General features: G+C 36.8%; 1 long non-coding RNA gene and 1 pseudogene across 1 annotated transcript; one reads left to right on the top strand and one right to left on the bottom strand.

Moving 5' to 3' along the window:
• The first annotated feature begins 40,551 nt into the window (after positions 1 to 40,551).
• LOC101719383 (uncharacterized) lies at positions 40,552 to 54,305 on the top strand. The gene is made up of 4 exons (XR_015451209.1): positions 40,552 to 40,659; positions 45,448 to 45,574; positions 52,250 to 52,385; positions 53,529 to 54,305. It is a non-coding gene; the product is annotated as an uncharacterized LOC101719383 (long non-coding RNA).
• A 10,763-nt stretch (positions 54,306 to 65,068) lies between these two features.
• Positions 65,069 to 67,754, bottom strand: LOC147828174 (EF-hand domain-containing family member C2 pseudogene; annotated as a pseudogene).
• Positions 67,755 to 72,089: the final 4,335 nt, after the last annotated feature.

Genomic DNA, 72,089 nt, shown 5'->3' with positions numbered 1-72,089 from the left:
TTATTTTTTACTCCCACCAAAAATATAAAAAGTTCCCTTTTTCTCTTCAGGCTTAGCAGTATGTATTGTTTTGTGTTCTTGATGCTAGCCATTCTTACTGCTGTAACTTGGAATCTCATTGCTGTTTTGATTGTTATTTCCCTAAAGACTAATGTTGAGAATTCTTTATTGTGTATTTTTTGGCCATTAGAACTTTTTTGAGAAGTGTTTATCTTTTTCTTTGCCCATTGATTGGATCTTGTAGTTTGAGAGGTTTAATTTTTTTGAGCAGATGTAATAAGGGCCATTAAAATGTATAGTGAGATGGTTGAAATAGTAAGTGTTTTGTTGTGTGTTCATGATTACAAAATGTAAAAAAACAGTAGAAAGAAAAATAGAAAAGATATATAGATGACAGAAGTGATTAGTACACACCAGAATAAGCTGAGTAGAGGAAGAAACCAAAACTTCTTGGGGACACTTATTTTCCTTTTTTCCCTTTCTTCCATTAGTGTTAGGAAATCCTTAGAGACTTGGGTTGCAGGGGCCAATTTAACTAATTATGAGCTCTGTGCACTGAACCTCCAAAGTCATATATTTGCCAATGTTCAGCTTGCACCACAGCCCTTCAGTTTGATGACTCCAGTCCTGTGACCTTCATACCTGTGTCCCAGGCTCCATGGTTGTCTGCATCAGCAAGTGCCTATCTGATTTTGCATTAATTTCAATCCTGAGAACAGCATCTGAGGCTTTAACAGAGAGCAGACATAAGAGGCCCTTTTCTGCTCTCTCTGACTATGACCCACCAGAGAAACAGCATCAGCCAGTAAGTTAAAAGGGACCTCATGGATAGAGAAAGGATCTGTTAAGTATGGTTTCCTTATCATAAGGGCAAACATGACAGTTTGGCTAGCCAGATGGGAAGGTGCAGTTATGAAAAATATTTGTTATGAGGAATGGAAATTGTATGATTTTGGTTTTAGTGAGAGAATGGAATTATTTATTTCAAATTTTTTCTTAAGCAGTGCAGAAGAATGGTTAATGAGGTAGTAAGGATGTAGAGGATGAAGACAGGGAGCATAGCATCAGGAACTGCTTCTGAGGGGTTCCTGTATTCCAGGCACTGAACAATGAGTTCTATGATGCTTTTTTCATTTCATTTATTTTGTCTTCCTATAATGATAAGTGCCTACATTGTTATTGTTTATAGTAAATAAAAGAGCCTCTTATTTTAATGAAATCTACAGTGGGCTGCTGAGTAGAAAAATGTTAAGCCAAATTTGAACAGGGCTGTCAGATTACAGACACAGGGTATCAATGTAAGATTAACCTTGGCAAGTTGTCCCTTTCATGACACAAGCAGCCATGACCCTTCCCTGTCATTCTGCGAAGACAACCTTTGTTCACCTTTTTGAGGGGTCCTCGTAGGTCCCAGAGCAGAGCAGTGGGAGGCATCATTTGTGTCCAACATAGGAAAAGCAGATGTGGATCACTCATAAAGATCACAAAAATATTATGCAATGCATAATTCAGCACAGATTTATATCTGCCACCCATGAAAGATATTCTTGCATCTTCTCACACTGTTTATCACACATGCAATTATTTGACCCAGTCTCAAAGTGGGGCTATGTGAATTCTTGATTTCATTTCTATTTAAGAAATAAAAGAGTTAAAAATGTACTACAGGGCCAGGAATTTAGCTAAGTAGTTCTGCCGCCTGTCCTACAAGTGGAAGGACCAACGTTCAATCCCTGGCACCAAAAACAAAAGTGTACTGCAAATGCAATTGTGGTTAAGATCTCTGAGCATTAGCTTAAATATTTCTATGAGTTGGGAAAAAATAAAATTTTTAACACATTGGACAGTATCTGTCAACTTAATATTTAATCCTTTTGTCTTCAATTATGTTTCTCAATGTAAAGCAGGTTTTTAATATCTCTGTGTCAGCATTTTATTTAATGTTAATTTCTAATTGCAAAAACAACACTAAATATTTCCACATCACATAAACATATCTACTATCAGAGCAAAATAAAGTTTGGTTTCATAACTAAGAATTGTAAGGATAATCTTCATGCCCGTTATGTCCTGTGACCTGAAATTACTCTTTTCCTATTTCTGGAGTAGGTCATTTTATTTGTTGTTTTAAAAACATGTGTAAGTTTGGAAAGGAATGCTTTGTTGTCCTTTACACCTGACTCCCCAGAGTCCATACCTTGTTTGACACAAAGGAGACATCAAAATAATAAAAAAAACCTCTGTTACACATTGAATGGACTCCTCTTTGAGTCACAATAAATGTTCTTACTCAGCAAGACATAAACATGCACGATGAAGTCCTTCATGAACATCCATTCCTTTATGTGATATCCCATTGATAAAAAGAAAAGATAAAATAGCTTTAGTTCAGGGCTGCATCATAGACACATGGGCCCTATAATACACTTGATTTTACAATCTATATATCCATTACTCAAAAATACAGCAAAGATATCTATTAGCTAAAAAACAAATAGTTGTGAGCAGGTGAACATATGCCTCTGGCTGAGATAAAATGTAGAGCTTCTTATCATTCCAGGCTCCAGTGCCATTTGAATATAGTTTACTGTGCTACTCAGTAATCTTCCTACTTGTGTGATAGAATTCTTTATTTTAAAACCAAAAATTCAAAATGACTACATGCTAAAGTCCAAACTTTCTATAGTAGCCACACATGTGCAGATGATGTTTATCTTTATTTTCTGTTATTTTATTATTATTTTTTTTGGTACCGGGGATCGAATTCAGGTCCTTGCACTTGCGAGGCAGGTGCTGGAACCACTGAGCTAAATCCCCAGCCACTGTTTATCCTTATTTTCACCAAACAGTGTGAGAACAGAAAAGATGAGAGATTCACACACACTTGCATATGGCAGCAGGTTAGTGATATAGAACTCGTGTTCATTTTCCAGCTCCCTTCCCAAGAAACAGTCTCCTCCACTGGGGGAAAATGTAAATCCTTTTCCCAAGAAGGTGATGACATTCCTTTGAGTCTTAACATAAAGAGATCATGACTGGACAGCTTGCAGGGGTGTTTTAAAGGGATTTCTCAAGCATAACAGGATATTAAGTGATCATGACTGACTTTTGGTAGGGGGAATGTGTAACATTTTTCACATAAAATTTATTAGAATTCAGAGAAGTATCTCAAACCAATATATTTTACATAGGTTTCCAGTTGTGCGCCAGAGAGGCACAAGAAGTTTGAAGACTGACATAATAATTAAATTAGATGTTACTTGAAGGATCTCCTTGTAATGGTTTGCATTAGTTGAAGTAAACTTAGAGCCAACTGTGTACATAAGCCACTCTCTGGGAAATAGGTTTGCGTTGTATAAAACTAAAGTAAGTTTTAGGTAATTTTTAGGTAATTCTTTAAGAAAATTCTGGATTCATAACTCAGTTCTCACCTGAAAAGTGTAACAGGAAATTAGATGCATGAAATTCATAACAGATTCCTTTGATGACAGGTTAGCAAGAAAATGGAATTATAGAGAGGTACCAACAATTCAAATTTCATAGGTAATGGATCAGGTATTTAAAAATATTAGTAGTGGTGTAAATATTATTAAATATTTATAATCTAATATGTGGAGAGCTCATATGAAAGGAGCATTTTGTGAATTCCAACAAATATTCTAAGACAACAGTTCTCAACTCTGATATAAGGATTTAAAAAACTCAAAATAGTGCAAATGTGATGAAATTTATTGGACTGAATCTAGGGTGTGTGAATATTTTAAAATATCAATGTATCTATCTATCTACAAGTAGGTGATAATCACCAGTGATGTTAATTAATTTTTAAACACATTCATAGAGCAATCATACAAGATAGGTGATTGTTGTACTCATTTTACAGATTATGGGAGTTACAGCTGGGCTTAAACCATTTCATGTAATTCTTTTTTACATGATTTTTCAGGTGTGTTAACATTATTTCATGTACTTCTACTTTGCCTTTTTCTCAAGTAAACTGTGGTGTGGCCTGACCAAAAAACAGTGCACATTTCAGTAGCTAAAATAAGAGAAATTCTAAACATATACCTGAAAATATTGATGTGGAAATTCTGTCAATAAGAATTAAAAAGCCTTGAAATCAGCCAGGGTCTTGGAACTTTCCTGCTTTCTCAGGTTTTCCACTGAACATAGGCTGTTTAGTATCATAAAGACAATGGTGCATGCTTCTCTAGAATACAGAGTAGTAAAAAAAGAGTGAATAGCTATCTTACATAGTGTCATTGTACAGAGTAATTAAAATTAACCTGTGAAAAATTTAAAATGCAAAAAGCCAATCATTCTTATCCCTTTTATTTCTAACCATTGACAGGTACAATGTGCGCTAAGGCCACATTCCTTGTTACTATATCCTCAGATTATATGTGTGTATTTGAATTTGCTTTATATTATTTTATATAGATTTTAGACAATTATAGGAGTTATAAAACTTATACATTACAAAATCTATAGGAGCTCTTACATCTTTGAAAAATGGAAATAAGAAAATCCCCAAAATGATGAAGAATTTCTAGGAGATAACTGGCTGAAAACTATATATCTTGATTATGAACTGGTAATGTTAATGTTTATATAATGAAGTCCTAGATAATTCAAGAGAATTTGTACCATTTTCTGAGAATAAAATAAGCTATGTTAAATGCTTGTTAATTTTCTTCCAATAGAGTCATATATTCTTTTTTTAAAAAAGAGTTCACTGTGTATTACTGGAGTCATAGAATTCTGAACTCAAATGTGCACACATTGTCACTACCATGTCTGTAAATCAGGAGTGTAAAGAAGAACATGGGAGCAAATAACCTGATAATGAAAGCACTCATGAGGATTGGGGTTAGCGCTATCGATTGATATCATGATGTTTATGGACTTCATGTGGGAATACTTGATTCACAACATATTGAGTGTTCTCTACTATTTATTGGTTTCATTTTCCTAATGGATTTTTTAAAGGTGTTCAAGCACTATCAATACATATAATCTCACATGTATCTCAGAATTCAATCTCATGGCCTTCTCAGAGGATCCAAATCTGCAGCCTGTCCTCTTCGGGCTCTTCCTGTTCATGTACCTGGTCACAGTACTTGGGAACCTGCTCATCATCCTTGTGGTCAGCTCTGATTCCCACCTCCACACCCTCATGTACTTCTTCCTCTCCAACCTGGCCATTGTTGACATCTCTTTCATTTCCACCACAGTCCCAAAGATGATTGTAGACATCTCAACTCAGAACAGAGTCATCTCCTATGTGGGCTGCCTCATCCAGATGTCTTTTTTAACCCTTTTTGGAAGTATGGATGACATGCTTCTGACTGTGATGGCCTATGACCGGTTTGTGGCCATTTGCCACCCCCTTCACTATGCTGCCATTATGAATCCTTGCCTCTGTGTCTTACTTCTTCTGCTTTCTCTCTTCATTAGCCTTTTGAACTCCCAGCTGCACAATATAGTTGCCTTGCAATTTACCTGTTTCAAAGATGTGGAAATTGCTAATTTCTTCTGTTATCCTTCACAAGTCTTTAACCTTTCATGTTCTGGTACCTTATTCAAAACCATGGTCACATATTTTGTTGGTGCCATATTTGGCTTTATTCCCATGTTAGGGATCATTTTCTCTTACTATAAAATTGTTTCCTCCATTCTCAAAATCCCTTCATCAGGTGGGAGATACAAAGCCTTTTCTACCTGTATTTCTCATGTGTTAGTTGTTTTCTTATTTTATGGTACCAGCATTGGAGTGTACCTTGGTTCAGATGTGTCATACTCTCCCAGGAATGGCATGGTGGCTTCATTGATGTGCACTGTGGTCACCTCTATGCTGAATCCCTTCGTCTACAGCCAGAGAAACAGGGACATTTGCAGCACCCTTAGGAAGCTCCAAAGTTAGGTTCCACAGCAAATCTAATCTACAGATGTCTGGGGTCCATTTGGAATGTTGAAATGTAGCTGAACTGAACGCAGAAAACTCAATGAAAATATTCCTTGGTTGATTACATTATTTTAGAAGTTTGATGTCTTCTATTTTATATAATATACATAGAAGAATTGCGACTGAGTTGGGGAATGGTGAAATTTATTGTTTTAATATCAGTGCAAAGTTCATTTGGGAATTTTTAAAAATTTTGGTAGATGGATAAGAGTGATGGTTGTAGAAAAATACCACTGGATTTAGTGCTAACAAACTTTATTTTAAAGTGGTACATTTACTTATATGGATTTTAGTACAGTGAAAATAGAAGTAATAAGATGAGGCATTGAAAAATTTATAAAGCTTTATTAAACATTTCATAAAGCTGTATAATGAACACATCAGAAATAAATGCTCTAGAATAGAAGTGCAAATGTTTTACAAGTGTGCCCTTGCAGTCCCATTCCCTGGATGGATGCCTCCCATTCTGTCCACTGCCTGTCCCACCTGCCTCCTCCCCAGGAACAGAGCCGCTATTACACGTGGAATGACAAACGTGGTTATTACCAGTAGGTGGGGGAAAAACAGAGTGAGCTCAATTACACTAACTGATTCTTAACCTCAAGCTTTGAGAGAAAAGAAGAGCAGGAAAAATCCAAAGCTCATACAAGGGATAAAAATATAAAGATCAGTGCAGAAATCAATGCAATGGAGACTAAGTGAACAGTACAAAAAAATCAATTAAGCCAAGATTTGGTTATTCAAAAGAATAAACAAAATTGACAAACTCTTGGACAACCTTAACAAAAAAAGGAAAGAAAAGTTCCAAATCTGTGCAATTGGGGATGAAAAGGGTGAAATTACAATAGACACGTCAGAAATCCAGAGGATCATCAATACCTACACTGAGAACCTACATGTCAATTATAAGGAAAATACAGAAGAAATGGACAGATTCCTAGATATGTTAGAATTACCAAAGTTGAACGAAGATGACCAAAAAATACTGAGCAACCCAATATCAATCAATGAAATTGAAAACATGATTTAAATCTTACCTACTAAGAATAGCCTAGGTCTACATAGCTTCACTGCTGAATTCTATAAGACATGTAGAAAGGAACTACTACTGCTACTCTTTAAACTCTTCAATGAAATGGAAAAGGAAGCAATATTCCCCAGTTCATTCCTGGAAGCAATCATTGCCTTGAACCCCGAATTACAGAAAGACCCAACTGAAAAATTACTATAGGCCAATCTCATTAATGAACATAGATGCAAAAATCCTCAATAAGATAAAGGCAAATAGAATGCAAGAAATCTTCACGATGATCATAAATCCTGACCAAGGTGGCTTCATCCCAGGGATGCAGGGATGGCACAACTTATGCAAATCAATAAACGTAATACACTATATTGAGGCAAGGAAAAAAAACTATATGAATATCTCCATAGATGCACAAAAAGCATCTGACAAAATCCAACACTCATTTATGATAAAAAGTCTCCAAAATGATTGGAATGGTCTCTACCTCAATCTGATAAAAGCCATCCATGAAAAAGCAACAGCCAATATCATACTAAATGGTAAAAAAAACTGAAATACTTTACATTAAAATCTGGAACAAGTCAAAGATGTGCTCTATCATAACTCCTGTTCAATACAGTTTTGGAAAACTTAGCCACAACCATTAGACAAGAGAAAGAAATAAAAGAAATAGGAAATGAAGAAGTCAAATAGTCATTATTTGCAGATGGTATGATACTCTATATAGAAGACCACAAGACCTTCACCAAAAGTCTTCTAGACTTAATAACCAAATTCAGTAAAGTAGATGGAAACAGGCTCAAGACACACAAAGAAATAGATTTTCTGTACATGAACAACAGACTCACTGGGAGATAAATGGGGCCATCAATTGTTTTCAGTATAGCATCCAAAAAACTGAAATACCTAGGAATCAACCTAACAAAAGAAATCAAAGTCATGAGTGCAGAGGAGCAGACATGCCCTCGGTGCAGAATAGGGTACATTCCAGGGTGCTGTACCATCACCCTGAATACCAAGGAGGTGAGGTGTGCAGGTGCCAAGACAACACATCCCTGCCAACTGTGAAATGAGAAGATACATAAACAAGTCTCAAAACAAGATTCCCCGATCAACTAAAGCAACCACAAAGGGAAATGAGATGAAACATTCTGATAATCACCTGGACTTCAGGAACTGATAATGGAAGAGGATTTTGAAAAAAATAAATCAGAAATAATTGCTCAGATATCAGCAGAGATTGTGCCCATAGAGAAAGAGATGATTAATAAATCAAGGAAGGACACAGATAAAAAAGTAGAGGAGCTGAGGAACATGATGGAATCTCAACACAGGAAACAAATGCAATCCATAAAACAGACACAAACAGATATCAAAGAAATTTTAAAAATCCATTGAAAGTTTATGCAGCAGAATGAGCCAATGTGAGGACAAAATTTCAGATACAGAAGGTAAGATTGCAATTAGTGGCCAGGAAAAAAATTTCTTAAAAATAGTAAGGGACCACAACAAATCAACCCAGCAGCTGCTAGATGAAGCAAAGAAGAATAACATACAAAGATCAGAGTCATTGAAGAAACAGAAGAGAGTGCAGAAGACATAAAAATATTGTTCACAGAAATGATGGCAGGAAACTTCACAAGCAGGGGAAAAGAACTTGACATACAAATAAATGAGGCATATAGGACTCCAACTGGCCTTGATTAAAAAAAAATCTGAACATAGGCATATAATAGTTAAGATTCCAGAAACCCAACAGAAGAACAAAATTCTACAAGAAGTTAGAGAAAAGAAAAAAATCACACACGAAGGAAAGGCCATCTGAATCACAGCTGATTTCTCAACACAAACCCTCAACTCAAGAAGAACATGGAGTGATGTATTTCAAGTGCTAAAGCAAAAAATCCTCCAACCCAGATTGATGTACCCTGCAAAGGTATTATTCAAAGTTGATGGAGAAGTAGATACTTTCATGACCAAGAGCACCTTTGGAACTTCATGAATACAAAAACAGCACTCCACAAAATTTTAGACAATATCCTAGGAAAAGAAATCAAGGATCACAATCCCAAGAAGCCCAGCAGAATGAATCCATTGGGCAGGAAATGAAATTAAACATGAAGGGGGAGACTCAAACAAAAAGAAAAAGTCATGACAATGATAAGTCAAGACGTATCAGTTATAACCATCAATGTTAATGGTCTCAATTTGCCATTCAAAAGAAATAGACTGGCAGAATGGGTCGAGAAACAAGATCCAATAATATGCTGCATACAAGAAACACAATTAATTCAAAAAGTAACTCATAGACTGAAAGTTAAATGGTGGAAACAATACTCCATGTGATAGGAACCTGAAAAAAGGCAGGAGTAGCTATCCTCCTTGCAGATCAAGTGGATTTCAAACCAACACTGACTAAGAGAGACAAAGAGGGATAGTATATCCTTCTAAGGGGAACAATACAAGAGGAAGAGATGACAATCATGATATCTATGCACCAAACAGGAGTCTGCCCAAAATATAAAAGAAATACTAAAGGACATGAAAAATCATACAAGAACTATTACAATAGTAGTAGGGACTGCAATATCACACTGTCACAAATAGGTAGATCAACTAGACAAAAATCAGGCAATAAAAGACTAGAAATCAATCAAACTGTTGAACAAAGGAACTCAACATATATTTACAGAGTGTCCCACCCCACAAAATCAAAAAAACATTCTTTTCAGCTTCACATGGGTCGTTCTTTGAAGTCAACCACATACTCACATAGAAAATGTTTAAGTAAGTGCAAAGGAATTGAAGTTATCCCATGTATATTATCAGACCCTATTGGGACAAAAGTGGAGATCAATAGCAAAAGATACCACAAGAATTTCATAAACACATGGAAATTGAACAACACTATTGTGAATGATCAATGGGTCACAGAGGAAATTGAAGAAACCAGACAGTTCTTACAATTAAATGACAATGACAATACAACATATGAGAGTCTATGGGACACAATGAAAGCAGTCTTAAGAAGGAAATTCATATCAGTGAATACTCACAGTAGGAAAACCGAGCGAGCTCAATTAAACAACCTGATGCTGAAACTCAAGCTTCAAGAAAAAAAAAGAGCAGGACAAACCCAAAGCTCATACAAGGGAGGAAATTGTAAAAATAAAAGCAGAGATCAATGTAAGTGAGATGAAATGAAGGATACAAAAAAAAGTCAATGAAGCCAAGAGTTGGTTCTTTGAAAGAATAAACATAATTGATAAACCCTTAGCCAACCTTATCAGAAAAAGTAAAGAAAAAGCATAAATCCATGCAAATAGGAATGAAAAGGGTATAATTACAACAGACCCAGCAGAAATCCAGAGGATAATTAATACCTTCTTCGAGAATCTCTATACCAATAATATGGAAAATGCAGAAGAAATGGACAGATTTCTCAATATGTATGACTTAACAAAGTTGAACAAAGAAGACCTAAAAATTCTAAATGACCAATATCAATCAATGAAGTTGAAATTGTAATTTAAAACTTACTAAGTAAGAAAAGTCCGGGTCCTGATGCCTTCACCACTCAATTCCATGAGACATTTAGAAAGGAACTATTGCCACTACTGTTTAAACTCTTCAATTAAATTGAAAAGGAAGGAATACTCCTGAATTCATTCCTGTAAGCAGGCATCACCTTGATCCCCAAAGCAGAGAAAACCCAACCAAAAAAGAGAACTATAGACCAATCTTACTAATGAACATAGATGCAAAAATCCTTAAAAAGATACTGGTGAATAGAATGCAGAAGATTATCAAGAAGATCGTACACCCTGTTCAAGTGGGATTCATCCCAGGGATGCAGGGATGGTTCAGCATACACAAATCAATCAATGTAATACACTATATCAATAGAGCCAAGGAAAAAAATCATACGGTTATCTCCATAGATGCAGAAAAAGCATTTGACAAAATCCAACATGCATTTATAATAAAAACTCCACAAAAAATTGAAATAGATGGTCTCTACCTCAAACTGATAAAAGCCATCTATGAAACACCAACAGCCAATATCATACTAAATGGTCAAAAATTGAAATCCTGAACACTAAAATCAGGAACAAGACAAGGATGTCCACTATCACCACTCTTGTTCAATACAGTTTTGGAAACATTAGCCATGGCAGTTAGACAAGTGAAAGAAATAAAAGGAATAATATAGCAAATGAAGAAATCAAATTATTATTTGCAGATGGCATGATACTGTTTATAGAAGGCCCCAAGAACTCCATCAAAAGTCTTCTAGACTTAACCAAATTCAGTCAAGTAGCTGGATACAAGGTCAACACACAAAAATCAATATCTTTCCTCTACACGAATGACACACTCACTGAGAGAGAAATAGGGCAAATAATTCCTTTCACAATAGCATCCAAAAACTGAAATACCTAGGAATCAACCTGACAAAAGAAATAAAAGGCCTCCTCTCTGAAAACTATAGCATTCTGAAAAGAGAGATTGAAGATCCTATCTGAAAATGGAGAAACACCTCTTGCTTCTGGGTAGGAAGAATCAACATAGTGAAAATATCCATACTTCCAAATCTGATATATAGATTCAATGCAATCCCAATTGAAATTCCAGGAGCACACTTCACGGACCTTGAGAAAACAATCCTAAAATTCATTTGGAATGAGAAGAGACCAAGAATAGCAAAAGCAATTCTGGGCAACAGAGACATGGCAGGGTGGATCAAAAAACCCCATCTTGAAAGTATACTACAAAGCTATGGTGATGTAAACTGCATGGTAATGGCAAACAAACAGACCTGAGGACAAGTGGAACAGATTGGTGGAAGCAGAAACAACTGCAGACACACTCAGCCACCTCATCTTTGACAAAGGAGCCAAACACCTTCACTGGGGGAAAGATGGCCTCTATAATAAATTGTGCTGGAAAAATTGTGTTTCAAATTGCCAAAGATTAAAACTAGACCTATATCTCTCACCATGAACTAAACTAACATCAAAATAGATTAAAGATCTAAATGTAAAACAGAAATGCTGAACCACCTGGAATAGAGGTTAGGTAGAACTCTTGAAGACATTGATGTAGGAAATTGTCCACGAACTAGCTCAAACAGTCAACAAGTGGGATCTCTTCTTATTAAAAAGCTTCTGCACAACAAGAGAAACCACCAACAGTGTGAAGAGACAATTCACAATGTGGGAAAAATTTTTCACGTGCTATTCCTCAGGTCTGTTATCTAAAATAACAAAAAGGTCTGTTATCTAAAATCTATAAAAAAAATAAAAAATACGACCTCACAAATTTAAAGATCCAATCCAAAAATGGGCATCTGAAATGAACATACATTTCTCAGACAAAGAATTATAAAAAGCAAATATACATATGAAAAAATGTCCAAAATCACTGGTTATTTCAGTGATGCAGATGCAAATGTCACTGAGATACCACCTCACCCCAGAAAGAATGGCTGCCAACATGAAATCAACCAATAACAAGTGCTGGTGGGCCTGAGGGGAAAGAGGAGCATTGCTCCACTCTTGGTGGGGGTGTGGACTGGTGCAACCACTGTGGAAATTATTATCGATATACCTTGATATATTAGGATTGGAAGTTCTATTTCACCCAGCTATTCCTCTCCTGAGTATCTTCCCCAAAGAATTAAAAGTATCATACCACAGTGATATATGTGCACCCATGTTTATAGCAGCATCATTTGTAATAGCTAAAACTTGAAGCAGCTCCATTGCCCATCAACTGGAGACTGTAGTAAGATAATATGTTATTTAATAAAATGGATTACTACTCAGCCACAAAAAATGAGCAATAGGAGACATTTATAGCTAAATAGATGCACATTGTGGTGATACTCTTAAGTGAAACAAATAGGACACACATGTGTAAATACTGAATACTTTCTCTAGTGTGAGAAACTGAAAGTATAAGTAAGGACTAAAAGGTATAATAGATAATGTGAGATAGGAAGAAAAGAAATAGAGGAAAATTGGAAAAGGGGAAGGGAAGTTGCAGGGGTAGGGGAGAGGAAAATGGGAATGGAATTAATATGGGAAAATGAAAACATGGAAACAAAGTGTTTGCAAATAGGGAGGAATGGAGGGCTTTAAATGAGGGCAGGGGAATGGGGAAAAATAAGAACCAAGAAAGGTTACATAAAGGTGCAAATTTCCTATGATGAATGTCATTAGGTTGTATAACTAAAATGTACCAATAAAATTAATTAAAGAAGAAATGAGTTAATAAATGTGCAAAGGACTGATGCCAATAATATTTAAAATAAATGCATAAAATGAAAAATAAAGGGATTACAAACATTATGCATTAAAAGTGGATTCATCATTATTCCATTAGATTTACAGGTAAGCAATTAGAGCCAGAAAGACTTGTAACCCCAAGAAACATTCCTGGATAGATCCCTCATTCATTTTTATAGATCCTCCAGAGTAATTCTTTGTAAACTTTTATCATATATAATTAAAGTCATTAAACACAAAAGGCTCATCCTGATGCTTAGCTTTACTGATGTAATAGGTCTGGGATGGAGGCCAAGATTGTGCATGTTTAACAAGTTCACAGATGGTGCTCATGTGGCTAATATGGAGACAATCCCTGGAGAACCATTATTATAGTTTTGTTGCCCTAATGCTCAAGTCTAATGGAAATTTTCCCTTTATTTTTAACTTCTCGTCTACCCCACACCTGTCATTCCATGGAGGATATACCACACACTCAGATTGCAATCTATGTTTCCCTGGGAGATTGCTCTCTCTCTTAGTGACTTTTTCTGGGAAATTCCAGGGGGATGTTCCTGTAAGGGAATTTCTAGCTTCTGCCTGTAAGGCTTTACAAGATGTTTTGCCTTGGGGATTATGGGAGCTTAAATATTCGAAGATGGTGGGGACTGAGTTCTCAACCCTTCTCATTCAAGCAATTATAATATCATAATAGTCTTTAAATAAATATGCAGAGAAATTTTCTTCCACTTCCATCTCCCAGAAGGTAACTGTAATTAAAGACAAATTGGTTTTTCTCCAATTACCCTTTTATTTTTCCAATATATTCAACTGTTTACAGAAAGCAAGATCATTCTCCTGGAGATAAAAGTAGTTCCATTATCTTGCTTCAAAATAGACTCTCACAGACCCTTAAGATAGTTGGCTAATTGTTGCTTTCTTGTAACAGTGTTTAATTTTAAAGGCAGAAATTTCTCCCTGAAGGTTATGTTAATGTGTCAAGAACTCCCAGTAGCCTTGACTCTCTGAATTGCATGCCACAAGAAATGAAATGTATGCAAAGAGGTCCCTATTTCAAGAGAGAGAACAAATTCTTTGGTGATATTGCTAGTAAATAGTCAAATAGTTTGAAGAATGGAAATGGATTTTATGACTTGGGGGTTACAAGTTCACTGTGAACATCTGGGGGAGCTGCTGTGTCAGGAGTGTTAACCTAACACTAACACTTCATTAGTGTTAGGTTAAGGAAAGGGTGAGTGATGTGGAAATGCAAGTGTCGAGTGGAGACAAAACTAAATATTTTCAGTAATACCCAAAGAAAAGTATGAACCTATGTATTGAATTGCACAAAATGCGTTATGTGTACTATACTATACAGATTAGAGAGATGAGTCTAATAAATGCTGTACATGTTCAGAACAGATGCAAAATTATTTGAATATTTTCTTTTTGCATTTGATGGATTCTGAGAATGTGTACCTCAAAACACTCCACACCAACTGTGTTTGTGCATACTTATTTATTTATTTATATAACATTTTGGTAAAAATGTTTGTCAACCTTAGGCCAAATACTAAAGACATAGTTTCTGAATCAAAAGCAACTTATTAAAGTGTTTTAAATCATTAAGTTTATTGGTACATGTTAGCTATACAATATAACATCCATCATTGTGAATTTGTATCTGTACATGATATATCTTGGTTCTTATTTTTCTCCATTTCTCTGGCCTCCATTCAAGCTCTCCAGCCCACTTTATTTACATAGACTTAGTTTCCATTTTTTTCTTTTCTCATATTTATTCCTTTCTCTTCTTTTCTTTCCCCTACCTCTCCCACCTGACCTTCCCCTTCCCATTTGGACATTTTCTTCCTATTTTACATTATCTATTATACATTTAGATCCTCATTTACACTTTCAGTTTCTCACACCAGAGAAACTACTCATTAGTTACATGTGTGACCTATTTATTTCTCTCAAGACTATTGACTCAATGTGCATCCATCTAGCTGAAAATGTCTGTAGTTTCTCAGTCTTTTGGCTGACTAGTACTCCATTTCATATAAAAAAAAATCTTCTTTATCCAGTCACCAGCTGATGGGCATTCCAGCTGTTTCCAGATGTGTTGCCTTAGGCCTTCCAGAAACTTCACATTAACCAAATGAAAGATTAAAACAAAACAAAACAAAACAAAACACATGGCCATTGCAATAAAGGTAACACATTTACCAAACTAACTTTTTTAGTTTTTGAAATTATTAAAGTTGACATTTTAATCTTTTATCAATGTGCAGCTCCTTGGAGTTAAAACACTGCTTTTAGCACTATTTCCAGATTCAACAACTTTTTAAATAAAGTTCTCAACAGATTTAGGACAGAGGGAATGTAACCTCACACAAAAAGTCTACATATAAAAAATACCTAGCAGCCATCCTCATACTCAGGTAGAAATTAAAGATTTTTATCCAAGATTTAGAAGATGAAATAGATGACTACTTGAAGCATTTCTATTGAACATAGTATTAGAAGTTTTCTTCATAGCAATTGGGAAAAGTGAATGAAATAAAAGGCACTCAAATTCCTCATGAGTGAGTCAAGTTATATCTTTTTGCAGATATCAACATCTTATGCATAGCAAACTCTAGATACTACATTAAGAATTGTCAGAAGTAGTAAAAAAGGGCCATAAATTTGCCAGATACAAAATGAACATGCAAAAATCATTGGCAGTTCCATAAACTAACAGCAAACTATCTGAAAAAGAAATGAAGAAAACAATTACATATGATGTAGCTGTAACAATAAAACACACACAACAGATGAATGGATAAAGACATCATGGTATTTATACATTGTGGAGTACTACTCCGGTATATACAAGAATAGTAGAGGGTATTTTAACTCTTCAAAAATCATATTATCAGGTCGGGGATTTAGCTCAGTGGTTTCACTGCCTCCTGCACAAGTGCAAGGATCTGAGTTCGATGCCTGATACCAAAAAAAGTCATATTATCTCTTAATAATTATTTGATTTTATTCTTTCTTTTTGTGTCCATTTTGTTTGTTTCTCTCTCCTAATTACTTTGGCCAAAATTTTAATTAGTATTATATTGAGCAGGCATGGTGACAATGGACACCTTTGTCTCATTCCTCATGCTTTAGTGATCTTCTTATCATTGAGACATGATACCTAACATTATAGCTTGTATCTAGATGTCAATTCCAGTCATCATGCAGTCATAGGTGGGGCTTTTTGGAGTTGGCCAGATCTAGGGCATGTGATGCTGGGATTAACAGTGTCCCATCTAGTTTGGGTAGCCTAGTTGAAAGGGTGTGTCCCCTGAATGGAATATAAAAGGACAGAAAAAAGGCCACCTCTCACTGTTTTGCTGCTGCTGTCTTCTATCTACTCTGCCATGGACTGTTTCTCCTGTGCAATGCCCATCTGCAATGCCACCCTTGTTTGAAGCCAGCCACCTATGGACTGAAACCTGTATAAACTGCGAGACAAAATAATCCTTTCTTCCTTTGACTATGGATAAGGGGTATTTTATTTCAGCAATAGGAACAGTAATTAAAACACCCAAAAGCCATTGCTTTAAAAAGGAAAGATTTCCTTTGGCTCATGCATTAGTCCATAATAAGTTGGCTCCAAGGCCAGGTAGAGTGGCAGTGGCTCACAGTGGGGGAGAGCTCCTCCAGCATGAAGGCTGGGAAGCAGAGAGCAAAGGGCCAAGACAAAGAAAGATAAACTCTTCCAAGCCAAGGCCCCAGTGACCATTCTCTTTGGACCACACCACACCTCCTAACAGCAAGTCAGGTATAATAAGCCCCATAGTCAAATGACCTTTCAAAGCCCCACTTTTTTTTTTTTGGTACCGGGCATTGAACTCGGGTCCTTCCACTTGCAAGGCAGGAGGAGGAACCACTGAGCTAAATCCCTGGCCCTCAAAGCCCCACTTTTGAACACATAAGCCTTTGTTGAGAATATCTAGATATAGGCATAACTCCAGATTTTATTTTTCTAGATGTGGTATTTACATGCACCAATTCCCCATGAGGAATGTAATCATTATGAAATGCAAAGATGTACCAATAAAATACAATTTAAAAAATTTCATCTTTGGTCAATTTTCTTACAATTATACCTGATATATCTTTTGTTTGTTTGTTTGTTTGTTGGTACTGGGGATTGAATTTGGGTCCTTGCACTTGTGAGCCAGGCAGTGGAACCATTGAGCTAAATTCCAGGGCCTATACCTGATATTTCTAATTTCATGTTTAATGGACCTAACACAAGAAGTACCAATATGATATCCTCAAAAATTATCCCCTTAATGACTTTAAGTGTTCTCACTACAATGATGTGTTAAATATTCGAGGTGATGTATGTGTCAATGGCCCCGATTTAATACTAATATTAAGTATATGTGTATGAAAACATCACTTCCTACCCCATAAGTCCCTATTACAGTATTACTGTAAAATTATTCCCTTGAATGTTGATGCTTTTTGTTTTCATTTTAGTTTATTCTTGTCTTCTTTTTAAACATGAATTGAAAAAATAATAGTCAAGGCAAATTGCTTAGCATGTGAGGATAGTGCTTGTTGCTTTTAGAAGTCTTCATTTAATCCTGGAAATATTTCTTTGAAACATTTTCTTTCATTCAGCACATTTTTTAGAAGCAGAAATCCACATTAAGATGAAGTATAACTGACATAGAGTTCACCATTAAAACATGGCAACCCTACACTTTGTGAAAACAATGACTGGATTTTAATGTGAAAAATACTCCTTGAGGAGAAGTTGTTCACTTCACTCATAGTCCTGTCACACCTAGGGTAAGTCTAAGTTATCACTAAATTCCCTTTGGTCTTCATTTTTTTCCCTTACATTCCACTTTCAGTCCTTTTGCCTCCCTCCTTCCTTCCTGCCCTCCTTTTATTCCATCCTCCTTTATTTCCTTATTTCTTTCTTCCTTCTTTCCTTCCTGGCATTCTTCCCCTTTAACTTCCTTCTTTCCCTATCTCATTCCTTCCCTGTTTTTGAAATTTTATGTACACTTGTTCTTTGAGCACTTACTTGAAATTATCTAGAAAATCTACCTAGGGTAAAACTGCTGGATCATATGAAAACTATATGCTTAACTATTTTTTAAAACTGCAAGTTTTGTCACAGTGGCTGACATATTTTATATTCACTACATTGTGTCAGCTTATAGCATTCATACTAATACTTGTCAATTTTCCAGGTTTGTGTATTATAGCCTCTTCTTTTATGTAAAGTGTCATAGCATTGTACTTTACTTTCATTCCCTTCATGGATTATACAGATTGATTTCTGGAATATTTGTACACACCATACTTTGATAATTTCACCCCCATTACACTCCTGCTATGCTGTATCCCTAGTTTCATGTCATGAGTATTTCAATATATATGTTCTTTTTTCCACTCCAATCTACTTTTTGTCATCTTTTTCAGATTTTACACAGTAAGGAGAACATTCAGTATTTGTCATACTGAGTATGGATTATTCTGCTCAGGGTGACAGTCTCCAGATCCATTCATTTTATTTCAAATTACAGAACTTCATTCTTACCCGTGGTTGGGATCAACATGTTTATCATTGTAATTTTGATTTTCATTCCCTTATGACTTTATCCTGTCATGTGCTATCTGCCAGTTCTGAGGAGCAATACCTTTCCTAGCTTTTGTGTTTTGGGATCATGTAGTGTGAACATTTAAGGGCAACTAAGGAGACCCTATCAAAAATTAAAGAAGGTCAGGTGATATAGCTCTTGGTTGGTGCCAAATTCATGAGCAATGAAAGCAAAAATAAATATATTGGGCTTCTGTAAAATTAAAATCATATATGCATCAAATTTGGGTCAAGATAATGAAGCATAGTAGTGGCATAACAACAAAAACATAGAACAATGGGAAAATATTCAGATCCAGAAATATGGTCATAAATTTATGCATAAATAGTTTTTGGCAATTTTCTAAGACTATGGAGTGGGAAAAAGAGAATGTTCTTGGTAAATGGTGACTAAAGAACTAGAAATACATACCAGGTGAAATAAGACTCATGTCCCACTATATATAGAAATAAAACCAACTCAAATGTATTAAAACTTAAATCTGAAATCCACCCATCTCTACCTCTGTCTCACTGGTGCCAGAGGTCAAACCCATTGACTTCATAATGAGCTACATCTCGAGACCTCTTTTGCTAATTTTTAATTTCATAGGTCTCTCAAAATTACTAAGTTGCAGAGCCTGAGCTTGAACCTGTGGTCCTCTTGTGTAACGCTCACAAAGTGCTAAGATAGGCTTGCAAATTCATGCTTGGCTAAGACCTTTAAGTCTTAAAATATTCGCATGAAACATAGGAGGGAGATGCAGGACATTCTTCAGATACTTTTAACTTTGAGATGAATCAGAGCATAGACATTAGAAGCAAAATAATAAAAATAAGATTCAAACCAAAGCATTCACATACCAAAAGAAGCAATATATAGGTTGAAGACAAAGCCCACAGAATTGGTCCATACATTGAATAAGAGATAAATATCTAAAATATATGGAACTCAAATAACTTAATTGCATTAAAATAAACAACTTGAGGAAAAATGGCCAAAAGAACATAACAAATACTTCTCAGAGTAGATCTATATTGCTATTTTGGTTTGTAGACATATAAAAATGTTCACAATCACTAATGATAATGGTAATGCAAATTAAAACCAGAATTAGATAACATTTTCACCTATTAGAATGATTATTATGAAAAAGAAATGTGATACTAAATGGTGCTGAGGATGTTGATAAAAGTTTCCTTGCACACTGTGGACCAATAGCTAAGTTAGTACATCTATAATTAAAAATGGCACAAGGGTTCCTCTAAAAATAAATAAATAAAAATAGAACTAACATATATCCAAGAATTCCATACAATATGCACATCTAAAATAATCTAAAACCAATATACCAAGATATATATCCTTTCCAATTATCATGGGTGTATTATGCATAATACTAACCATATGGAGTCACCTTAAACAATGAGACATATAAACAATGGAATATTATACAGTCTTTAAAAAGAAGGAAGTCCTGCCATGTGCTACAACATGGATGATCCTGTATGACATGAGATTAAAAGAAAGATATCATTCATGGAAAGACAAATACACCATGTATCACAACCCCCAATGTGAAATCATACAACAAAGCCACTGCAATAAAAACGGCATGGTACTGGCAAAGAAACAGACCCCAACGATCAGTGGAATAGAACAGAAGATTCAGAAAAAACTTCAGATACACTCAGCTAACTCATCTTTGACAAAGGAGCCAACAATCTTCACTGGAGGAAAGATAGCCTCTTTAATAAATGGTGTTGGAAAGACTGGATTTCAACTTACTAAACATTAAAACTAGACCCCTATCTTCAACCATGTAGTAAATTAAAATCAAAGAGGATTAAAGATCTAAATTTTAAAACAAAAACACTAAACTTGCCAGAAGATAAGTTAGATAGAACTCTTGAAGACATTGGCAAAGGAAAAGAATTTATGAACAAAACCTCAGTAGCACAGGAACTAGCACAAAGAATCAACAGCTGGGATCTCAACTTCTTAAAAAGCTTCTGCAGTGCAAAATAAACCACCAACAGAGCTAAGAGACAACTGGCAATGTGTGAAAGTAAATTAGCAGCTGTTCCTCACACAAAGGTCTACTATCTAGAATATATAAAGAAATTTAAAAACTCAGACCTTCTAAGTATAAAGACCCAATTCAAAAGTGGGCATCTGAAATGAACAGACATTTCACAGAGAAAAAAAGTAAAAGCAGCAAATAAACATATGATAAAATGTTCAAAAAATCACTGGTCATTCAAGAGATGTGGATGAAAACAACTCTGAGATTCCACCTCACACCAGAAAGAATGGCCACTATCAAGAAATCAACCAATAACAAATGGTGGCAATTTGTGGGGAGAAAGGAACCCTTCTTCATTTTTGGTGGGAGGCCAAACTGGTGTAACCTGTGGAAATCAGTAGGGAGATACCTCATATTACTAGGGTTAGAAGTCCCATTGGAACCAGTTATTTCTCTGCTGAGTATCTTCTCAAGAGAATTAAAAGAATCATACCACAGTGATGTATGTGCACCCATGCTTCTAGTGGCATAGTTTGTAATAGCTAAAGCTTGGAAACAGCCCAAGTGCCCATCAACTAGAGACTGGATAAAGAAGATATATTTTTTTTAATGGAGTGCTACTCAGCCATAAAAAACGAGAAACTAGAGGCATTTATAGCTAAGTGGATGCACACTGAGGCCATACTCAAGTGAAACAAATAGAACACACGTGAAAATACCACATAGTTTCTCTTGTGTGAAAAACTAAAAATGTAAATAAGGTTCAAAATGTATAATGGATATTGTTAAATAGGAAGAAAAGGTCTAAAGGAGTAGAGGAAGTGGGAAGGCTAAGGGAAGGGAAAGGAGGGAAAAGAAAAAATATGAGAAAAAGAAAAGAAAAGGAAACAGTCTTTGTAAATATTGAAGGGTGGAGGGGGTGAAGGAGGGCAGGTGAAGGAGGAAAAAAATAAGAAGCAAGATACATCATGTAAAGGTTCAAGATCCCAATGATGAATGTAACTGTATTGTATACCTAAAATGTACCAATAAACTTAATGAAAATAAAGACAAATACACCATGAACTAACTTCTTAGTGAACCTAAAACACATAGTACTCAAAGAAGCAGAGTGAAATGGTAACTACTGGGTGATTTATAGTGGAAGATTGAGTGGATGTTGGTCAAAGTACACAGTATTTCAGTCAGACAGGAATAATACTAACAAGCAAACTATTGTGTACCATTATGCCTACAGCTAAGAACAATAATCTATAGGCAAGAAAAAATATTAAGACAACATATGGACAGAAGCATATTTGCAAAACATATATCTGATAAGTGTAATTATTTAGAATCTATACGGAACTTTTCAAGGGTACAAACCCAAGAACAAAACAATAAAATTCATAGTGAACAAAAGATGGAGGAGACTTTCCTCTACTGAAGTTAAATAAGCTGCTAAACAGCATGAGAAAAATGCCCAAATAACCACAGAGAAATAAAAATTAAAAACACAGTAAGACACTTTTTCACAGCACAGGTTGCCATGCTTGTGATGCATTAAAAATAACAAGTATTCTTATTTTTCCCATTCCTCTGCTCTCCCTTCAACTCCTCCACCCTTCTCTATTTACAAAGAATCAAGATATATTATGTAAAGATACAAATCTCCAATGATGAATGTCATTATATTGTACACCTAAAATGTACTAATAAAATTAACTTTTCAAATAACAAGTATTGACAAAGCCATTAATATGTTAGAATCCTTATACAACAGGATGTAAAACTGGCTAGGACTTGAATAAATGTGGGTATGATTCAGAGTACATAACATTTAATTTAGACAAGAAAAACACTAAGGAATCATTCAGTATCACAGTATCTATAATTAACAACTATAAACTCTGTATGTGAAAAATATTAAGAAATACAGATGGGACATACTATGAAACATATCTGATAAATGTCACATATCTAGAATATGTACATGGTTCTATAGGAAACCACCTCGGATTGCTTCAAAGCCTGGGACACCTGAGAACCAGTGACTTTGTGGTTTATTTTTTTTCCATATGGTAAATGTTTATTGACCTAATGAGCCCAAGTAGCCAAATGAAAACCTGTGGCTTCTGTGTGTACACACAGGTGGCAAAACCATGATATAAACAAAGGGAAGAACAAAAGCTGAGTTAAGGTAGAGATGGTTCGTATTTTTGAACTTATTTCTCCTCAGCATTCTGCTCACCAGTTCATTTTCTTTTTTTTCCTTTACATGGTCAATATATTTCCAAGTTTGGTATGATTTCTGGCAGACACTCCTGAGATTTTGAATCTGACCTAAACAACCTAAATTGAGTGTTGACACAGTTTTCTCAAAACTAACAGTTTTCCACTGATATTTGATTTCATTGTTTGGTTTTCTTGCAACAACTGGAACACAAACTGTCATTTTCTACATATGACTTTTATCTGAAGATATCCCCTTGATAATTTTTTTCATCCTATTCCTTTCACTTCTCAGAGGAAGAGACTAATTTTGGGATGAGTAGTCACCCTAAACCCATAAACTTACATCTGTCTTCCTAATGTTTGAAGGCAAATGATCGAATTTTAACATAAAACATGGAACCTGTCTTTGAAAGTAGTCCAGGCTTATGAGTCATAGTGATGCAATGTGTATGACAGTTTTGAGATACTGACTTTATCTTTGTGATCATCACTTCCTCCCTTCCTTTTTCCTTTCCTTCCTTAGTTCACTTTGGTCCCTTTCTTTCTTTCTTTCATCTTTCTTTTTTCCTTTTTTCTTTCTTCCTTTCTTCTCCCATTCCCTACTTCCTTATTCCTTCTGTACTCATGGTTGTTTTATTGGTTAATGTTAATATGCTTCATCTGTTTCCATAATAAATACTGTATGTACCAACTTCTTACCATAAATGTAATCATTATGTACTATGAATATGTTCTAATAAAAATTTAAAAGGAAAACAAATGGCATAAATAAAATAAATAAATGAGTTGAATGTATGTATACACACACTTTGTGTAGGCATTCACCCATAGGTGGATGTTTAGGTAATTTCATCTTTTGAATATTGTAGACAACAGTGTTGTGGCTAATTGTGCATAAGCTGGTGAGACAAGCAGCATGAAGCTCCCCTGGCATCCCGGGCCCCACCCATGCAACAGTGAAGTCCCAGGTGCGGCCTGGAGCCCCACCCCCATCCCACACTCTACCCCCCACTGACCAGCCAGCATAAGCCAGTGAGACAAGTAGCATGGAGCTTACTGGCTTCCCGGGCCCACCCATGCCACTGTGAAGTCCACTTATCCAACCAGGCACCTCCAAGGCCCAGTCCCACTCTTTCCCCCATCCCACACCTCTGGCCATCTGGCTTTTCTGCTACCTGGTCCCACACTACAGAGGCACAGGGGATTATAAAGGCCCTTGTCCTGAAAGCCACAAGATAGAGCAGAAGTTAGTAACAGAAAGAAGGGTTCTCAGGCTCTTTGATGAAAACTGAAGCTCAGCAGAAAAGTAAAGAGAATCTCTACAATACAGGCACATCACACCACTGTACTTGGAAAATTGGAGGGATCATCACCTGGGTACATTACCTCCCATCAAAACCTTCACTATATTCAGGGGAAGGGCAACTGGAATCTGCAGTAGAACTTTGCAGAATTCAACCCTGCAGGAGGACAGAGAGTTCAACTTGGGACTAGGAGCCTGAACTCTGCCTGAATCTCACAGGTCTGCTGCTGGCTTGCAGACTTCACTGACTCGTATAGGCACACAGATACCTACATTGCCTACTGTGACAGCAGAGACATACCCTGAAGGAGCCACATCATTTTTATTTTTTGCTATTTGCAAAAAAGAAAAAAAATTTTCTCTTCTTTTTATTTCTTAATTTTTACTTTTTTTCTACTCTTTTACTTTTCTCTCTTTTAATTTTTCACTCTCTCTCTCTCTCACACACACACTCACTCATTCTCTCATTGTCCCACACTGCTCTTCATCTCCCCATTTGTTCCTTTCTGCACTGAATTTGGATTTCTCCTTTATTTTTCTTTTTTTCTCTTTTTCCTTCTCTTGATTATCATTAGGTTTAAAGGAAAGTAAATACAGTATCTAGCCTCCCTGTTGCTGCTAGGTGATTTTATTCACATCTTTGTTCTTTCATTCCACCTTTTCCTCTTGCCTTTAACAACTTCTTAGAGTTTGTGTGATCTTCCTGTGTTTTCTGGTCTCACAGCTAATCTTTCGTGATCTTTCTACCTGTCCCTCCCTCCCCAACTCCTTCTAACTCCCCACCCTGAAGGGGAAAGATGCTATACTGAAGAGTTTATTCACTATAAACTTATGTTGGGTTGGTCTTCTGTTTTAATTTAACTCACATAGTTAAATGTGATAGATTAATAACTACCACAAATTGTCATTTTCTAAGCTGCGCTTGATGCTATAGTATTGCTGATTTTGTCATATGGGCTAACATGTTCTGATTGATCTAATTAGTTTTCCTTCCTGGTATAAGGAAAATAAAATAGCCTCAGAGTCATTAGAGTCTCAAAATCCATACACAAGCTATATCTGGAAGACATATCTGAAAAGCAATCATTCCACAAGTGTATTAAACACATGCAACAAAGATACCTACATTAAGCAATTTTGAAATATCAACCCAGGAATTAAACAAAGGACAGTACCAAAAACAAAAATGAGAAGACACTTAAGCAAAGCACAAACTCAGGCTTCCACACCACAAAAAGGAAATTCTGGGGGAAATGAGGTGGAAAAGCCTGATAAGCAACCACTTGAACACCATGAACTGATAGCACAGGAAGTAACAAAGCAGATGCATGAGGCTCTAGAAAAATGAAAAACAGAAATAATCTCCCAGATAAATACAGACATAGTGAGCAGAGTGAAAGATATGATTAAAGGCTCTAGAGCAGAAACAGATAAGAAAATAGATGAGATCAGAAACATGCTGTAAACTATGAATGCCCAGCATAAGAAAGAAATGGAAAACATGATCACCCAACATAAGAAAGAAATACAATCTATGAAACAGATTCAAACAAATATTCAGGAGATTAAAAACTCCATTAAAAGCATGTGGAGCAGACTAAGAGAATCTGAAGACAGAATATCAGATATAGAAGACAGGATTGTGGATAAGGATGATGAAAACAGATTTCTTAAAGATAGTAAGGGACCATGAGAAATCAATCCAACAGCTGCTAGATGATGCAAAGAAGAATAGCGTAAGACTCATGGGAGTCCATGAAAAAACAGGAGAAAGTACAACTGACATTAAAAAAAAACTGTTCACAGAAGTAATAGTAGAAAACTTCCCATACAGAGGTGAAGAATTGGACATACAGATAAGCAAGGCATATAGTACTCCACCCAGCCAAGATCAAAAAAAAAAATCTACACCTAGATAAAATAGTCAAGATCCCAGAAAGCCAACAGAAAAACAAAATCCTACAGGCAGTTAGAGAAAAGAAATAAATCACCTACAAAGGAAATCCCATCAGAATCACAGCAGACTTCTCAACACAAACCCTCAAATCAAGGATAACCTGGAGTGAAGTACTTCAATCCCTAAACAAAAATAACTTCCAACCTAGACGGTTGCATATGACAAAATTATCTTTCAAAATCGATGGGGAAAATAGATACTCCCATGACAAAGGACACTTGAGAAATTTCATGAACACCAAACCAGCACTCCAAAAATTTTAAGCAATATCCTAGAAAAAGACAATGAAGGTCGCAACTCCATGAGGCCCAACAGAGGGATGGCACCATGCAAGGTAAGACACTAAAGCAAAAGGGGGGGGGGTGATAAGAAATGAAAGAGCCAACAACAGTAAAATATCATGACAGGGATGAGTCATTATCTCTCAATTATAACTATCAATGTTAATGTCCTCAATTCACCAATCAAAAGAAATAGACTGACATAATGGATTAAGAAGCAAAACCCAGCCATATGCTGTATACAAGAAACACACCTAACTCAAAAGGTAATTCATAGAGTGAAAATAAAAAGATGGAAAACAGTTCTCCATGCAACAGGAACCCAGAAAAAAGCAGGCATAGCAATCTTATTTGCAGACAAAGTAGATTTCAAACCAAAACTAATTAAGAAAGACAAAGATGGTCACTATATACTTGTGAAGGGAACAATCCAAGAGGAAGAGATGACAATCCTAAATATATATGCACCAAATGCAAATGCCCCCATCTATACAAAACAAATATTAATGAACATGAAAAACCAAATAAGCACTAATGCAAATGTAGTGGGGGTCCTCAACAACCCTCTATCACAAAAAGACAGATCAACTAGAAAAAAATTAACAATGAAATTCTAGAACTGAACCAAGTTATTGAACAAATGGACTTAATACATGCTTAAAGAGTGTTCCACCCCACAAAATCAGAATACACATTCGTTTCAGCTGCACATGGGTCATTCTCCAAAATAGATCACATGCTAGCTGATAGAATATATCTAAGTAAATGTAAAAGAATTGATGTTATCCCCTGTATATTATCAGACCATAGTGCAATAAAATTGGAGATCAATAACATAAGAAGCTGCAAAACTCCCAAAAACATATCGAAATTGAATAACACCCTCCTGAACAACCAATGGGTTACAGAGGAAATTAAAGAAGAAATTAGACAGTTTCTACAAGTAAATGATAATGCCAGTACAACATACAGGAATCTATGGGACACAATGAAAGCAGTTCTATGTGGGAAAATCATGGCAGTGAATGCCCATATTAGGACAACAGAGAGAACTCAGCTAAATAACCTAATGCAGAACCTCAAGCTCCTAGAAAATGAGCATAACAAACCCTAAACCTCATACAAGAAAGGAAATTATAAAGATCCGAGCAGAAATCGATGCAATGGAGACTAAGAGAATGATCCAAAAAATTAATGAATCAAAGAGTTGGTTTTTTGAAAGAATAAATAAAATTGATAAACCTTTAGCCAACCTTATCAAAAAAGGAAAGAAAAGGCTCAAATCCATGCAATTAAGAACAGAAAAGTTGAAGCTACAACAAATCCAGCAGAAATCCAGAGAATCATCAATACCTACTTTGAGAACCTGTACTCTAATAAAATGGAAAACACAGAAAAAATGGACAAATTCCTAGATACATATGAATTGCAAAATTAAATGAAGATATAGAAATTCTAAACACCTCAATAACAATGAGTGAAATTGAAAATATAATAAAAATTTACCAACAAAGAAAAACCTAGGTCCTGATGGTTTCACTACTGAATTCTACAAGACATTTAAAGAAGAACAATCATCATTACCCTGTAAACTCATCAAGGAAATTGAAAGGGAAACAAGGCTTCCAAAATCATTCCTAGAAGTAAGTGTTACTTTGATCCCCAAACCAGGAAAAGACCAACCCAAAAAGAGAACTACAGACCAATCTCCCTAATGAACATAGATACAAAAATCCTCAACAAGATACTGGCAAACAGAATACAGAGGGTCATCAAGAAGATCATACACCCTGACCAAGTCAGATTTATCCAAGGGATGCAAGGATGTTTCAACATCTGTAAATCAATAAATGTAATACACTATATTAACAGTCAAGAAAGAAAGCCACATGATCATCTCAATACATGCAGAAAAAGCATTTGACAAAATCCAACACCCATTCATGATAAAAATGCTACAGAAAATTTGAATAGAAGGTCTTTCTCTCAACCTGATTAAGACTATCTATGAAAAACCAGCAGCCAACATAATACTAAATGGTCAAAAACTGAAACTTTCACGCTAAAATCAGGAACAAGACAAGGATGCCCGCTATCACTACTCCTGTTCAATATTGTTCTGGAAGCATAGCCATAGCAACTAGAAAATAGAAATAAATAAAAAGAATAAAGATAGGCAAGGAGGAACTGAAACTGTCATTATTTGCTGATGATATGATACTTTACACAGAAGATCCAAAAAACTCAGTCAAAAGTCGTGTAGACCTAATTTACAGATTCAGTACAGTAGCTGGATACAAGGTCAACACTCAAAAACAATAGCCTTCTTATAAGCAAATAGCAGACCCATTGAGAGAGAAATTCGGCAAATAATTCCTTTTACAATTGCATCTAAAAAATGAAATATCTAGGAATCAACCTAACAAAGGAAGCAAAAGAACTCTACACTGGAAACTACAGCACTCTGAAGAAGGAGATCAAAGAGGATATAAGAAAATGGAAAGATACCCCTTGTTCCTGGGTAGGAAGAAAAATATAGTGAAAATGGCCATTTGTCCAAAACTACTATATAGATTCAATGCAATGCCGATTGAAATGTCAACAATATATTTCACAGAACTAGAGAAAACAATCCAAAAATTAATTTGGCAGCAGAAGAAACCTAGAACAGCAAAAGCAATTCTAGGCAACAGAGACATGGCTGGGGGTATCACAATCCCCAAATTGAAACTATACTACAAAGCTACTGCAATTAAAAATAAAAGCATGGTACTGGCAAAGAAACAGACCTGAAGATCAGTGGAATAGATTAGAAGATGCAGAAACAACTCCAGACATACTCAGCCACCTCATCTTTGACAAAGGACCCAACCACCCTCATTGGAGGAAAGACAGCCTATTTATTAAATGGTGTTGGAAAACCTGGATTTCAACCTGCTAAAGATTAAAACTAGACCCATACCTATCACCACACACTAAACTAAGATCAAAGTGGATTAAAGATCTAAATATTAAGACAGAAACACTGAACTTGCTCAAAGTAAATTAGGTAGAACTCTTGATTACATTGGCATAGGAAAAGACTTTATTAACAAATCTTCAGTAGCATGGGAGCTAGCACAAAGAATCAACAACTGGGATCTCATCATATTATAAAGCTTCTGCACTGCAAGAGAAACTACCAACAGAGCTGAGACAACCTACAATGTGAGAAGAAATATTTAGCAGCTGTACCCCAGACAAAGGTCTACTATCGAGAATATATAAAGAATTGAAAAAAAATCAGACCCCCCAAATTCAAAGACCCAATTCAAAAATGAGCATCCAAAATGAACAGACATTTCTCAGACAAAGAAGTAAAAACAGCAAATAAATATATGAAAAAATGTTCAACATCACTGGTCATTCAAGAGATGCGGTTCAATAGAATTTTTTGAGACAGTGTCTCACTATGTAGTTCTGTCTGGCCTTGAACCCACTTTGTAGCTTAGGCTGGCATCAAACTCACAGTGATCCTCCTGCCTCAACCCTCTGAGTGCTGGTATTATATCCCCACCTTACCCAGCTTCAGGAGAAATTTTTATCCTTTTTTTCTGATTTCATAATATCGAATTATTAAGTAAATTTTTATATCATACAATATATATTGTTTAATTTGTCACCTTAATCTTTGAGTCTTCTATAAGTTTGTGTGACATTTTGTCAATTAACTTCTTTCTTTTTTGTTGGCAATTTTTGCCTTTTTTCATGTGTTAGTGGATTTGGTCCTGAGGTTTGAGAATCAATTATGGTAAGAGTACTCTCTCTACTGTAAAGATCTCTTTAGTTAGTGTATGATTCCATGTGCTATGCACTCAACCATGGTTGTGGTTTGGTATTTATACACCTGTTCAATCTACTCAATATAATAAAATCTGTTCCAGTCACTGTGTCACAAAGAGAAAAACATTACAGGTGATATCAGCATTTGCAAAGCCAGGTGTATATCAGTCATGTAATTTAAAACTTGTCTTAGCAATGTTATCCTGTTTTAAATAATCCTCCCCAAAAATCTGTTCTATTATATTGAAGTAGATACACTAGGTGTGGATTATGAAAGGGAAAAAGGAAGCAGAAAAGGAAGATGTCTGAGCTACTTTCCTCTCATTCCTGAGACAAAATATCTGACATCCAACATTAAGAGTGGTAAGGTTTATTTAATTCATAGTTTGTAGAGGTTTCATTCCATAATTGGGTGACTCCAAGGCACAGTGGCACATGACAGAAGGGCATTACAGTGGAGAAACAGTTCACAGCCCCCACAAGATAGTTAAACCCATGAGGGGAGATGAACGGTGTTTTTCTATCCTTTTATCTTGACCAGACTTCTGGTATTAGAATGGTGTCAAATCAGTATGCTTGTTTAGCAATTATTTGCCCTTAATCCTGGCATCACACACTCTAGATTTAGCCACCTCTGGAAAATCCACCTATGATCACATGAGGCTTTAGGGGAACATCTAGACCCAAACCAAAACATTTTTCCTTTGACTCCCCCCAAATCGTGTACATTCCTTTAGGCAAAAGACATTTAGTCCATCTCTAAGGGTTATCAAATTCCTAACACTTTCAGCATTGTTGAAAGGTCCAAGCCCAAAGTCTTCTCTTAGATTTAAGGCAAATTCTTAGTGGCAAGCCCACATTTAAATGAAAAGAAAGTTAAACTATTTCAACATTCGATGAGACAAGATACACATTTCTATTCCAAAGATTATAGACAAGGGGGTATAAATTAATGGGAACAAAGCAAGACTAAAATCAAGTAGGGCAAACATTATATCTTGTAGTTCCATGGCTAGCATCTGGGGAAATCTGTGAAGTTGTGAATTCCAAGGGCTTGGGTGGATCCAACCCTATGACACTTCCAGTAAAATCCAGTAGGACAAACATTATATCTTGTAGTTCCATGTCTATCATCTGAGGTAATCTGGTAAGATGTGAATTCAACAGGGCTTGTGTGAATCCATCCTTATGGCACTTCCAGTGGCTGTAGCTCCCATGGCTTCTCTCTTGGTGTGCCTCTGCTCAAATTCTTAGAGTTTTCTCTGGATGATTCATTTTCCTGGATTCTCCAAACTTCTCAGATCTCCACTGCACCTTTAGCTTTATACTCCTAGCTTCACACACTGTCTTCTCAGGGGCACACTTCCTGGTCTTTGAGGCTTTCTTCTGAGTTCTTGGTGGAAGTTTTCTTGACTCCACAGCTCTTCCATTCTGCATGCACATAAAACTAGTGCCATGTGGGTGATAACATGGTCTGTTGATAGTTGGAGCAGTAGCTAGTTTTCCCACCTTCTTGGATGTAGGGTTTCAGTGCCTGGATGACTGAGCACTCTGAATCCAAATGTGAGGAACAAATTCTCTAGGCTGCCAATCTGGAACATGGTGCAGAGGTTGCCATTCTGGAACATGGTGCTCTGTGGCTTTCTTTTCAAAGCAAAGTCTTTCACTTTTGGAATTTTGAGGCTGCAAAGAGCGGAGTCCTGCTCCTTCTTGTGATGCACTCAGGCCATCTTTTCTGTTCTTCTATTCCTTGTCAGCCATCATGATCTCTTCTGCTCTATCTTTGCCAGTCACAACTTTACTGGAGTGTCCTTCTTGGCCAAACTCAAACACTTTAAATCATTCTGTTTGGATGTTTGCTCTTGATTCTCAAGGTAGATCTTGCTAAAAGACCCCAACAGTTGCCATGCCAGAGCTTCAACAGCTGACTCCCTTGAAATTTTTTCTGCAAGACTAATTAGTCCACCATCCTTAATCTCAGTGTCAGGTAAATGCTCTGGACATGAACAAAACACAGACAAATTTTTTGCCAAGCTAAAACACACATCATATGGAGTCCAATGCCAATGCAATCCTTCTTCCTAATAGAAGCCACCTGAGCCCACTCTTTTCTTGTTTTGTTATTCTGAACTCTGACCACTCTCTCCCAGATAGTACACCCTAAGGTGTTCCAGCTCTACTTTTTCAGCCTGCATCTCCAAACCTTTACAAAGTCTTCCCCCAAGCCAGCTCCAAAAGCTCCTAAACAACATGGTTAGATATATTCATAGCAATGTTCCCACTTCTCTGGTACCAAAATTCTGTCTTAGTTAATTTTCTCTCATTGCTGCAACAATATACCTGACAGCAAACTTGAAGAAAGGTTTATTTAGCTCAAAATTTGTAGAGGTTTCAGTAAATAATTGTCCGGCTCCAAAGCAAAATGACACATGGCAGAGGGCTGTTGCTGATGAGAAACAGTTCATGGTGTCCACAAGGTAGCAAAAGCAACAGAGGACCTTAGCAGTGTCTTTCTGTCCCTTTTATCTTAGCCAAACTACTGGGATTAGTATGGTGCCAAACCCGTCAGTGTACTGGTTTAGTAATCACATGCCCTTAATTCCAGCATCATACAGTCTGGATTTAGCCACTTCTGAAAAAGCCACTTGTGAGTGAATGTGGCTTCAGGGGGACATCTAGATGCAAACCATAACAGAAGAGATTACTTCAGAAAGAAGGAAAGTGAAAAAGACATACTAGCTAATGAAAAAAGAACAAATTGGGCTTTGTTAATATTATTTGTATAACTGGAGTGGAGGGCTGGTAAAGGAGGTGTTTAATATTTGTTGTGGCCAGAAAAGTGATGTGGAGGGAAGTTGGGGAGTAAAATTTGAGATTGAGGGAAGCTGTGAAAAGATCAGAACAAGTTAATATGTTGGCAAAAGGCTTGTGTTTGGACCCTTTGTGCACAATTTTTGGTGAGGGTTAACCTGACTTTCCCACGAAAGGTAGTATATGTAGTATTTATACTAAAGTGTGCACACACACGCACTATACATGTATATATAATATATATATATATATATATATATATATATGCATGGAGATAGAGGACATGACAATTCATACTTTGAGTAAAGAAATGCTTACAAATTTCTAAGCACACTTTTTGGCAATCAAACTTTTATCATTTCCTTATTTCTTGATTCTCACAATATCCTCCTCAGCAAAATCCTGACAGAGTTCTATGGATTTCTTAGGAGTGGAGGTGTGGGGGAAAACATCCGGTTTCCTTTGCTATGCTTTTTAAAAAGTGATGTGGTTTAAACTATGTCCAATAATCCAGATGGAGCTAACCCCTAGTCACCTTATTGCCTGGGTACATATCTACTCCAATTTCTCCTTACCCCGTTGCTTCTGACAGAAAGCTGTGAAAGCGTTTAGTATGTATTTCCGAAAGACCACTGTCTTTCTTTTATCTTGCATCTCACTCCGTATTTGAAAGAAAGTTTTCATGGACGCAAACTATTTGGATAGAGTTGTCGAATACAAAAGAAGAATGTGCCGTATGCATGCACTCTATAACAAGCAACCCGAGTAAGTAGCATTTCCATTCTTCATATATTTATCATTTCTATGTGCTAGGATACTTCAGCTTCCTATCTTTTCGTTGTCTTGAACAGATCATAAACTCCTTAGTCTAGAGTTCTAGCCACAACACAACTAACATAACTACTCCTGGCCGTGTAAATGTATCGTATCCCCAGTCTCCAACCACTCTTCATTTTTCTGACTCCTTCTTTTCTGTGGAACTTTATTCCCCTCTTTACTTCTCTAGGATCCAACTGTCATTTTTGCTCCCACAAATGAGGAAGAACATGGAGTCTTTTCCTTTTCCTGACATCTTTGAACGTGGCCTTAGTTGGAAATAGTGTCTTTACGTCTTTCAAAAGGGAATCCATTGAAAATGAGGTCGTGGGCCGGGGGGTTTAGCGCAGTGGTTCTGCAGCCCGCCCGCCTTGCAAGCGGAAAGGCCCGCGTTCCAGCTCCGGTGCCAAACAATGCAAACAAATGAATAAATAATTCAAGAGATAGTCAAAGGAAATGAGGTCACACTGGAAGTATGTTGTCTCTTCATCCAGTTAGCGGTGCTTCCTAAGGAAAGGGAAATTTGAAGACAGACGCAGACTCAGGGAGAATGAGGCAGAGATTGGAGTGGTGAATCCATAAGCCAAACGGTAAGAACTGCGAGAATCTGCCAGAAGATAGGATCGAGAGGCCTCTAGCACCTCCTTCTCTGAGACTCCAGAGGAAAGCAGTCCTGTGGACAGCTTGATGTTGGAGTTCTAGTCTCCGTAACCCTTTCATAATACGCCGACCGGTTTTCAAGCCTCCCAGTTTGTCATGGTAGCTGATGGAACTCATGAGCCCAATGAGAAGAATGAAACTAAGATAGCCCAGAGAAGAGGACCTGTGCTCTAAATGGAAGGAAGGCACGCAGTAGGGGTCAATACCCACCTAGCCTGGTATAGGCACTTGTGAGAATACTCACTTTTTCATATTTGTTTCTCTGAGGTGACAATGGGAGAAAGGAGAAAATAGTGTGGATTTGAGGACAGCGGAACAAGCATGCATCCTCCTGTTGGATAACAAAAGACTAGTCAACAGACTAGGAAGAGGTAGTCGACTTAACTCTTGGTCTTAGAGAACCTCTCTAGAGGAGTGGGAAAAATGTTGCAGTAGTGTTGTGAAAGGCCCCTGAGGAGTGGGTTCAATAGTGAGCAGGTTGAAATTGAGGTTGTGAAGGCCTGTCTCTTTCAATGAACTACTAAAGCGGGAGTCCAACTGGAAAAGAGATCAAGGATTTGAAACGTGAGCTATGAAAACGATCACCCGTGTGGCAAGGTCATCAGGAATGAAGACAAGGGTCCAGTTGAACGAAAAGATAGTGGGCCAAAGGGAAAAGAAGAGCAGATGAAAGTTACCGGGGAGTTCCTCAAAGGATAAAAGAAAGAAAAGTACCAGGTGAGAGAATCTGATGACAGAAGATTAAAAGGAGAGCGATTCTATGAAAGTGGGGCAGGCCAAGGACCCAGAAGCGGCACTGAGGAAAAAAACTCCCACAGCGATTGCACTTCGGGGTCTAGGAGGAGGAGGGACTGTGGCAAGGAAAACGGCACTTGCCCTAGAAGGCTCCCAAAGCAGGGTACTTGGAGATAGAGCAGGTTTTTAGGTAGGGCAGGAAGATAGGAATAGTGTTCAGCTGGGGGCAGAGAAAGACACAGAGGGTTTGACTGAAGGCCTGGGATGTCAGAGAGTCGACACGCCATGGTGACATAACCCTGGGGCCTTTGTGATGCAAGGTATAGGCAGAGAAACTTCTCCACCGAGAAATGCCTTGATAAAAACGTCAGTGATTTGAGAAGCTCATTTGGGGACCTGAGGTGTAATGTCGAGATCAAACTCATTCTTTCCCTTTCAAACGACGGCGTCTTTAATGTTATTTTTGGAAAAGTGACATGCCCTCCAGGGAAACAGCACCCAAACTTCACCCTAATAGTTGTGAACTAATAGTTTCTAAGTTGCATTGCAGAATAAAATCTTCTTTAACGCTTCCTTCTAAGTTTGAGGTCACGTGCCTTCCCATTTGTCTGATCAATCACCAGTTTGTATCATTCAGCTCTTTCCGTGGAACATTCCTTTGATTTTCTCATTCCCTTTTCCCATTTTCTTGGAGGTAATAGGAACACTAACGGGGCCGGGGTTTAGCTCAGCGGTTCTGGCGCCTGTCTCACCAGCGCAAGGCCTCCAGGTCGATCCCCGGCGCGCGCGCACCCCCCCCCCGCCCCCCCAAAAGACAGAAACCCAAAAGCGCATAATTCCGGTTCCCTTCTCTTCTCCCCGCGCAGGGGCTCGAACCCGGGCCCTGGCGCTTGCGAGGCCGGCGCCGGCACCGCTGAGCAAAAGCCCCGCGCCGGCTCAGCTCGCCTCTTTGCCCGTCAAATGGCTTGCATTCGGGCTGTCACCTGGGGAGCAACTCACGCTAGGCGAGTAGGAGCTGGGAGCCAGCCCCAAGGCCCTAGGCTTACAGTTTGCTCTTTTGGAATATGTTCAACCAGGAGAGCGGCTCTTTCCACGCCATACCGATAGGTGTAACATGCCTGGACTCCAAGAAAGCAGTGCGGGACACGATTTTCCACATCAAGGATCCTACACAAAAGGAAGGCATTCGACACTTCTGGATCGGACGAGTCCCCTTGTCAGAACGTTAGAACGGTCGAACTTTCGTGACACCTAAAAGGAAGTATACCAACATTTTTAGAGGAGGCCACAATCTTCCTCTATGGTGTCCTGCTTTCCATGACAAAGGAGCTTTACATACATGACTTGCTTTCACAGTTTTTCAAGGAAGATATCATTATAAAAATACGGAGATTCGAAAAGATAGTCGTCAAGGTCCTATGGCATTGTATGGGAAAAGAACACGAGCTGACTGAAAGTCACAGAAAAACGCCTCGTGTAGGACGGACACATGATACGTTGACAGTAACATTTGGATCTGAATGATCTCTAAAGTTATCAAGAACCAACATTCTGTCCATGAAAATATAGAAATATATAACTGAATAGGCCCCATTAATAATCTCATTACCTCAAAGAAAATGGGAAAAGTGAATAAGAAAAGAAAATTAATCTTCCATGCAAATCGCTGAAGGATTGAAACTGTGGATTTATCAAACAAATGTGAATGCACATGACCTCAACCTTAGAATGAAAAGGTAGAAAAGATTTTATTCTGCAATGCACATTATAAAATATTAGTTCAAAAACATTAGGGTGAAGTTTTTGTGCTGTTTTCATTGAGGGCATGTGTCTTTTCCAAAATTAACATGAAATATACCGTAGTTTGAAAGTGAAAGAATGAGTTTTCTCTACAGATTACAACTCAGGTCCCAAAATGAGCTTCTCAAATCACTAACGTTTTTAGAAAGGCATGTCTAGTTCGATACTGCCTATGTCTTGCATCACAAAGGCCTGAGGATTATGTCACCATTGCATGTCAACTCTTTGACATTCAGTGTCTTCAGGGAAACCCTCTGTGTCTTTCTCTGCCCCCATCTGAACAAGATTCTTATCTTCTTGCCCTATCCGAAATCCTGCTCTATCTCCAAGGATACTGCTTTGGTAGCCTTCCACGTCAAGAGCTGTTTTCCTTTCCACATTCCCTCCTCCTACTAGACCTAGGAGTGCAATAGCTGTTGGAGTTTTTTCCTCAGTGCCACTTCTGGGTCATTTTCCTGCCCGACTTTCATGAAATAACTCTCCTTTTAATCTTCTGTCATCAGATTATCTCGCCTGTTACTGTTCTTTGTTTTATCATTAAAAGAATTCTCTGGAAGCTTTCATCTGCTATTATTTTCCATTTATCCCACTATCTTTTCATTCAGCTGGACCCTTGTCTTAATTCCTGATGACTTTACCATATGGGTGATCATTTTCATATCTAACATTTCAAATCTTTGATCTCTTTTTCAGTTTGACTCCCACTTCAGTAGTTAATTTAAATAGACACGCCTTCAAAACCTCAATATCAAACTGTTCACTATTTAACCCACTACTCAGGTACCTTTCACAACACTACTCCAACATTTTTTCCACTCCTCTAACCCTCTAAGACCAATAGTTAATGCAACTCCATTTTCATAGTCTGTTGAATATTCTTTTATGATCAAACATGAGGATTCATGCTTTTTCCGCTGTCCTCAAATCCAAACTATTTTCTAATTTCTCCCATTGTCACCTCAGAGAAACAAATAGGAGACAATGTGTATTCTCGCAAGTGAGTACACTAGGCTAGATGTGTATTTATCCCTATTGCATGCCTTCCTCCCTTTTAGAACACGTGTCCTCTTCTTTTGGCTCTCTTAGTTTAATTCTTATCATTGGGCACATTAGTTCCATCAACTGCCATGACAAACTGGGAGGCTTGAAAACCTGTAGGTTTATGAATAAAGAGTTACAGAGACTAGAACTCCAAAATCAAGTTATCAACAGGATTGCTTTCCTCTGGAGTCTCAGAGAAGGAGGTGCTGTAGGCCTCTCAAACATATCTTCTGGCAGATTCTTGCAATTCTTATCATTTGGCTTATGGATTCATCACTCCAATCTCTGCCTCATTCTCTCTTAGTCTGTGTCTGTCTTCAAATTTCCCTTTCCTTAGAAAGCACCGCTAATTGGATTAAGAGACAACATAATTCCAGTAGGACCTTTTTATTATTTATTTATTTATTTATTTATATTTTTTGGTACCGGAGATCGAACTCGTGTCTTTATTTATTCATTTATTTAGTTTTATTTTTTGGTACTGGAGATCGAACTCGGGCCTTTCTGCTTGCAAGGCAGGCGGCGGATCCACTGAGCTAAATCCCAGGCCCATGACTCCATTTTCAATTGATTACATTTTTCAAGATTTAGAGACACTATTTCCAAATAAGGCCACATTCAATGATGTTAGAAAAATGAAAATACTGTATGTTCTTACTTATTTGTGAGAGCAAAAATTAAGGTTTGATCCTATAGAAGTAAAGAGGAGAATAAAGTTCCATATAATATAAGAAGTAAGAGAAATTAAGAGTGGCTGGAGAATGGGTATACAATACATTTACATTGCGAGGAATAGTTATGTTAGTCGTGTTGTGGCTAGGAGTCTAGGCTAAATATTTTATGATCTGTTAAAAACCATTAAAAGATAAGCTGAAGTATCATATCACCTAGAAATGATAAATATATGAAGAATGGAAATGCTAATTACTCTGATTTGTTGTTCTATATTGTATGCCTACAGCACATTATGATTTTGTATTCTACAAATATATCCCAATATTTTTTGTCCATTAAAACTTTCTTTAAAATAGGGAGTGATAGGCAAGATAAATAAATACAGTTGTCTTTCAGAAATACATACTAAATGCTTTCAAAGATTTGTTTCAGAAGAAACTGGGTAAGGAGAAATTGGAGAAGATATGTACACAGAAAACAAGGTGAATATGGGATAGTTCCATCTGGATGATTTGACATATTTTAAATCACATCATTTTTTCAGAAGCAAAGCAAAGGAAACCGGATTTTTTTCTCACACCTCTACTCCTAAGAAATCCATGACACTCTTTCAGGAGTTTGCTGAGTAGGCTATTTTGAGAATCCAGAAATCAGGAAATGATAACATTTTGATTGCCAAAAACTGTGCTTAGAAATTTGTAAGTATTTCTTTACTAAAATTATAAATTTTCATGTCATCTATATACATATATATATCATAAAATAAAACATATACTAGACAAATGATTCAATGAGATTGGAGTTTAAAAGAGTGTAGGACTTTTAAATTTAAAATGAGCTAAAATCTTAAGGACATTAACGCATGAATTCTAATGAATTACATTTTCTGGGGTGTGAGAGTTTCACTGTGAGAGGTCACATGGTATGCATATAAAGAAAAATTGCTGTCTATCTGCCATAAGGGTTTTCATTTCCATCATGAAAATATTCATTTTTCCAAATTTCCAGCCAGGCAGAATTTGATAATTTGTTCTAGCTCAGCTCTGTCTCTATCATGTTATATAACTATATACAGAGCTCAACAATAAATCGAAATATTAGATTAATAGACATTTTGGCTTTGTTAAATTTACCTATCAGAGAACATGACAGCTTCCAACGATTTTGGAAAAATAGTACGAAAAACTTATGCCATATTTTAGGGAAAAACCTGAATGTGAAGAAAATGTACTGGATTAAAACTGCTCTTTGTAAGGCAGCTATTGATAGTATTCTAGTTTCCTTATATCTCATATAATTTTCACATTCATCAAAGCACATACATGGACACATACCTGTGTACCCACATACACACTAAAAACTCAGGTAAAAATAGGGTGACATAAATCATTCCTCTTATCAGATAAAGTCAAAAAATAATTGACAGAATCTCTCAGAACAAGATTTGAAGCCATATGTAAACACATCCACACGAAAATGTAACTGCTCTGTGCTGCCCTTTAAATTTGGCACTTCACAATCTCTTTATGACATCATCCCTCAACATCACCAGGGTGGACATCTAATGCTGAAGTTCTTGCCACATGAAAGAAGAGGAAATGTCTCTTCCACTGCTGTAAGTCTTCTGTGTAATGCCTTTTCGTATTTTGAATGACTACCAGCTCTATGTAGTTATATATTTATATATTTGAATAGACAGAATGTTGGTTCCTGATAACTTTAGAGAGCATTCAGATCCAAATTTTATTGTAAACATATAATATGTCCATCCTAGATTAGGTGTTTTTCTGTGAATTTCAGTCAGTTTGTGTTCTCTTACCATACAATGCCGTATGACCTTGACTACTATCTTTTGGAATCTCAGTATTTTTATAGCGCTATCTTCTTTTAAAAATTATGAAAGCAATTAATGTATAGAAAGCTACTTTGAAATGGAAAGCAGAATATCATATAGTAAGATTGGGGCATCCTAGGAAAATGTTGGTATACTTACATTTATATGTCATGAAAGGTCGACCGTTATAATTTTCTGACAAGAAGAGTTGTCTAATCCCCAAATGTAGGATGCATTCATTTTGGATAGGATCCTTGATGTTGAAAATCATGTCAAAAACTGTTTTGGAGTCAAGAAAAGTTCTACCTCTCAGTATTGCTTTGAAAGAGCCACTCTTCTTGTTGACCATATTCCAAAAGAGCCAAATGTAAGCATACGGACTTTGAGCTAGCTAGCAACTACTACTCCTGTAGATTGAGTTGATCCATAGGTGATAGCCAGAATTCAACACATTTTACCTAGAAAAAGTGAACCGAATTTGGCCCAGAGCTTTAGCTCAGTGGTTTTGGTACTGGCTTCGCAAACGCAAGGTCCAGAGTTCAATTCCCCACATGACAAATGAAAAAAAAAAATGTGAACCTGAAATATTAGTTCTTTTTTTCTTTTATGTGTGCCAGGGATCGACCTTGAGACCTTGCACTTGGGAGACAAGCTCCAGAACCACTGTGCTAAACCCCGGCCCCATTATCATATTACCTCAAAGAAAATGGTAAATGTGAATAAGAAAAGAAAATTAATGTTCCATGGAAATAGCTGCATGATATAAACTGTTGATTTATCAGACAAATGGGAATGCACGTGACCTCAAACTTAGAATGAAAATTTAGAAAAGATTTTATTCTGCAATGCAAATTATAAAATATTAGTTCAAAAATGTTAGTGTGAATTTTTTGTGATGTTTTCATTGCAGGCACGTCACTTTTTCCAAAATAACTTTAAATATACAGTAGTTTGAAAGTAAAACAATGAGTTTTACCTATAAATTACAACTCAGGTCCTAAAAAGAGCTTCTCAAATCACTAACGTTTTTATAAAGTCATTTTAGTTTGATACTGCCTATATCTTGCCTCACAACGGCCTCAGGCTTATGTCACCATTGCATATCAACTCTTTGACATTCAATGTCTTCAGTAAAACCCTCTGTGTCTTTCTCTGCCCCCATCTGAACAATATTCCTATCTTCTTGCCCTATCTAAAATCCTGCTCTATCTCCAAGGATACTGGTTTGGTAGCCTTCCAGGTCTAGAGCTGTTTTCCTTCCCACATTCCCTCCTCCTACTAGACCTAGAAGTGCAATGGCTGTTGGAGTTCTTTCCTCAGTGCCACTTCTGGGCCATTTTCCTGCCCGACTTTCATAAAATAACTCTCCTTTTAATCTTCTGTCATCAGATTCTCTCACCTGTTACTGTTCTTTGTTTTATCATTAAATTAATTCTCTGGTAACTTTCATCTGCTATTATTTTCCCTTTGTCCCACTATCTTTTCATTCAACTGGACCCTTCTTGTCTTAATTCCTGGTGACCTTACCATATGGGTGATCATTTTCATATCTAACATTTCAAATCTTTGATCTCTTTTTCAGTTTGACTCCCACTTTAGTAGTTAATTTAAATAGACATGCCTTCAAAACCTCAAAAGCAAACTATTCACTATTTAACCCACTATTCAAGTACCTTTCACACCACTACTCCCACATTTTTTCCACTCCTCTAACCCTCTAAGACCAATAGTTAATTCAACTACCTTTTCATTTTCATAGGAATCCCCTGTCCATGGCATTGCTTGAATTTTTTTTTTATATTGGATTCTTTAAGATTCATGATGTATCAGCAAAATCATTCTCACATTATTTCTCATTTCCTGTTACACCAATGTTCTTAAGACAAAGTAGCATTTTTGCCTTCATGGAGATGATTGAAATCTCTGACTCAGGAAAGTCTGAAATGAACAGCTCATGACTGGATACAAAAAGGCTGGGTGCTGCACAAGTGCAAGGACACGAGTTCTATCCCCAGTACCAAAAATCAAAAAAGAAGAAGCCTGGGTGTCAGGCCTGGCTTTGGGGCACCACTAGTTTTAATTCCTTAACTCTCAACAAGAGGGTTTGATTTGAGGAGGGCATAACACTTCTAATTGTTTCAGATTAGAAATACATTTAAGATTGATCCAAACACTCTATACTATGTACATATATCCTAACCTCATTCTGTACCCCATAAATATATATTTATTATAATTTGTCAATAAAATATAAGAAATGGATTTAAGCAATTTAACCAAGCCATACGACAACAACTAAATCAACAGAGACGTATCAGATAGCAATGTTTCCTTGGTATTGTGTGAAGTTAATATTAGTTGACACTGAGTAAAATGAAAAATGGAAAGAAAATATTTCTACTTTTAATTTTCTTTCTTTTCTTTTTCTTTTTTTGGTTCTCGAGACAGGGTCTCTGTAGTCTAGGATGAACTATATTCTGGAGCTAAGGGATTTCTTTTTTTGGAAGTAAAATCAGAATCAGAGAGGATATTTGGATTTCAGATCATTGTGGTTGCCTGATTTCAATGGAGGGGCTCTTCTGATGTAGCAGACAGCAGGGAATCTCATAGCACTGTAGTACTAGGAGCAATTCCAGGAGAAGCTGGAAGATTCCTGTAGACATACCCAGTGCTCAGGAAATTCTGTCCGTTTGTTGATTTGTGGTGAAAAAATATTCGTTAAGACATTGATGGCGTGCTTAAATGAGGACTATGCCAGAAAGCAGAATGACATGTCTTTAATGTGCTTTAAGCTCAAAATTTTGGTAGATGATGGCAGAAGCAGGAGCCTATCCTATCCCAGCACAGCATGGTTCTCATGGAGCCTCCTGGTTCTCATGACCTTGATTAAGCCCTACCCTTTGTGTTCAATGAGTCTCATGATTCTTCTCCACCATGAGAATACTGAAGAAGTGATGCACAGTCATTTATAGAAATAGGATGAATAAACAACTACAGACAACAAAAGCACAAATGGATATTTAGAAAAAAGGAAAAAGTATGACTATTATACATACTCCTCATAATGAGTAGACAAAGAGCCCAGAAACATGTATGGACAATCATTTTCTCCTTTTCTTCTTTCCCAGTAAGTTAGGAAGTCTGTAGAGTTTGTGATAAACCACTCTAAACTGGTAATTATGAACTATGTGCACTGAGCCTTCAAAGTCCCATAAAAATTAATACTCAGCTAGCCATGGTTGTGCATGACTCTAATCCTAGCAATGTGGGAGGTTGAGGCAGGAGGATCCTCAGCTTGTTCCCAACCTGTGCAAGATGGGAAATACAAAATAAAAATGGAAAAGGGCTGGTGATGTAGTTCAAGCCTCAGCATCAGAAAAGATGAAAGGCAATACTCAGCCTGTCACTCTAGCTCCTCTGTGTAATGGCTCCAGCCATGCATCTCCTCCTTCCATGATTAACTAAGTTAGGAAGCATTCATCTAACACAATGTTCATACCAATCTGAAAACAGAGCTTGAGCCCTCACTGGGCACCTGGCAAGCATTGCATTTGCAGGCCTTGATCATCACCCTGCAGAGACACATCCTAACCCACTCAGTTGTGAGAGTGTCCATGCATTGAGGGATTGCTAGGAACATTGCTTAATTAGCAGTAGGACAAACGTGACATTTTTATGTAGCAAAATGGCAGAATCCCAATGTACAAAATTTCCACTATTAGGACTGGGAAGTAATGTTCTTAGCTTTGGTGAAAATACCAAAAGTTATTTCCCATAGACATCTCATGTATATCAGCAGAAAATGGGCCCCTCTAAACTGTTTTCTAAGCACATTAAATGATTATGAATGTGGTAATAAGTAGGAGGAAGAGGTAACAGTATTGACAACATCATCAAACAATGTGCATATGAAGGTGCATACCTGTAATCCCAGCACTTGGGAGGCTGAGGTAGGAGGATCACCATGAGTTTGAGGCCAGCCTGGGATATATAGTAAGCTCAAGGACAGCCCAGACTATATAAGGAGAACCTACCTAAAAAATACCAAACACAATATCATGAAGTCTTCTTAAGGGCTTCTTAATTTCCACTGCCTGAACTACAGGTTCTGTGTAGTCTGCTTCATTTCTCCTGTGCACACTTCTCAAAATTATAAGCACCTGCTCTGTTATTATTTTGAAGAAACAGTAGGAATACAATATTTTATGTAACTTCTACTGGGTTGTTAGGTAGAAAGAGTGAAGCCTTGCCTGAATTGATCTGCCTGATTTCAGGGCACCTTAACAGGGCATATTATCAGGTTGTCATTTGTCTTGACAGCCTAAGCAGTAGCTCATTCCCTTGTCACTCCAGGAGGAAACCTTTGTCATTGTATTCTGTCCTACTGAGATTCCCAGTATACTCAGAGGAGAAATGTGAACTGTAGTTGTATCAACTCTAGAAAGGCAAACTGTAGATCACAGAGAAAGTAGGCAGATGATAATTCAGCACAGATATCTCTCTTGTCCCCTGTCCAGGATACCTTCAAAGATGTCTACATCCTGAAATCCTTTTATTTAATCTTCACAGGAAACATGAAGTCAGAATTCAATTCAATCTTTTGAAAATATTGGAAGGAGTTTAATAATGTGACTTATATGTATCAACGTATGATCTCTGCTTAAATGTTTTTGATGGTCAAGAAACAATGAAAAAGGTTAGTACAGGCACAAAAATTAATTTTGAGTCCTGGTGCTTCTATTTATTATTACGCCTGTTATGTCCAGCAGGTAGCTAGTTCTCCATGACAAAGAATTATCATCTGAGTTGATTTCTACTGGCACAGGTGCATCGAACAAGAATTAAACCAATAATACATGCTCCATATATGATAGATAAGGGATGAATGGATAACATATGGACAAAGGAAAATTTTGGTTTCACAATTACTAATAATTATGAAGTCAGTATTCCTGTACTTCAACTAAGATATTTTGTGACCTGAAGTTTCAAATTTCCTGTTGCTGCAAAAGGTCATTTTACTTTTGTTATTATATAAGTATATACTTTGTATTTGGAGAATTGCTAACTCATTTCTGATTTTTGAAAACCTATATCTTGCTTCATACAATAGTGGCCCTAAAAATTAAAAAAAGCAAAGTAAAATAAAACCTCTGTTAAACTATGAAAAAATGGCTGGAATCAGTTTGGTTTCAACAAGGTTGTTATGCACATTCCTCCTTTTTAGGGATATCCTAAATAACTGGCGATAATAGCTTTTGTTTGTGTCTATGTCATGTATATGTTAGCCTTATAATTCCATCTAATACCATGTACCACATTCAATTATTCAACAGACCAGCCAGATTTTGGGGGCCTAAAAAAGAAAAAAAGTAAAAAGTGAAAAGACCAGATAAATCTTACTGATTGTACTGAGACACATTTTAGAGTTTCACATTATTACAGGATCCAGTGCTGCTTTACACTGTATTCATCAATAAGATTCTCTTTACAAAATTACTGAGTACTTTGTTTAAGAAAAATCTACATATACTAAATACTTTTTAAGCACCAAACTTGTCTTATTGGAGAGGAGTGCTGTGGATATACATATTATTCTCATTATATTCATTAAGAAATATGAACACAGAGAGGCAGAGCGATTTACATATTTACACATTTACACATTTTCACATCCAGAGCCCAGATATTCGGGGTCAGTGAAACTTATTTCCAAGCTACAGCAGCCTGGAGATAGTTTTTTGAGAGATTAAGTTTATTAAGGCTAGTTACTAGGTATTAACATGGAAGCATAGGATTGATTGTCCCTTAGTAGTGAAAGCGGTTGACTGTGCTTTTTGACAGAATTCCATGGGAGGGATGTTCAGTTCAACAGCCCCAGCTGGCCAAATCCTTTGTGGCATCATACAAGGTTAACAGCACTTCCCTGCAAAAATCCCACAGGAGGAGCATGCAAATCAACAGTCCATACTGCCCCATATCCCATGGGAGACATGACCCAACAATGCCACCTAGCAGATTTAGCGGTGGCTAGTTAGACGAAGTAATTCACGGCAGCTCTGCACTAGGTTACCGCAGGGAGAGGGATGGTTCATAGAAGAACCTACATTACAGTGACACCATTAGCACTCTTGGTCTCATTGTGTGGCCGGCACTCCCCAAAATGAGTGGTGCAGCATAGTCAGAAAGATAGGCTGCCCAATCCTCACCTTCCTTCAGGTGACATTTATCAAAACAGTCCAGTACTTGTCCACTTACTATGTTTCCTGGATTTGACATGAGGCTTGGAATTAGAGAAAGGGTGCTACAGGGATGTGGTGCAAAATGTCCTGTTTTTATCCTCAGGGACAACACACACACATTCTGCACGTAGAAACGAATTGACCACATGGGACTACAATGCTGAACTCCTGACTCCCGTCACAGGGCACTCTCTCCTGTGTGGGAGCCACATGGAAATGTTATTCCCTACACAAGATGAAATCCCTTCACCAGTTGTAGCAGGATGGTTACTATACTACACTATACAGATGGAAGACATATATATATATATAGTTACCATATAATTATAATATATAATGAAATATTATATAACATATAACGATAAAAATATATTTATTATGATAATATGATGTTAATCGGTTTAATATACATATATTTATATAATATATTAATATATCATAATACAGAATATAAGTTAATATATGTACCAATAAAATTAATATATTATAATATATATCAATTTTTGGCACCTTTTAGGAATACAATATAATGACATTCATCCCTGGTAATTTGTGCCTTTACATAATATATCTTGGTTCTTGTTTTTCCCCATTTCCCTGCCCTGCCTTCAACCTCTCCACTCCTCCACCCCTCCCTATTTTGATGTGTATATTAAGCACAGGACAATGCAGTTGAAAATGACTGATTACTGATTGGGATAACAAAGACAGGGAACTAGTAACACCATTGATCATACATCTACAATGGAATAAAAAAAACTATCCTCCATCCATTAATAACTGAAAATTCTCACTTGTGTGACATGGAAACAGGCACCAGAATTTTAAAATGATTATCATAATAATAAAGTACAAAAGTAGGTGATTTCTTTTTTCAATATCATGCATCAGTTAGAGATTTTAATACTAATGTATTACTCCACAGAGAGATTTAAAACCATGTGTCAGTGTAAAGTAGTATGTTTCAGAGGTAATAGGTGTTGTTTTGTAGACATTAGGTAAATTTTCAGTAGTATTTCATTGTTATGGTTTAGACTTTAAATGCACCCCCCATCTCATGTGTTTGGAAGGTGATTGGATCACAGTGCTCTATACTCCCCAGTGGATCTGCCTATTGAGGTGGTCAGTAGCTAAATGTGCTGTTAGGGCTGGGACGTGGTCGGAGGTGAGTCACTGAAGGTGTGACCTGGAAGAGGGTGCTCCTGTCTCTGGATTCTCTTCTCCCTCTCTGCTTCCTGGCTGACATGAGGTGAGCACCTTTCCTCTGCTGTGCCCCTCTGCTGTGCCCCTCTGCTGTGGCATCTTTGCCTTGAAGCCAGCCCATCAAGAACAGAAGGCAAGAGCCAAGGGTAGCCTCTTCTGCTTTAAGTTTTGGGAGTTGGGTGCTATGTCACAGTGACAAGAAATTTACTGGAGACCCCTTCATTTAGGTTCTAGTACCCTACCCAACATAAGATGCGGGCCTGAGAAATAAGTACATTAAGAGACAGAACTAGGAGAGAGATAGGGATGTGCCAGGATGGCCAACAACTGACAAAGGCACTGGCCAATCACAGGCAGTGACTTTTATTCGCAATCATTTGGAGTAAAGCTAAGCTACATGCAGTTTCTATGGAAATTAATGTAAGCAAAGTTCCTAAAGGATAAGACAGAGCATTCTCAAATTAGGAACAGAATAGACCAAATATATGGTTGCAATTATAATATTGTCCTTCTAGGAAAAAGTATTTAATTGTGGGAACAGAATTTGTGTGCAAGTTATTGTGATCTTGGCAGGTAGGCTTCAGCCAGACTCACTTGTCAGAACAAGCCAATTGTGGGGTTAACTCTTTACAGCCTGATTTGGGAATAATCAGTATTAAGGTTCCTGCCAAATTAATTGATGTATTTCCTTTATTTAATATCATACATCTTTAAGGCTTTTAATATTGATATAATTATCTACTGAGAGACTTAAAATTACATGTCAAATTTAACATGTGCATTGCAGAGATAGTAGGTATTGTAGACTACTCAGGTAAATTTTAGGTTTCACTTAACATATATTGACTCTGCATATTAATGAGGTTCACCACATACTTACTCCTGACATGATGTCCAGGAGGAGGCTGCCTACTGTGGGACTTTGTACACCTTTGCCATGTGCACATAGCTCCTGTGAACCTTGGCTTACTCTAGAAACAAAGGCTAAGCCTTCGTTTGTAACTATAACAGAGACAGCTATTTTTAGAAAATCAGTTTGCCCCTGTAAATTTAGACAAGACAAAGACATCAGGCTGAGAAACTCACTTGAGATTCTCCCTGCCATACAGCTTGCTTGATGTGTGTCCTGCCCTGTAGCCTTCACAATGTTATCAGTAAAACTTCTGCCTTACTTTGTTATGAGTTTCTCATTCTGCACCAGACAGACTTTTGGTTTTAAGCCAGCCTCATTTCAACCCTTGCATTTCTGCTGGAGTGGGAAGACAAGCAAGGGAAACAGAGGGACTCCTCTTGAAGGGACTCCATCTACTTCAGCCTCCACCTGATGCAACAAGTATGATATTTCCATACCACAACTACAACACACTAAACAAATCCAATCACTCTTTCCCCAAATCTATCCTAGGTTCTATTTTCAGGTCAATGTATTTTAGCCTCCACATATGAGAGAGAACAGCAGTATTAACTTTTCTGTGTTCAGCTTATTTCATTTAACAGCACATCCTCCAGTTCTGTCCATTTTGCCTAAAAGACTGTTTCATTCTTCTTTGTGGCTTAAAAACACTGCCTTGTGTACATACATCATACTGTCTGTATCCATTCATCTTTTGATGGGCATCAAGACTAATTTCATACCTTAGCCGTGGTGAACAGGGCTCCAATAAACATGTATGCAGAATCATTTTTACAAGGCTGTAAAATTTCATTTTAATTTTGTTTGAGTATATACCAGAGGTGGGATAGATGGACCAAATAAATCATGTGGTCAATCTGTTTTTAACTGTCTATGGATACATAAATCAACACTGATGAGAAAATAGACAAAAAATACACCCATCACTTTCCTGCCAGTAGTTGTTTTGGGGTACAAACGCAGAGGAAAAGGAAATAATACTGATAGAAAGAACTCAAAGTTTACATATGATAGTACAATTCAATAGAAAATAGCCCTATAGCAAATATTATTAAATTTCATATTCTAGTATAGGTAGTATGCATTATTGGTATTAATAATAGGTAATATTTATGAAGCATTTTCTAAAGGTCAGGAAATATTACAAGGCAGCGTTTCTCAGCCCCATTGTAAGAAAAGACCTCCAGAAATCTCATGTGTAGATATTCAGATTGAATTTTTTGGTATGAGGACAAGTTTTGTGAATATTTAAGAACTTCTACAAGTAAGTATATTGACTAATGACATTGGGAACTATAGTCTACATAATTAGACAGGTTTATAAAAACTTTTTCTACAAGTAACTTATAATGTAATAAAATAAATGTAATAAAAATTTATAAGATAATTATTGTCCCCATTTTACCAATAAGGACACTGCCTAGGAAAACTTACAAGATTTCTCAAATTATTGATTTTAAAACATTTTTCTTGGTTGAACATTAGATGAGGTAAGAGAATATGAACACAATTTGCTTCCAGATAGCTGAAGTATGAGAATTGTATTTTATGTATCAGAAAGGATAGAGGTGAAAACTAGTTATTTAGGCATAAAAATTTTGGGACTGAAACTTATATTCATGGCTTCCCTGTATCTAAATTTCTCAACAATTCATAAGAGGGTTCATAATCAGAAAATATCAAAGCAGTATTAGCAGAACATTTTGTAATGAAAAACAAAATTATAAACAAAGAGTAAAGATGTCCTCTCCCTTTTTCCTTTTGCCCTCACTCCTTCCCTCCACTCTTTCTTTCTTTCTTTTGATCTAACCTACAGACTTTGTACTAAACTATACCCTCCTTCTTTTTTATTGTTTTTATTTTTTGGAGCCATGAGTTGCTAAGTTACCCAGGCTGGGTTTGAACTTGGTTTCCTCCAGCCTCTGTCCTTTAGAGTGTTGGGATTGCAGGTTTGCTCACCTACACCCAGCCAAAGAGGTGCTTTCTACATCTTATGAGATTGTATGGAGATGATACAAACAAATGTGTATGAAATATATAATTTATATTATTAATTTGCAGTTCATTATTTATTAAGCATTGGTGCAGTGTACATTGTTACTACATTTGTGATCCATGATCTCATAAAATAAAATCTCATTCTATAGTTTGTCTCTTCCTTCTGATGGAGAATAAATGTGCAGGAGAACAGAGTTGAAGGGAGGGCAGGGGAATGGGGAAAAAGAATAACCAACATTGATTAGGTAATGGTACAAAATTCCAATGATATATGCCATTATATTGTGATCTTTTTTTTTTTTTTTTTTTGGTACCGGGAATTGAACTTGGGACCTAGCATTTGTGAGGCAGGTGACAGAACCACTGAGCTAAATCCCCAGCCCAATGCCATTATATTGTATACCTAAAATGTACCAATAAATTTATTAAAAAAGAAATACCAATTTCTTGAATTATGTAGGTACTAGTTTCTATCTGATTAAAGAGGAAGTTATGTTGCAAATAACATTAGATTATATATTTAAATTAATAGCCAATTTTATTGATTAGTAAAATAGTAAAAATAGGTGATACTAATGAACTATTTTCTAATTGTTAGAAATAACAGAAGAAGTGATACACCAATCTTGACAGATATGTTGATAAGCTTGGTTTAGTTTAATCAGAGTATTTGTATTTTTAACATTTCTCGTTTGATATATTGATATATGAAACTGAAAAGCACTAATCTATGCATATAATTATTTTTGTTTTTATTTCCTTTTATTTTTCCTTTGTGGTGATGTGGATTGATCCTGTGGTCTTGTACATGGCCGGCAAGTGCTCTACCATCCTGCTATACTCTCAGCACTGGGAGTTTTCAAAACTTTCTTCAAAACAGCTGCATAAGTAAATATTGTTTCTGCATTATAATAGATGAAAGTGCAAAATGTGTTTGTTATTTCCTGTACTCCCAAGGCTTCCAAATTATATCATAGTGCAAACTGACAAAATAATGAACTTGTGTTTCCTTCAGGTAGCTGAAGTGAGAGCCTATAATCCATGTTTCAAGAAAGATTTACTTAAAAGTCTATTAACCAAGGATAGGAGGAAGGTCAGGTCTCAAACCTGGGCATTGAGCTGACCATGGTGCCCAACCCCTTCACTTACAGGTAAATGCTTTGTGATCAGAAAAACAATGAAATAGCATTTCCAGGTTACTTAACAATGTAGTTTCAAGGGAAAACAACCATGTATCTATCTTCATGGCACAAATCTTACCAATATATGGGCTGGAAATAAATGAACCTGTGGAGAAAAAATAAACAGTTTAAAAAGTATTTCTTAACCTTTCATTACTTTGGGGGAAGTGCTGAGGATTGACTATAAAGTTATACACCCACCCCTGTTTTCTTTTTAAATTTTGAGACGGGGTTTTGCTAAATCATTGTTTCCCAGATTGGGTTCAAAATTGCAATCCTCCTGTCTCAGGCTCCTAGACTGTTGGAATTACAGGTGTATGCCCCCATGCCTAGCTGTGTTTCATTATTTTTTCATCACTGACTTTTGCAATGTAAACTAATGCCACATTTATGGTTAGTGATATGATTATGTGCATTAAAGGAAACAAAGTTTCACAAAGACCAAGGATAAAAATTATGCATGAATTATTTCATAAAAGGAAAGCAATTTGAGTGGACACTGACTTGAATGAAAGAGGGAAAACAGAAATTCAAGAATGATGAAATATTTCTGGGTGATAACAGTCACATGCCTATACTTATCAGCAAACTATCACATTAGTTTAGTGTTCAGATGATATAGTCATTACTTTTGTGAACTTGTATTAAATATAATTATAGGATTATCGTACCTTGGTTTTAGATAAATGTAAGTTTGAATGCTTATTAGTAGCCATTAGAATATTTATCTGAAAGGGGACAGGATATTATTTACTCTTTACTTTTAATTAAATAGGAGACTATATTTTGCTGTGATCATGGATTTCTTAGTTGCTAATATTTTGGGGTATAACGTTGTTGAGTGTCTGTAAAGTAGGTGGGTACAGAAGAATGTGAATAACACAAAGACCATCAATGAAAAAGTTCTCATTGCTTTTCAGCCTTTTGGCAAATGTCAAGTGCAAAAGTTCCCTAGAAAATTGTTTTTATCATCATTGAGAAATATTGATGAAGGTGTATGGACTCTGAGTGTGAATAATTTGCGTTTGAAAACATGAATCTAAAATACTTTAAAAAAATTGTGTACTTGTTTATGTGCATCTTTTCTTCCAAATTTTTTTTTTCCTCCCAAAGGTGTTCAAGCAATACAGAAACAGAAAATCTAACACAGGTCTCTGAATTCCTTCTCTTGGGCATCTCTGAGGATCCAGACCTGCAGCCCATCCTCTTTGGACTGTTCCTGTTCATGTATCTGGTCACAGTGCCTGGAAACCTGCTCATCATCCTGGCTGTCAGCTCTGACTCCCACCTCCACACACCCTTGTACTTCTTCCTCTCCAACCTGTCCTTGCTTAATATCAGTTTCACCTCCACCATGGTCCCAAAGATGATCATGGATGTCCAGAGTGACAGCAGAGTCATCTATGTGGCCTGCCAACACAGATGTCTCTTTTTCACATGTTTGTATGTATGGACGATAGGCTTCTGACTGTGATGGCCTAGGACTGGTTTGTGACCATCTGCCACCCCCTGCAGTATGCAGTCATTATGAATCCTCACCATTGTTGCTTCTTAGTTGTGCTGTCTTTTTTGTTTCACCTCTTGGACTCTCAGCTCCACAATTTAATTGTCTTACAATTTACTTACTTCAAGGATGTGGTCATTTCCAATTTCTTCTGTGACCCTGCTCAGCTCCTTAATCTTGACTGTTCTGACAACTTTTCCAGTAACAATTTTAAGTACAATGCTTTTGTGGTTTTTGGATTTCTTCCCATTTCAGGGATTATTTTTTATCTTACTATAAGTTATTTCTTCCATTCTGAGAATTCCAACACCAAGAGGGAAATGTAAAGCCTTCTCCACTTGTGGGTCTCAAATGTCAGTTGTTGCTTATATTATGGAACAAGGATTGGTGTGTACTTTGGTTCTGCTGCATTAAAATCTCCCACAAATTGTTTGGTGGCCTCAGTCATTTACACTTTGGTCACTCCAATGCTAAATCCATTTATGTACAGGCTGAGGAAGAAGGACATTTAAAGAAGCTTGAGAAGGCTCCACAGTAGAAAATTCAAATCTTAAGATCAGAGATATTCAATATGAATACAGAATTAAAAAGGCAGGAAAATTAAGGATTTATACCTGTACATTCTGCTTCTGTGATCACATTGTTTTTGTATTAGATAATTTTAAATTCTCATCACAAATTTATCATGGTAAAATATTGTTAGGTAGTGTTTGAGCATGGGAAGTTTTGGGACTTTTAATGAATACCAAGTTTTACTTTGTGAAGATGAACAATTCCTGTAAGTGTATTTTGGAGTGGGGTGTATATATCATAGTGCGAATATAATGGCACTGAGAGCTGCACTTGAAAATAGTGAATATTATCTGGTTAATTAAAAATTTTACCACAATAGAAATGGAAGCAAAAAACCCCAGAGAAATCTTGAAAAGAAACAAAAGAAATGAATATATAACTCACATGCTCTCTGATTATAAGAATGCCCCAAATTTAATGGAGATTAATTTTTTTTCTTCCATTAGTATTAGAAAGTCCTTAGATAGTGTGATGGACCAATTTGGTTAATTATGAGCTCTGTGCATTGAGTCTTCAAGGTCATGTAATAGTGATTATTCAATCCATGTCTCCAGAAGTTTTCCATGGCTTCAGTCCAGCAAGTACCCTACCTGTGTCTCTTCCTCTTACAGTTGCCTGTGTCCAAAAGCTCCTGTATGAGACTGCATTAAGACTATTCTGAGAACAGAGGGGTTTCATTGGGAATTAGGTAGAGAAGGTATATTGGATTTTCTGTGTTGTCATGAACATGCAGAAAAGTAGCACAAATCACCAAATGGTGAAAGACATGAAGGATGGAAGAAGGACTATCAGGTACATTGAGTGTTCATCATCAGGTCAACAATTCACACTGGCTAGACAAATAGGAGAACATCTACATGCAACATTGTACCCGTGAGGGCTGTAGAATTTTTGTGTATGATTGTGGTTGGGGTTCAAAAATCACACCCAAGGTTTTGATTTCCTCCCATGTTGGTTCTTCTTTTCAAAGATATCCCATGCAGACAATAGAAAATGGGGTTCTCCAAGCTATTTCCTGAGTACTTCAAAAGGATTATGAAGGATATTTTGAAGATGAGGATAAGCATGACAATAATCATAAGCTCATGTATCATTATTGATACATTTCTGAGTGCCAAGTGTTCTATTTAGATTGTTTTAATTCGTCTACATAGTCTTTCCAATGCTACAAATGCCACATTCTTTTGTTTCATGGAAAAGAAATGAGTATGACATTTTTTATCAACATGTGCTGGTATATAGCTTGACACACAGAAGACATGTTGGAATTGAGTTGTCTTATTAGACAAACAGGGAACATGGGTAGGAGAATCCCGTAACTTTGGGCTCTTGAAAACTCAATCACCCACTTCACTTCCTTGTAACTCCAGGAGAAAACCTTTGCTCACTGTGTTTTCCTCTTTAGGGCTCCTGAAAGCTCACAGCATAAAGCTTTGCATGAAACCTAGTGTGTCAACCATAGGAAAAATGCTTAGGTCAGAAGCACGGAACATGGGAAAAGCCCATGATAACTTAGCACTGACCTCTATGTTTTCCTGCTTCACACTATTCTTTCAGCTGTTCATGCAATATTAAAACTATTCCACTTAATTGGAAAAGGACGCTTAAACTCAGATCTTGATGTCGTTCCTCCTCAGGACACTGCAGCAAGTTGTAAACTGTACCTGAAGTAAAAAAATCTGTATCTGTATTTAAACCATTCTAATGGCTGGAAACCAATGAAAAAGGTTAGTGTATCTTACCTAGAGATTGTCAATTTATTGTTCACTGCTCTTGGCTGCATTTTCAAGTTACTTAACTCAGCTTTTTCATCATCTCTGGGATTCAGCATTGTCACCTAAGTTGATTTCTTGTAGAGACAAAAGCAATGAATATCAGTTAAACATACAAGAGTTTCTCTCTATGCGGTTAATATGTGAGAAAAGGATAAAATTGGGGCAAATTTAAGCTAAATAGTTATTATTAACAAGATTAGTCTCTTTGTGTTCCACAAAAATATCTCATAAAGTTACTGTTTTCCTATTTTTGTAATGTTATATTTTAATTTTGCCCTTATGTAATATGTGCTATGTATTTGGAAAGCGATGGCATTCATTCTGATTCCCCAGAGCTAATTTTTTCTAGAAAATCCATCAAAAATAAAAATCTGGGGCCAAGGATTTAGCTCAGTGGTATCGCCACCTGCTGCACAAGCGCAAGGACCCGAGTTTGATCCCTGGTACCAAAAAAATAAAAATAAAAATAAAATTAAAAAAATAAAAATCTGTGTTAAATATTTCATGGAATCTTTCTTTATTCCCAAATATTGGCTATCATTGCAACTTCAAAATCTTGGTGTTTCCCTATGTAAAATTTTATCTTTTTCAGGAATGTCTCATAGATCAGAGAGAAATAAAAATAGCTTTTGTTCCTATGTCTTGGACATTTAAGACCCATAATTCCACCAAAATCATTACAGTTTTAAATAATTCAAAGACCATGGGGAGATTTTCATGAGCATAAAAGAAGCAAAAGCAGTAGAAAGAGAGGACAGCAGCAAAACTGATTGCTTGGGGTGAGAGAATCTTAGACCATCATGTCATTACAAGATTACAGAGCAATTTGACAATTTTATTCATCAGGAGAATTATTTCCTGAGCAAATGAATTCTTTATTTAAAAACAATGTAGCAGTGCAATATGTATTAAATTCCCAAATTATTTATTCCTGCACGTTTTCTGGCGATGTATATTATACTTTCTGTTTCCATTAGCAGTATGAGCACAAAGAAGTTGAGAAACTCCCACACATTCTATGCATTGTAGGAGGTCAATATGCGGTACTGAAATGTCCATTTCCTGACTTCCATCCCAAGGCATTGTTTTTTATTTGAGTCAAAAGGAAATAGTAGTCCCAATGGAATATAAAATATCTCAGTTATGTTGGAATATCTATTATTACATGGATATCAATTATATTTTGATTATACATGTTAAGAAAGAGGTAATATACATTAGAATACCTGGTTTTTATTTGGAAAGTAAATATAGGTGGTTTATTATAATATTACACATAAATCTGTTATAAGAAGTCAAACAATGAGCCTTCATCCATGTGTTATGGAATGACTTAGACTTCTGCGTAAAGAGAAAAACTTTGAAAGGATTGTCATAACAATAAACTCTAAGTTAAATAATTTGCTATTAGGTAATAATGCATATCAGTTAAATGTTAGGAATAGATGTATATGCCTCACAGAAAAAAAAGCACATGGGCAATGTCAGGTGGTACATTTTAGGGGCAATAGGTATGTACACTTTTTAGGGGAGTTGATGTTAATTTAGGGATAAGTTATTTAGGAACACTTTATGATGCATATATCAATATCATCATGGAAAATGAGGGGAAATTCCACCCCCCAAAATTAAAGAGAGTCATTGTATTTGGAGGATATGTGTTCAGGAGAGAAGAACCATGCATAAAAATCAAGACTTCAAACTTCAAAGGCAATAATTCAAATCATGATTAATATTAGTTATGAAACAAATACTACTAAATATTTATATTATGAAATTTATAGTCATTTTTCTTAATAGTAAGAACATAGAACACTAATATAGCTTTTATATGAAGCAAAATCTATCAAAGGTAGTGGTTCTTAACTTTAGTTTAAAATAATATACCAAGAATTCCTCATTGTTTTGGATCTGAGGCAAGGTTACCTGAAGAGTTTAAACTAGACAGGTAATTATATTGATTTGTGAGATTGAGAACCACTAGTTAAATTTAATAGTTTGGAAAATGAATTTTTCCCTCAAATCCTATGTTAGATAATTATTATACAAATTTCCATATGATAAGTTTATACATGTGTGTTTAAAATAGTTTCTCTACTTATTTTGTTTGTCTTTCCTTTATTCCCTATTAAATCACAGTGAGACCTGACAGAACAATGAATCACAGTTGTCTTTTGGTAGTTGAAATAAAATAATTGCAATCCATGTATCCAGAAGGTTGATGTGGAAATCTACAAAGATATCACATAAAGGTTGGCACTGAAGCCTGGGCTTTGGAAGTTCTGGTGATAAAGTGCTTATCTCTAAATACAAGGGTTTCCCTCAAGTCCAAGTTAGCAAGAGCTTTATTTAACCATATTTAACATTATATATTTATATATTTCAAACTATATTCAATAGTGTTAAAAAAAGGGAAAATGAATTTAATGCAAGCTCACTAAGCTTTTTACATTTTCTGCAAATTTGAGGCATTGTTAAATCATATTTAATGATCCTTTTTGCTACACTTCCTCCAGAAATTATACTCACATAATGTTTATTACAAATCAAACAGTAGATCAGGTAGTCCTATTCAAGGTATCTGTTTTGTATACTGTACTATATTTTTGTCAATATATGTTTGCAATACACTATGTACTATGTATGTTCATTTGGAGGAACAATATTCAGAAAAATAATGAAGGATGGACTGTTATCAGATCACTATAGGATAAGGTTGTTCCCTCTCCTTCCTAAAATAAGAAGAAAAATATTCCTCATCAGATATTTATAGGGTTGATACAAATAAAATCATAAAAAATGAAATAAAATTTTAAACTATTTATTATCATTTCATTGCTTTCTAGTCATTGACAGGTACAGTGTAGACTAATGTCATATTTCTGGTCTATGATATCATTAATGAAGTGTAATTAATTTAACTAAAGTTCTTCAAATTTAAAGTCCACCAAAGCCCAGGATAGTAGGAGTAATGTACTGAATAATTTTAAAAAGATAAAGAATCTTTGACTGAGCACTTACATCCTTGAATAAGGGAAACAGGAAAATATAGGAATTATAAAACCCTTGGATAGTAAGTGCTGTATAAGCATGTGCCCCAATTATAAATTTTTAACTTTAACTTAATCTCTAGATTTTGCAACCTGACTTTTAAAATACTTTCTGCTTTAGATTAATCTGAACCATTATCAGAATGCAAAAAGATGCTTTTCTTCTTAATTTCCTTTCATTAGAAAGATTTTTCCATAAAAGGGGAAGGATTGTTTTGTCCCCCTTTTCTTCTGCAAACAATAAGCTGTACTTAATGTGAATGAGGGGTTATTTCTAATGTTCTTTGTCATTAGACATTGTTGAGTGTAAATCAGATAGGTACGGGAGGAAGAAAATAATACAGAAATCAATAATGAAAGAGTTCCCAGAAGAAATTGCTTTTCACAATTGAGAAGTATTGCTGAAGGTGTATAGACCTCAAGTATAAGTATGTGATTTGTGGATATTGTATGAAAAATATATACAGAAGGGTGTGTGTGGTGGACCACGCTTGTAATTCCAGCTCTCTAGAGGTTGAGACAGGAGAATCACTTGTGCCAACTAATCCTGCAGGGCAGTCTGGGCAATATATCAAACTCCATTAAAAATAAGCCAAAAGGAAAATACGTGAGTCCAGAGTTACTGTCCAGCTGTTGAGTCCATCTCTCAACCCAGAAAGAATTACAAAATAGAGAGTCGAAAGAGGACTGAGCAAAAATATGTTATTGTACACAAAAAGCAGCTTATTGTAAAGTGAAAGCAAAAAGCCCCCAGGCAAATAAACCTGGATGGGGATCTGAAGGGTTTGGGAGAGTGACTTCCAGTTTAGGGGTTTTATATGAAAAAAATGACTACAATGCTAAAATGATCAGTATAAACATAACAAAGACATTCTTTAGAAGAGTACTCATATCTCCTTCCTAGGCAAAAAAGAATCCTGTCAGCCAATCCAATGAGGCCTTTGTTTGTTGAGCATCCATGTATGCTGCCCTTGACCATGGACAGGTCCCTCACTGAATCTTTCTGAGTCCTTCTTTGGCATAGCTTTTGGCATTACTCTGTGCCAGGCCTGTCCCCTTTATCCACTCATCTCATGGACCAGTGTTACTCTAAGAAGTCTTCTCAGCCTTCCACAGGGCCCTGCCCTCAACAGAGCCTCTGCTTAGCTATGGAAATGCTATGCAAACCCTAAAAAATGGAATCTAAGCCTGCAGAGTATTTGTGGTTCATTCTCCCCAGATCTCTCTTTATCTCCCTGCTTATAAGAGTGCTGAAGACAACTATTTTTTTTTTCATTTTCCCATCTCATTTTCTCTTTCAAAAGCACCGCAGAAGCACAACATCCTCTACAGTTATTGGAATTCCACAACCTGGGACCCAGGCCTACCCTGCAGCCAATACTCTCTGCACTCTTCCTGTCCATGTGTCTGGTCATGCTGCATGGGAATCTACTTGTCACCAGGGCTGTCATCTCTGCTTTCCACCTCCAAACCTCCATGTAATTTTTCCTTTCCAACCTGCCCATGCCTGACATCTGTTCTGTCACCACCATGTTCCTGAAGATAATTATGGGCATCCAAACTCACAGCAGAGAAATCTGTTTTGTGGGCTGCCTGACTCAGATGTCTTTTTAAATCCTTTTCAGATGTATGTATAGTATTCTTCTGACTCTGTGGCTAATGACCTGTTTGTGGCAATTTATTTTACTTTATTATTTTCCTTTACAGAAAAGAAAAGAACACAGCATTTTGATGGAATATGTCATAGGTGTTTTTGTTTTTGTTTTCTGAAAACTCTGAATGGAGCTATCTTATTAGAGCCACAAGGCATCTAGGCATGAGAATGTTGGATTGCATTTTGAGAGGAATACATACTTGAAATTTCTGATTCCTCTTAACCTACAATGTATTGACACAAGGAAGCATAAAAAGTAAAACTATCACTGGGCATGGTGAGACACTAAGGCAATCCCAGCTACATGGGAGGCTGTGGCAGGAGGATCAACAGTTCAAAGTTGGCTGGGATAACCTAGTGAGATCCTGTCTCAAAAAATTAATCTGACAATAATGTAACTCAATATATTCTGTATTTAATGGCAACCACTGTGAAAACAAACTATTCATGAAATAGCTTCTTCTTTGTTGAAAAATACTGGCCATAATCAATGAGGCTTGAAACACCTCATGCTTTTCTGTATTCACTTTCATCATATTATTCAAATATCATAGTCAATATTTTCATGGGTTTTTCTCTGCTTTGGGGACCAAGGTGATGATTGCTTCAAGGAAGAAATTCAGAAGTATGGCTTTCCTTTCAATTTCATTGAAAAGTTTGAACAGTAGTAGCAGTAGTTCCTCTCTAAATGTCATGTAGAATTCAGCAGTGAAGCCATCAGGACCTGGACTTTTCTTAATTGTTAAGTTATTAATTATGTTTTCAATTTCATTGATTTGGAATTGGGTCATTTAGTATTTTTAGGTCTTCTTTGTTCAACTTTGGTAATTCATATGTAACTAGGAATCTGTCCATTTCTTCTGTGTTTGCCATCTTATTGGTGTATAGGTTCTTGAAGTAGGTATTGATGATCCTCTTGATTTCTGGAAGTACCATTTGACACAGCTATTCCCCTGCTGGGTATCTTCCCCAAAGAATTAAAAGAATCATACCACAGTGATATATGTGCACCCATGTTCATAGCAGTACAATTTGTGAGAGCTAAAGCTTGGAAGCAGCCCAAATGCCCATTAACTGGAGACTGGATAAAGAAAATGTGGTTTTTTAATAAAATGGAGTACTACTCAGCCATAAAAAATGAGAAATTAGAGACATTTATAGCTAAATGGATGCACATTGAGGTGATACTCTTAAGTGAAATAAACAGGACACACATGTGTAAATACCAAATACTTTCTCTGGTGTGAGAACCTGAAAGTGTAAGCAAGGACTAAAAGGTATAATAGATAATGTGAAATAGGAAGAAAAGGGGCAAAGGAGAAGGGGAAGTGGGAGGGGTACGGGAAAGGAAAGAAGGAGATGGAATTAATATGAGAAAATGGAAAAAGGGAAACAAAGTCTTTGTAAATAAGGAAGGATGGAGGGGTTGAAGGGAGGGCAGGGGAAGGGGGGAAAATAAGAACCAAGAGAGATTATGTAAAGGTTCAAATTTCCAATGATAAATGTAATTATATTGTATACCTAAAATATACCAAGAAAATAAACATTAAAATATATTTTCAAGGCACAAGAAAGCAGAAGAGATACAAAGAGAATATAGAGGAAAATCATACTGTTCTGGCTAAGACCTGTTATAAATTTTCATATATTCCTGAGGCTCCAGTGCCATTTGGCAATTTTATTTCTCTGTAGAATTTCAAAAACAAAAATCATAATGACAAAATATGTACTAGGCTTCAAATTGTGCTTACTGCTATACATAATATATGCTGCCACAACCAGCCCAGTGAGACAGGACAAGCAGCTTCAAGCTCCTGAGGCCCTCCTGGCCAGGTGAGACAGGACAAGCAGCTTGAAGCTAATGAGGCTCTCCCGGGCCATGCCCAGGGCATGGTGAGGTCCCAGAGGCCTCTTGCAGCCCCACCCTACCCAATGCTCCCTAAGCTGCCCCAACTGGCCAGTGGGTGAGACAGAACAAGCAGCTTCAAGCTCCTGAGGCCCTCCCAGGCCACGCCCAGGGCATGGTGAGGTGGCAGAGCCATCTTGCAGCCCCATCCCCACCCCAGGCTCCCTAAGGTGCCACAACCAGCCCAGTGAGACAGGACAAGCAGCTTCAAGCTCCTGAGGCCATCCAGGCCAGGTCAGACAGGGCAAGCAGCTTCAAGCTCCTGAGGCCCTCCTGGGCTATGGCCAGGGCATGGTGAAGTAGCAGAGGCCTCTTGCAGCCCCACCCCACCTGATGCTCCCTAAGCTACAGCAACTGGCACGGTGAGAAAGGACAAGCAGCTTCAAGCTCCTGTGGCTGTCCAGGCCAGGTGAGACAGGACAAGTGGCTTCAAGCTTCTAATGCAGTCCAGGTCCACGCCCCGGGCAAGTGAGGTCAGCTTAGCTGCGTGGGCACCTCCAATGCTCAGTGTCCCATGTCCCAGTCCCCCCACCCCCCCCATGCACTCTCTGCCTTCTGGCTTTTCTCCTACCTGGTCCCACACTACAGAGGTACAGGAGATTATAAAGAAGCTAGTCCTGAGCGCCATAAGATAGAGCAGAAGTTAGTAACAGAAACAGTGTTCCTCAGGCTCCTCAAAGAAAACTGAAGCTCAGCAGAAAAGTGAAGAGAACCTCTACAATAAAGGCATATCAGACCACTGTACTTGGTCTGCTGCTGGCTTGCTGAGACTCATTGGCTTGTATATGCACAGGGATTCCTATGCTGCCTACTGTGACAGCAGAGACACACCCTGAAGGAGGCCCATAATTTCTAGTGCTATTTGCAAAAAAGAAAAAAAAATTTTCTTATTTTTAATTTTTCCTTTTTTTCTACTCTTCAAAATTTTACTTTTCTTTCATCTTTTCTTTCTCTCTCTCTCTCTCTCTCATTCTCTCACTGTCCCACACTGCTCCTCATCTCCCCATTTGTTCCTTTCTGCACTGAATTCAGATTTCTCCCTTACTGTTCTTTTCTTCTCTTTTTTCTTCTCTTGATTATCATTAGGTTTAAAGGAAAGTAAGTTTGGTATCTAGCCTCCCTGTTGCTGTTAGGTGATTCTATTCACATCTTTGTTCTTTCATTCTGCCATTTTCTCTTCCCTTTAACAACTTCTTAGAGTTTCTGTGATCTTTCTGTGTCTTCTGGCCTCACCACTAATCTTACCTGTTCTTTCTACCTGTCCCTCCCTCCCCAACTCCTTTTAGCTCCCCACCCCGAAGGAGAAAGATGCTATATTGAAGAGTTTATTCATTATAAACATATGTTAGGTTGGTCCTCGGTTTTAATTTAACTCACATAGTTAAAAGTGATAGATTAATAACTACCACAAATTGTCATTTTCTAAGCTGTGCTTGATGCTATGGTAATGCTGACTATGACATTTGGGCTAACATGTTGTGATTGATCTAATTAGTTTTCTTTCCTGGTATAAGAAAAACATAATAGCTTCAGAGGCATTAGTCTCAAAACCCAAACACAAGCTATATCTGGAAGTCACCTCTGAAAAGCAATCATTCCACAAGGGTTTTAAACACAAGCAACAAAGTTACCTACATTAAGCAATCTTGAAATATCAACCCAGGAATTAAATCAAAGGACAGTACCAGAAACAAAAATAAGAAGACACTTAAGCAATGCACAAATGAAGGCTTCCATGGCACAAAAAGGAAATTCTGGGGGAAATGATGTGGAAAAGTCAGGTAATCAACCACCTGGACACCCTGAACTGATAGCACAGGAAGTAACAAAGCAGATGCATGAGGCTCTAGAAAATTTCAAAACAGAAATAATCTCCCAGATAAATAAAGACAGGGTGAGCAGAGTGAAAGACATGATTAGAATTCTTTTTTTTTTAAAGAGAAATTATAGACATTTATTGTTAAGTGGATGCACACTGAGGTGATACTCTTAAGTGAAATAAACAGGACACACGTGTAAATACCGAATAGTTTCCCTAGTGGGAGAAAGTGTAAATAAGGACTAAAAGATATAATAGATAATGTGAAATAGGAAGAAAAGGCGCAAAGGGGAGGGGAAAGTGGGAGGGGTAGGGGAAAGGAAAGAAGGGAATGGAATTAATATGAGAAAATGAAATGGAAAAATCCTTGTAAATAGGGAGGGGTGGAGGGCTTGAAGGGAGGGCAGGGGAAGGGGGAAAAATAAGAATCAAGAGAGTATGTAAAGGTGCATATCTCCAATGATAAATGTCATTATATTGCACACCTAAAAAGTACCAATAAAAGGATATACAAAAAAACCCTGCATTTTAATACCATCCGTACATCAGCAATATATGATGTTCTGAAAAACTAAAGTGACAAAAGAAAATTAATTGTGGTTTATGGATTTCCATTCAATATCAACCCTTGTTTCTGTTTTGTTAACTAAGTTATACCTACTAAAAGAAACTTGGCAAAATTAAAGCAGTGAATTAAAGAAAGCTGACCGAAACTGTCATGGTCCCTCCTGGTCTAAGCCATATACATCCTTCAAAAGGTCTAAGTAACGAATGAATTTCACAGGAATAGGTGATGGCGTCCCGAAACAAACATCTTCACCTCTCTCTTTAACATAATCCGGGGCTTCCAATTCCGACATTGGATTCATTCTCCAGTTCAGGGCCAGGAAAAACGATTTATAATTTATTTGTCCTTCACTGTCCTCAAACCTGGCCAGTAAGTTTTCCAGAAGATCATCAGTCAAAGGAAACCTGTGGGACTTGCAGAGCCTTTTGATGTCTCTATTGGGCAATACATTTTTTTTTTCTGATCTTCATACACACAGCTAGAAATGAGTCTGTCAAAATGCTCAAACATATTTTTCTTGAGCTTTTCTTGGGCCTGTGCAATTAAGAGATTCCTATCTGAACCCATGTCCTCAGGGACAAGGTAGTGATGTGCAATGGTTAAAATCTCCCGGTCGGTGAGCTTATTGACAGTTATATCCAACAACAGGTCTCTGAATGTATTAAAATCCACCATCTTCGTGTGGTTACAGTCAGCAGCTGAAAATACCTGCTTGATCTCTCTTGATTTTGATTCTTCTTTCAGCTTTTGTAGTGTGAGTTCAATATTGCTAAGTGGGAACCTGTCTACGCTCTTCTCCATGTAGTTTAAGGTGTACTCATCAGCACTGAGCAAAGCAAATAGGTTCCTGTTCACATTCACTTTGGCTCCAACATACAGGTCCTTGACATTGATATATTCTGGAAGCTCACTTTTAAAGACTTCTTGCCCAAACTTCTTCACATGACTTCTTTTCAGGAACAGCCCACCAGTGTAGCCTGAATTCCTCTCTATCAGTTCAAACACCGAAAGTGTGCCATCCTTGAGAAAGTATGAAATAATGAACTTCCTGTCTGCATCAGCACATGTGGGTGTGATTAGTCTTGCAAACAAACGGAGTACATTGCCTATGTTGCCACAGCTGCCTTCTCTTGAGAACTTCTTCTGGTAAGGCACAGGCTTGAGGGACAGACAGGAATGGAGAGAATCCTCCTCACACCCAAAGCCAGTGTAAGGTGGAAATTTCCTTTCTACTTTTGGAGGAGGACGAGGCTTGTGTGAAAGGAGGGTAAAGTTCTTGATTCCATATTTAGTCTTATAATAAGACTTTGTAAATTCATCACAGTCACAGAGGATCACTTTCCTTCCCCCCACATTGATGGTGGCTCCTAAAAACAGGTCACTATCCTTGTAAAATGCTTGGTCTATTTTTCCCAGCTTGTACTTATCCAACATGTAACTATACTTCCGCTTGCTGGACAAGCCACCAAACACATTGAGAACTGAACGATCTGTTATCTGGCCTGACTGATGGAGTCCGGGTGGGCCATACTTGGGTAGTTTACTCCTCCGGAGGAAGACCGACTTAGCATCCCGGCCTGAGTTCTCTGTCAATATTTCTTTGATTTCAACAGTATCATCAGACAAGAAGTAATGCAGGACGAGTTCTCTACGTTCCCCAAACAATGAGTCTGAGTCATCCCACAGGCAAAAGAAACGCAAAACTTTCCTATTGTACTCCAGAAACTGTCTCCGGGTGTCAGCGGATTCATAGGGATGAAGAGGCTCCGCACGCTCCAATGTCTCTTTCCGCATCTTCAAATACAGATCTTGTGGACGCTGTCCTGGGGGATTTAATTTTACTCCTATTTTTCTCAAAAAAATATTTGTGAATTTATCACAATCATAAATCTTGAATGTCCAGCCAAGGAAGATGATGTCAATGTTGATACTGAAATCATACACAGTATAAAACTGATCATCATTTGGAGGGGGGAAAGAAATCCGATGATGCCGAATAAAAGTCCCTTGAGGCAGTCCGCTATTTTTCACTTGAGGTTCATGTACTTCGATTGTGTCATCTTCAGGGTAGAAGTAGATTTTATAGAATCTGATTCTATATATTTCTTGGCTTTTATCCCATACTCTGTCTTCCAAATAAGCATCAAAACATAGAATCTGTCTATCAAAAGCTAACCAAGACGGTCTATCAGTTCCTTCTCCTTTCGGATATATGCTACATTTAGTCTTCACTTTTTGCCCAATAAGTGGTTCTCCACCTATTCCAGGCTTCTCTTCACTCACCAGCATCCTAACATTGTTGCAAAAGCCCCAGTGTTGGGATTTATGAAACTTCTCCTTTCCCACATTGTGGTTGAAGCTATAGCCCGGCAGCAACGGCAGGACCATGGCTCTCAGCTTCTGAGGGTCTAGGACTCCGCAGGAGACCAGTGGGCCAGCTGCGTGCTTCCAGGCCGCTTTGTTGAGCCCCCACTGCAGGGGTTGCCTAGAGACAGGGGCAGTGTCACAGAGGGAGAGGGCATGGCGGGGTGGGGGTGGGGCGCGGAACCCCTCCCTTCCCACCCTCCCATCCCCCACCGGGCCCGGACAAAGGAGCCCAATTCTGTAATTCTAAAGGCCATGTGAGTCAGAAATGCTTCCCAAAAAGTGTCATTTATAGCACAAAAGGGAAATGTGAGAAGACAAAGATACAAACAACTACCGAAATGTAGTATAATATTGAAAGCAGTATACTACTTCAAAAGAAAAAAAAAAACCAATAAAATATATCAAAAGGATTCAGAAACACAGTGATGTACAGGAAAAATTTTTCAATAATTAGAAAAATAATATTGAGAAAGCCAAAGGGAAGACAAGTTAAAAGTAGATAGTATAATCAGAGGAAAAAATAGGAAGAATACCAATTTTGCTAGGACAAAACAACATTTATCCAGAATAAATTTCAAATTGAAAAGATGTTGACTATAGGTTGGAATGACCAACACACTATAGGAAAGAAGTTAACATCAGTTATTACTGCTGTAAATCCCATATTTTAATAGCATAATTGACTGAAAAAAAATTTCTTCACAGTGGCAGTGGCATTTGTATTGAGGGCTGGAATATATTCTTGTTAGGATAGGCAGACAGAAGTGGTAAAAGTAACAGATTCCCAAGTTGTATTCCATGAACCTAAAAACAGATTCACTGTTATTAAAACACAGAAAATATGGTGAAGAAAGTTAGAATGTAGTGTAGAAAAGGTACAGAAAGCCAATACGGAAGATTCTTGCATATAGCAGTTATCAGTTTGGTAGTACTTGAAGTTATGATACTAAATGGTGACATGTTCAAATTTGGTGTTTTGTGAGTGACATGTAGATTATTTTACATGATATTTGGTATGATTTCAATTTGTTGTGAAATTAGATACTGGCAGTATTGTATTACATGTAGTCAATGTATACATATATTTCTTGAAAAGATAAGATGGTATGCTGTGTTTTATCTTCTGTGTACACCTAAGGAAAACAACCAAATTTTGGTTCAAATAAAACATTTCTCTTACTCTGTAGTTTGTAGTTTTTATTAAATCAATGACAAATGGCCTAAAATTTAAAATATTGCCTATTAAGTATTGTGGCTTAAAGCCAATACTATTTTTACAGACATAGAATTACATGTTTGGATAGAGGAAGTTTGAAGTTCTTAATTTCAATATTCATTATAAACTAGAATAAATGAAGAGCTAATTGAATACAGAGTCATAGGTGTATGCAGGAGCATCATAAGTTTGAGCATAGTCCAGGCAACTTAGTGACTTAAAAAGAGTCTGTCTGAAAAATAAATAATGCATGAAAACAAATTAAGACCTGAATAGGTTGCTCAATGAGAAGGTTCTGGGTTCAATCACTTGTACTGCAAAAAAGTAAAGTAAAAAATATAGGACAGGTAACTTAAGAAAATAAAATAATAAAAAATAGAGAAAATGCTAAAGTTCATTAGAGTAACAAAATTAAAATGGATAGTCCTTAATGGGATCAAGAAGAGAACAATTGCAAAATGATGAAATAACAATCCAGGAAAAGGCATCATTTGTGTAGATTACAGAAAATATTTCATATGATAATAGAATATAAATTATTTCACCATTGTCTTTGTGAAAATTTAGATGATAGTTACAAGTTCACAGGGTAACAGTTGGCAGAAATGTCCCAAGATAAAATGAAAAAAAACTCCATAATACCGTATCTGTGACTTGTAGTGTAACATTTTCACATCAATTTGATGCTAATAAATATTAGCCCTGGGAGAATTGGTAAGCATTTAACAGCATAGTAGTATTGATTTATTCAAGCTTCTTCAGAGAAGAATGAAAATTGGGATTATCAATTCATTTTTGAGAGTAATTCGCATTTGTTACATATACCTGGCAGTGCTTTTACTAGACACAGACTTTACACAGCATTTTACTTCTTAAATTAAATTCACATGTCCTATTGTAAATTGAGGTATATTTTAAGGAGCTTCTATCATGTCCAAATTTGGCTTATACAATATAATTCAATATAATTCAGTGTGCTAATCTCTACAAAAGAGAATTAATTAAAATAAATGATGAATACATATAATCAACTTTCCATGATTTACAAACAAGTGTCAAGAAATTCTTACTAAATTAGGACTATCAGGGAGCTGTGGTAATCTCATAAAGGCCATTTAAAAAATTCTAAAGCAAACATCATAGTTTGTTATTCAATGTTGAGAGCAAGAACAAGATAAGCGTCACAAATGAACATTCCTAAGAGACATTATATGGGAGTGCCTGCCTAATACAATATTTTCAGGAAAAGAAGTAAAATATAAAATTCACTGGAAATGAATACAATGGATAAAATCTTTCCAGTGGTGGTAATATATAAGCATGAAATCCAGGTAAAGTAATGAATAAGTACTTGAGAGTAATAGTGACTAAATACATTGAGATGAATGTACCAAAAGACTACATAATAATTATAAACTATTCATAAATGAAACTTTTGAAAGACGACAGTTACTACATCCTTATGAGTAAGAAATGTCTGAAGATAAATCCTATGAAAGTTTTGCAACATTCTAAAAATAAGTTATAGAGAATCATTTAGAAAAAAACGTGATTGAATAATGTAAGTTCATGGATGGACAGACTCCATAAACAAAAGAGACTTGCTACTATCCAATGGGACCTTCTGACTGACTGCATTTGAAAAAAATAAATGGTTCTGTGGGGAAAACTGCAACTTGATGTAGCTTGAAAAGATGTATTGTACCTGACATGAATTGCCATTAATCATGTCTTGATAAATCATGGAAATTGATAAATTTTGTACCTCAGGATGTCTTCTCATTAGCAATTAGTTTCCAGAATTTCAGTCAGTATGAAAAAAAAAAATGACCCAATAAGACATCTAAACAAGGTAAGGGAAGACAGGCAAATCTCAACTGTCAGGCCAAACTTCACACACCTTTTTGTTTATGATCCCAAGAAAACCATGAAATTAGGTAATCGGTACTGAAAGCACTTTCAGAAATAAATCAAAAGTTTACATTATGTACTACTCTGTTGCTTAGCACTACTTTTGTACATAAAAAACTACACATTTTTCTGTTTTCATTTTAAAAGTTGATGGAGATATTTTAAATTTCTTATTGATAATACTAGATAGAATTATGTTGATATTTAAAACATAAATTATGTATTTGCATTGTTTTCTCTATGCACAATGCTGCAGTTTTGTGTTTGGGGGTGGATGCACGTGGGTTATGTTGTGTGTGTGTCTGTGTCTGTATGTGTCTGTCTCTGTGTCTCTCTGGGTATGGTTCATTGTCTAGGGATTTATTGGCCTCTGTGTTTATGATGCAGCAGATGGAACCTAGAGCCTCACAGATGCCAGGCAAGCATTCCCACTGAGCTACATCCAAAACCCTGGCACCGTGTTCCCCATTACAATTTTTATTGAGGGCTAGAGGTCAATTTCCTCAAAAATGAAACTAGCAATGAATCATGAACCTTGGAGGAAGGATTCTGAAATACTTGGCTGGAGCACCTGTGGAATCCCTTAAGGAAGGTAGCTTGTTGACAGTACATGTCAACCAATGGAGAGACAATACCATTCGGGGGAAAACACTACCCTGTCCCCATTTTCCATTAGTTACTCTTGTACATGTTGAAGTATATCATGGACACCATGGGCCAAGGCATACACAGCACTGTATATATTGCCAACCTCTTCAGTAATGGTCATTTCAAATTCATTCACAGGCAGCCAGGCCAGAGAGGCATTAGGTGAACAGTTCGTCATTGCAGTCAGACTCAGAGAGTGAGCATCCAAACTTCTATCCCCAAAGGAGAGTGAGAAAACTGTCATCTCGGTATTTGGAAGGATGAGCTGTTTGGGTAAAACTTTTGAAACCAGAAATCTTTTCTTGATGGTATGAAAAAATGAAATCCCCATGGAATGAGTCAAATATGCAATCTTTCCCAGTGATGGCAGCATGATTTTCTGGGTTTGTGACCCAGACAGTCCATGGTGCTAAATATTGTGTGCTGCAAAATCCCATCTCTAATACACTGTCACTCTCAAAGTACATGTTGACCACATTAGGTATTCTTGGTCCCATGTACCGTAATTTATCTGGGTGTTTATATTCCAAATATAACCGAAAATCACTTGTGATTATTTCCACAAATGCTAGACAGACTGTTCCTGTCCATGGTGTAGTGGAGAGTGACACCTTGTTAGCCAGCAGAACACTGCTAGATAGCCAGGGAGGACTCGGAAACAGACAGTCCCAGTCCATTTGAGG

This window comes from Heterocephalus glaber, unplaced genomic scaffold (genome assembly GCF_053883595.1).
Source record: "Heterocephalus glaber isolate CG9 unplaced genomic scaffold, H.glaber_assembly_v1.0 deba00001244, whole genome shotgun sequence".
NCBI classification, from domain to species: Eukaryota; Metazoa; Chordata; class Mammalia; order Rodentia; family Bathyergidae; genus Heterocephalus; species Heterocephalus glaber.
The sequence above is the reverse complement of the archived record's forward strand: the minus strand, read 5'-3'. Positions and strand labels throughout refer to the sequence as shown.